Below are 71,164 nucleotides of genomic sequence, written 5' to 3'. Positions count from 1 at the left end.
GGAGTGGATCACTGGACATAGCGGTCAAGAACATCCTGAAATACCTGAAAAGGACTAAGGATATGTTTCTCGTATATGGAGGTGACAAGAGCTCATCGTAAATGGTTACGTTGATGCAAGCTTGACACTGATCCGGACGATTCTAAATCGCAAACCGGATACGTGTTTACATTAAACGGTGGAGCTGTCAGTTGGTGCAGTTCTAAACAAAGCGTTGTGGCGGATCTACATGTGAAGCAGAGTACATAGCTGCTTCGGAAGCAGCAAACGAAGGAGTCTGGATGAAGGAGTTCATATCCGATCTACGGTGTCATACCTAGTGCATCGGGTCCAATGAAAATCTTTTGTGGACAATACTGGTGCAATTGCCTTGGCAAAGGAATCCAGATTTCACAAGAGAACCAAGCACATCAAGAGACGCTTCAATTCCATCCGGGATCTAGTCCAGGTGGGAGACATAGAGATTTGCAAGATACATATGGATCTGAATGTAGCAGACTCGTTGACTAAGCCTCTTCCACGAGTAAAACATGCTCAGCACCAAAGCTCCATGGGTGTTAGAATCATTACTGTGTAAATGTAGATTATTGACTCTAGTGCAAGTGGGAGACTGAAGGAAATATGCCCTAGAGGCAATAATAATGTTATTATTTTATTTCCTTATATCATGATAAATGTTTATTATTCATGCTAGAATTGTATTATCCGGAAACATAATACTTGTGTGAATACATAGACAAACTAAACGTCACTAGTATGCCTCTACTTGACTAGCTCGTTAATCAAAGATGGTTATGTTTCCTAACCATAGACATGTGTTGTCATTTGATTAACGGGATCACATTATTAGGAGAATGATGTGATTGACATGACCCATTCCATTAGCTTAGCACCCGATCGTTTAGTATGTTGCTATTGCTTTCTTCATGACTTATACATGTTCCTATGACTATGAGATTATGCAACTCCCGTTTGCCGGAGGAACACTTTGTGTGCTACCAAACGTCACAACGTAACTGGGTGATTATAAAGGAGCTCTACAGGTGTCTCCAAAGGTAAATGTTGGGTTGGCGTATTTCGAGATTAGGATTTGTCACTCCGATTGTCGGAGAGGTATCTCTGGGCCCTCTCGGTAATGCACATCACATAAGCCTTGCAAGCATTGTTATGCGGTCTGACCGATAAAGATCTTTGTAGAATATGTGGGAGACAATATGAGCATCCAGGTTTAGCTATTGGTTATTGACCGGAGACATGTCCCGGTCATGTCTACATTGTTCTCGAACCCGTAGGGTCCGCACGCTTAAGGTTTCGATGATAGTTATATTATGAGTTTATGAGTTTTGATGTACCGAAGTTAGTTCGGAGTCCTGGATGTGATCACGGACATGACGAGGAGTCTCGAAATGGTCGAGAAATAAAGATTGATATATTGGACGGCTATATTCGGACACCGGAAGAGTTCCGGGTGATTTCGGAGAAAACCGGAGTGTCGGAGGGTTACCGGAACCCCCCCCCCCCGGGAGAAGTAATGGGCCGTATGGGCCTTAGTGGAGAGAGAGAGGAGCAGCCAGGGTGGGTCGCGCGCCTCCTCCCCCCTGGTCCGAATTGGACTAGGAGAAGGGGGGCGGCGCCCCCCTTTCCTTCTCCCTCCCCCTTCCTTTCCCCCTCTTAGTAGGAGTAGGAAAGAGGGGAGTCCTACTCCTACTAGGAGGAGGACTCCTCCTCCTTGGCGCGCCATAGGGCCGGCCGGCCTCCTCCCCTTGCTCCTTTATATACGGGGGCAGGGGGCACCCCTAAATACACAAGTTGATCCACGTGATCATTTTCTTAGCCGTGTGCGGTGCCCCCTTCCACCATAATCCTCGATAATATTGTAGCGGTGCTTAGGCAAAGCCCTGCGACGGTAGAACATCAAGATCGTCACCACGCCGTCATGCTGACGGAACTCTTCCCCGACACTTTGCTGGATCAGAGTCCGGGGATCGTCATCGAGCTGAATGTGTGCTAAAACTCGAAGGTGTCGTAGTTTCGGTGCTTGATCAGTCGGGCCGTGAAGACGTACGACTACATCAACCGCGTTGTCATAACGCTTCCGCTGTCGGTCTACAAGGGTACGTAGATCACACTCTCCCCTCTCGTTGCTATGCATCACCATTATCTTGCGTGTGCGTAGGAAATTTTTTAAAATTAGTACGTTCCCCAACACTGGCTATGCTCCATCTTCACCACACAAAATATTTAAATCATGCACAACCCCGATGACAAGCCAAGCAATTGTTTCATATTTTTGATGTTCTCAAACTTTTTCAATCTTCACGCAATACATGAGCGTGAGCCATGGACATAGCACTATAGGTGGAATAGAATGGTGGTTGTGGAGAAGACAAAAAGGGAGAAGATAGTCTCACATCAACTAGGCGTATCAACGGGTTATGGAGATGCCCATCAATAGATATCAATGTGAGTGAGTAGGTGAGGGAGTCCTAGATTAGGGGGTGTCCGTGTAGCCGGACTATACCTTCAGCCGGACTCCAGGACTATGAAGATACAAGATTGAAGACTTCCTCCCGTGTACGGATGGGACTTTCCTTGGCGTGGAAGGCAAGCTCGGCGATGCGGATATTTAGATCTCCTACCGTTGTAACCGACTTTGTGTAACCCTAACCCTCTCCGGTGTCTATATAAACCGGAGGGTTTTAGTCCGTAGGACAACTTCATCATACAACAATCATACCATAGGCTAGCTTTTAGGGTTTAGCCTCCTTGATCTCATGGTAGATCTACTCTTGTACTATCCATATCATCAATATTAATCAAGCAGGACGTAGGGTTTTACCTCCATCAAGAGGGCCTGAACCTGGGTAAAACATCGTGTTCCTTGCCTCCTGTTACCATCCGGCCTAGACGCACAGTTCGGGACCCCCTACCCGAGATCCGCCGGTTTTGACACCGACATTGGTGCTTTCATTGAGAGTTCCTCTATGCCGTCGCAATCAGGAAGGATGCCTCTTCCCGTCTTTAAAGACGGCGTCGTTACTAAGGGAGCCTTGGCTGTCGGCCAAACTCTCCGGCTAGGCGGTTTTCTCATGACCGCATGTTTGGCCGTTGCGCCGACGGTGACCTCTCGGGTCATCAAAAGCAATCTTCACTTCAGCTCGGAACTCGTCGAGCAATTATATCCAATGGAGCTCTCTTTCATAAACGAGCTCTTGGATCGCATCGCCGCCTTGGGGGTCACTACGGATTATGACCAGGTTGGGCTTAAACCCGATCTAAGAGAAATTAATTCTCCCCAAGTCACCCATCACGTTGCCGTGGTAGAGGCACAGTGCGGCGACGCTTCATCTATCTTAAGGACTAGCTACGTCCGGATTCCCGATCCCTCCAAGCCGGATACCCATGGAGGGGAGGATGTAACTCAAGACCTGAACTTAGAATCAGGCAACGGGCTAGATTCACTGGACAACATCCAAGAATCCAAACTTCAGAGTTCGGAAACTCCTTGGCCTCTGAGTCTTAGATTGGGTGAAGTTCCAGATTTAATTCCACCCACCCACCCGAACATAAGCGATCTATCCCAAATCAGGCAAAAGCCCGAAGAAACAATACATCATTACTGGGCAAGGTTCCTCCTGGTTATGAATAGGATAAAGGACTGCCGCGAGGAAGACGCAATCTCAATCTTTTGCAATAATTGCACGGACAAGGGAATCCTCAACGCCACAGGTCGTCGTGATATTACACACTTCTCTGACATGGCGTCCATAGTACAAAAGTACTGTGCGATGGAAAGCGCTCGGAAAACCGAAACTAAATTTTGGGACAATCCAGCCCTGAATAGAAACCTCGTCCGAAATAAAAGGGTGCATCATCATCAGACACCCGGGTTAAAAACCAAAAAACCAAAACCCTCTACAGGGCATGGAACCGTACTGGATGGATGGCTTAATGGACCCTGTAAAATTCATAGTACAGAGGACGCCACACCAACTCATAGCCTTAGAGCATGTTGGATACTATGGCAGGTGGCCAAAAGGGGCGAAGATCTCCTAATTCCGGAGGCCGCAGAAAACCACCTCAGGGACTCCAGTACAGTCTTAACAGTCTTCGAGACTTTCTCATCAAATAATATGCGAAAAAGAACACTCCGCAGCCTCGCCGAAGTCTATCAAGTAGCAACAATAAACCCATGGAGTGACACGGCTATTACTTTTAATGCCAGTGATGAACCTAAAATCCGAACAGCTCGAGCACCAGCCGCATTGGTACTCAGTCCTATAGTGGACGGCTTTCGCCTCACCAAGGTACTCATGGACGGAGGCAGCGGATTGAACCTCATTTATGAGGAAACCCTTCAAAAAATGGAAATAGACTGGAACCGCATTGAGCGAAGCAGCACAACCTTTAGAGGAATAATCCCCAGTCGGGAAGCGCGCTGTGCAGGAAAATTCACACTAGATGTGGTGTTCGGCACGCCGGATAATTATAGGTCCGAAGAGGTCACATTCCAAGTGGCCCCGTTCAGTAGCGGATACCACGCTCTGCTGGGGCGGGAAGCGTTTACAATCTTCCAAGCAATACCCCATTACAGGTACATGAAGCTCAAGATGCCCGGGCCGAACGGAATCATCACTCTCGCTAGTGATCCGGACATAGCACTCCGTGCCGAAAACAAGACAACCGCATTGGCCCTTGAGGCACTGTCCGAAGCCCTAGCGGCTGAGGAACTGACTACGCTGCGCTCCACGATAAACAGGGACGATGTGATACTCGATAAAAGATCCAATTCCACCTCCTTTAAACCAGCGGATGAAATAGTCAAATTCCAGGTCCATCCAACGGACCCCAATAAAACAGCTTCCATCGGGGCACGATTAAACCCCGATGTAGACGCCGCACTGCGAGAATTCCTACGGGAGAACTGGGACATTTTTTCCTGGCACCCTTCAGACATGCCAGGAATCCCACGCAGGCTGGCCGAACACAGCTTAAATATCCTAAAAGGATTCAAACCTGTCAAACAAGCCCTTCGGCGTTTCTCTGAGCCCAAGAGACAGGCAATGGGAGAGGAGCTATCCAAACTATTGGAAGCCGGATTCATCAGAGATATAAAACATCCGGACTGGCTAGCAAACTTGGTGATGGTACCAAAGAAGGACAAATCCTGGCGCCTGTGCGTTGACTTCAAAGACCTTAACAAGGCTTGCCCAAAGGATCCCTTCCCCCTCCCCCGCATCGATCAAATTATCGACGCCACTGCAGGACACGATTCGTTGTGCTTCCTCGACGCATACTCCGGTTACCATCAAATCAAGATGGCCGAGTCAGACCAAGACGCAATGGCATTCATCACCCCATACGGCCCATTCTGCTTCAACACAATGCCTTTCGGGCTCAAAAACGCCGGCGCAACATATCAGCACATGATTCAGACATGTCTGGCAAACCAGATCGACAAAACAGTAGAGGCATACGTGGATGATGTGGTCGTAAAAACAAGAAATGTTGAATCTCTAGTAGACGACTTGAGTCTTACATTTGACAACCTCCGAGCATACGACATCAAGCTAAATCCGGAAAAATGCGTTTTCGGCGTTCCAGCCGGAAAGCTCTTGGGCTTCATTGTATTCGGTAGAGGAATCGAAGCAAATCCAGCCAAGATCCGAGCTTTGTCACAATTGGATATCCCAAAGGACCTCAAAAAAATACAAAAATTAACCGGATGCATGGCGGCTCTAAGCCGCTTTATCTCCCGGTTGGGAGAAAAGCGCTACCCCTCTATCGCCTCCTTCGGCGCACCGAACACTTCGAGTGGATGGATGCCGCCACGGCCAGACTCGAGGAAATAAAAGCCATATTGGCAACAAACCCCATCCTGGCCGCGCCAAACATCGGCGAACCAATGCTATTGTACATTGCAGCAACCCATCAAGTTGTCAGCGCAGTACTCGTCATCGAGCGGGAAACGGACGGACACAAATTCCCCCTTCAAAAGCCGGTTTACTATGTGTCCACTGTCCTCACCCCATGCAAATCATGGTACCCACATTATCAAAAGATTTCATATGCGGTATTCATGGCATCCCGGAAGCTACGACACTACTTTCAAGAGTGTTCAATCACAGTAGCATCGGAAGTACCACTCAACGATATTATAAACAACCGTGACGCAATGGGCCGGATTGCAAAATGGGCCATCGAGCTCCTCCCGTTCGACATAACTTATAGGCCAGGCGAGCTATCAAGTCACAAGTTTTGGCCGACTTCGTCGCAGAATGGACGGAGGTCGAACTCCCTAAAGAGTACGGCACATATTCAAACTGGATCATGCACTTCGACGGTTCCAAAATGTTGGCCGGACTAGGGGCCGGCATCGTTTTGACGTCCCCCACAGGAGACACAGTTCAATATGTACTCCAGATTATGTACACGGACTCCAACAATGCAGCCGAATATGAGGCCCTTTTACATGGTCTCCGGATGGCAGTATCCATGGGCATTCAACGCCTAGAGGTGCGCGGGGATTCGAACCTCGCAATATCCCAAATAAATGGAGACTTCGATGCCAAGGATCCAAAAATGGCAGCTTACCGCAACGCCGTCCTCAAAATGTCAGCTCGGTTTGAGGGGCTCGAATTTCACCATATAGCCCGAGAAAACAATCAGGCGGCAGACGTCCTGGCACGCATCAGCGCAAAACGCGATGCGGTCCCCCCCAACATCTTCCTGGAAAGGCTGTTCAAGCCATCCGTAGTATGGGAAGGGGAAAATGGCAATATTAGCCCGGACCCAACCGCACTGTCCGACGCTGAACAATCTGACATAATTGGAGGCTCTGCCAATGAAATCACAACCTCAACCCACGTACTAATGGCCGTTATCGCCCCGTGGACAGAACCATTCCTAGCCTACCTTACCAAGCAGGAACTCCCAGAGGACCAAAACGAGGCACGCTGTATAGTGCGGCGATCTAAAGCCTATGAAGTCCACGAGGGAGAACTTTATAAGAAAAGCACTACCAGAGTCCTTCAAAGGTGCATCTCCGAAGAGGAAGGGCGGAACCTGCTGGCTGAAATTCATGCCGGACTCGGTGGCCATCACGCCGCAGCTCGGTCCCTTGTAAGCAAGGCTTTCCGTACAGGCTTTTATTGGCCGACGACCCGGGCGGACGCTCAGGACTTGGTCCAAGGATGCGCCGGTTGCCAGCTTTTTGCAAACCAAAGCCATATGCCACCCACCGCCCTCCAAACTATCCCCATCACTTGGCCTTTCGCGGTCTGGGGGCTTGACATGGTGGGACCCCTTAAAGGTGGAACCCACAAGAAAAAATACTTACTGGTCATGGTGGATAAGTTCACCAAATGGATAGAAGCCAAGCCTGTTAAGACGGCCGAATCCGGACCTGTGATAGACTTTATATCCGGGGTCGCACACCGTTATGGCGTCCCCCACAGCATCATCACCAATAACGGCACGAACTTTACAGCCGGTGAGGTAAAAATCTGGTGCAAAAACATGGGCATCAAGCTCGATTATGCTTCCGTCTATCACCCACAAACTAACGGTCAGGTCGAACGTGCAAATGGTCTCATCATGAGCGGCATCAAACCCAGATTAGTGCGGTCCCTCAAGGAATCTAACACGCACTGGGTAGAGGAGCTCGACTCCGTACTCTGGGGGCTGCGGACCACGCCGAATCGCACCACTGGATACACACCATTTTTATGGTGTACGGCGCAGAGGCAGTCTTGCCCTGCGACATAATTCATGACTCGCCTCGAGTGCGCATGTACGAAGAAAGGGAAGCCGAGCTCGATCGGCAGGACGGTTTGGACGCCTTAGAGGAGGAGCGCGATGTGGCAAAAGCCCGTTCCGCATTCTATCAACAGCAGGCTCGAAGATATCAAAGCAGAGAATTGCGGGCCAAAAACTACAACGTTGGCGAATTAGTTCTACGCCTGCCGGACAAGAAAAAGGACAAGCTGAAGCCCAAGTGGGAAGGTCCCTTCATAATCGACCAAGTCCTGACTGGTAGAGCATACCGCCTGCGAGATGCGTCGGATAACCGACTCGAGCCGAACCCATGGAACGCAGCCCGTCTCCGAAGATTCTACGCCTAGCGCCGGACTCTGTGTTTGTCTCCTTCCTCTGTCCATTTTTTACATTTTCTGTCTTACATTTCTCTCCTTCCCCTCTTTTCTTTTATAGCCCCTAAAGGCTCCTCAAGTGATGTGCTACTCGCGCTCATTAAACCTGGGGGCTTCTTTAACAGAAGCTTATTTATACGGGCTTCACGCCCACCACATGTGTCAAACTTCCGCATGTACCTTTTCTTCACCATTATATGCATCGATATGACTTAAGTTTTGGCCAAGCTGGGTTGCCTGGCTCCTGTGCTTACCCCTACGTTCCCGATTGTTCGGCTAGGCAGTAAAGGGAGCACCTCTGCGATTGTTACTGCCGGATCAGCCGGATGTGTACCTCAGATTGGGTGAAGCCAAAAGCTAGCGTTCTTAAGGGAATATTCGGTCGGTGAACTAAAAGATGACCTTTTTTACTTATTTATATATATGCCCCCAGATGATTTTCCTGCGTTTGCAGTCCGTACATGCACTTTCGGGCATGCCTCCCAGAGAAAGGAACCCCTAACGGAACTATTCTCTCTCGAAGATGTTTCTTACTAACCATGTAATATAACATAACTAGTTGGGCACTTGTCTGATAAAGCACTAATGACCCCTACGCCTGGTCTCCATGCATACCCCGGTTCTTACATAACCGGTAGGGTATTCGGACACACTCTGGACCGTCAGGTCCTGAGGTTGAAGCGAAAAGGTCGGCAACGACAAATGATCTACAATCCGGCTAGAAGGTATTACACATGTCAATTAAAAATTACATAGTCACTCTGACTGATTGTATTCCTCTTCAATACCATCTAACAGGCTGTCTAACTTACAGTCCTGCTGGGAATACTTTGCGGCCAATTCTACTTGGTCGTACACTAAGCTTACAGGGATCTCCTTCCCGTCAGGCCCCACAGGTCCGACCTCGGCCATGTGGTTTGGGTCAGACTTCGTGTACCGCGTCTTCACCATGGCCCAGGCCTCCCTAGCGCCTTGTCGGCAGGCCGATATCTTCCACAACCGGAAGCGCCGCCGAGCTCCCTTAAGCTTCTCCGAAAGCTCTCCAAGGCCCTCGGGCATGGAGTGGGAAGGCCATAAGGCTTGGGCAACGCCTCGCATCGCCTGCCGAACTCGCTCGTGCAGTTGCGGGAGCTCGGGAAGAAGGTCACCCGTAGAACCGGGCATCTCCTCTGCAGGACGACCCGTTAGCATACCTACAGACATTACTCTGTTAGTCGACTTCCTCGCCGAACTCTTTTCTTTCAAAGATTCGCTTAAGCACTTACTAAATATGCCGTGTCGAAGCCGCTGATTCTCCTTAGTAGAGTCCGACAGCTGGCCACGAATATCTTTAAGTTCAATGTCCAGCTTGGTGTTGGCATCCTGAAGATCATTCTTCTCCCGCCTCACCCTTGTCAACATACTCTCACCGGCCTTTAGCCGGCGCAAGAGTTGTTGCCTCTCCGGATCTAGTCCGGCTCCATCTACAATATGATTTGTCAGATTTACACCCACGCCGCACTTCGCAAGATACTAATCTTTCGAAGTGTATCTTACCAGAGGGGGTCTCTTTGGGCTCCCCTGCCGCGGCTAGTGCAGCCTCCAGTTGGGCTTTGCACTCTTCCAGCTCCTGGGACAGTACGGTATTCTTCTCTGTAAGAACATGCATAACAAATGATCCTTAAATCAGTTACCTTAACTGTTTCAAGTCTCGGGGGCTACTGGTATATATATATATATATTTACCAAAATTTTCTTACCCGTATGTCTTTTACATATTGCTCCGTGGCTCTGGCTAAACCATTTTAAGCGGCACGGAGATACGCATCTCCCGAATTGAAGGCATCTAATGCCTCTTGGGAGAAACAAGCATCGCGAAGAACTGTCCGGCGACGCCTGTGGTTCATGGCACTCTCCACCTCGGAATTGGTGGCAGACAGCCTGTCCGCATCCTCTGTCGGAGGAGCGTCCGGTGCGCGCCTTGTGCTCGCTTCCACTTCCGGGCCAGGCATTGGAGCCTGGCTGGTGGAGGCGCGATTGGCAACCTCTCCGGATGTAGTCCGGCGAGGTCTCTTCGTCCTGAAGACAGCACGAACGTTAATATGCCCTGAAGGAATAACACCAGGGAAAAAGAGGGTGCGCTATACCTTTGCGCCGGCGTCTCAGTCCGGACTACATTCCTTTTTACCCCACGGGGCCCTGCGGCCCCTCGTTGGCTAGCCGCCGCAGGTTTGGCCTCCCGCCTCGGAAACCTCCCCTGCAAAACACGGTCGTTGTCAGGAAAACTAAAATGCGTGAGAATGGATTCCTTCTCAAGGGGATGAGACTCTGCTCTCTATTACCTGGGAGGCCGGGATTAACCCTGGGTAATCAGCCGTAATGGCCACCAAGGTATTGTCCTTGCTTAGCTGATGAAACACCCCGTCAATCAGCTCCACCGATATGTCTGGATCCTCTTCGGAGTCCGGGTCGAGGGACCGTTCTGGATCCTCGGGCTGTGGGGGACGGCTGTTTATATCCTTTACTTCCTGACGCAGTTCCTGCGTTGAAATCGGAAGACTACATATTTAATCATGGGAATATAAAACGGATGGGCAAGCACAATTGTACACTTACCCAACTCGGAGGGTTGTACATAGAAAATCCGCCCTGCGGGTTGACGCGGAGGAATTCCTCCTCTTCTCCCTTGTACAAAGAGGATAAGATCTTTACTAGAGCGGCAGCTGAGGCTGGCCCCTTACGACCGTAACGGGTGGCGTCATCCTCCCCGTTAAAATCCCACATGGGTTGGCCTCTATATTGAAGCGGCTGCATCCCCCGCATAATGCATGAGGCCATGACTTCAATCATGGTTAGTCCGGAATGAGCCAACAGTCTTATCCGACCCATCAGGTGAAGGACGTCCCTGTTGCCTTCTCTCTGAGAGCTCCGCGGACGCCAGCTTAGGTGTTTCTTTAAGGGAGCACTGTTGAATTCGGGGAGACCGGCCCGGATGGGATCCGGCAGCGGGACATCATCTACATAAAACCATTCCTAAGGCCAGTCCTCGGACGCCTTCTTTGGGGTTCCGGATAGATATCCGGTCCCGGCGATACGCCACACTTCGGCTCCGCCCACTTGATATATAGACCCCTCTTGAGAGCGGGGCACCAGGCAGAATAACCTCTTCCACAGCGCGAAATGAGCCTCAACACCCAAGAATAGCTCGCAAAGGGCGACGAAGCCCGCGATATGCAATATAGAGGCGGGCGTGAGATTGTGCAGCTGGAGGCCGTAGAACTCCAGAAGCCCACGGAGAAATGGATGAATTGGAAATCCAAGTCCTCTTATTAGATAAGGGACGAGACACACCCGCTCTCCTTTGAAGGGATTGGGGGTGCTCTCCGCTTGCTCTCCGCCATTATAGGTGGCGAGTCCGGCTCGGACCGGGACCATATAGGCCTGAGGGAGAAATCCCTTGGCCTGAAGCGACACTAGCTCGCTGTGCGGGATGGAGCACCTCTCCCAGTCTCCAGGTTTAGGACTGGAAGGGCGAGAGGAGGAGCTGCAACGGCTGGCCATGTTGGAATGGACCTTTGCTGGAGGCGCTCTGATGATTACTCGTGGAGAGGAGAAGGTGTGGTTTGGATCTGAATCCCCATCCCATTAAATAGGCGGCTCGTTTATGCGGCTAGGGGTGTGAATGTAAAAACACCCCGACTTTTCGCATTCGTTTAACACGTGGAAGACGGCCATTATTGGGCGTGGAAGCCAAGGTGCGCTACATTACGAAAATCGGACATTATTCAGCAGGTACACGAAATTTGGAGAAGAACCCGCCTTGCAATGCCGAAGACAATCTGTGCGCCGGACTCGTCGTCATTGAAGCCTGGTTCGGGGGCTACTGAGGGAGTCCTGGATTAGGGGGTGTCCGGGTAGCCGGACTATACCTTCAGTCGGACTCCAGGACTATGAAGATACAAGATGGAAGACTTCGTCCCGTGTCCGGATGGGACTTTCCTTGGCGTGGAAGGCAAGCTCGGCGATGCGGATATTTAGATCTCCTACCATTGTAACCGACTTTGTGTAACCCTAACCCTCTCCAGTGTCTATATAAACCGGAGGGTTTTAGTCCGTAGGACAACTTCATCATACAACAATCATACCATAGGCTAGATTTTAGGGTTTAGCCTCCTTGATCTCGTGGTGGATCTACTCTTGTACTATCCATATCATCAATATTAATCAAGCAGGACGTAGGGTTTTACCTCCATCAAGAGGGCCCGAACCTGGGTAAAACATCGTGTTCCTTGCCTCCTGTTACCATCCGGCCTAGATGCACAGTTCGGGACCCCCTACCCGAGATCCGCCGGTTTTGACACCGACAGTAGGGATTGCCATGCAATGGATGCACTAGAGCTATAAGTGTATGAAAGCTCAAAAAGAAACTAAGTGGGTGTGCATCCAACTTGCTTGCTCACGAAGAACTAGGGCATTTTGAGGAAGCCCATCATTGGAATATACAAGCCAAGTTCTATAATGAAAGATTCCCATTAGTATATGAAAGTGACAACATAGGAGACTCTCTATCATGAAGATCATGGTGCTACTTTGAAGCACAAGTATGGTAAAAGGATAGTAGCATTGCCCCTTCTCTCTTTTTCTCTCATTTTTTTAATTTTTTTATTTGGGCCTTCTCTTTTTTTATGGCCTCTTTTCTTTTTTTTGGGCTTCTTTGGCCTCTTTTATTTATTTATTTTCGTCCGGAGTCTCATCCCGACTTGTGGGGGAATCATAGTCTCCATCATCCTTTCCTCACCGGGACAATGCTCTAATAATGATGATCATCAGACTTTTATTTACTTACAACTCAAGAATTACAACTCGATACTTAGAACAAAATATGACTCTATATGAATGCCTCCGGCGGTGTACCGGGATATGCAATGACTCATGAGTGACATGTACGGAAGAATTATGAACGGTGGCTTTGCCACAAATACGATGTCAACTACATGATCATGCATAGCAATATGACAATGATGGAGCGTGTCATAATAAATGGAACGGTGGAAAGTTGCATGTCAATATATCTCGGAATGGCTATGGAAATGCCATAATAGGTAGGTATGGTGGCTGTTTTGAGGAAGGTATATGGTGGGTTTATGATACCGGCGAAAGGTGCGCGGTATTAGAGAGGCTAGCAATGGTGGAAGGGTGAGAGTGCGTATAATCCATGGACTCAACATTAGTCATAAAGAACTCACATACTTATTGCAAAAATCTATAAGTTATCGAAACAAAGTACTACGCGCATGCTCCTAGGGGGATAGATTGGTAGGAAAAGACCATTGCTCGTCCCCGACCGCCACTCATAAGGAAGACAATCAATAAATAAATCATGCTCTGACTTAATCACATAGCGGTTCACCATACATGCATGCTACGGGAATCACAAACTTCAACACAAGTATTTCTCAAATTCACAACTACTCAACTAGCATGACTCTAATATCACCATCTCCACATCTCAAAACAATCATCAAGCATCAAACTTCTCTTAGTATTCAATACTCTATATGAAAGTTTTTACTATTCTTGGATGCCTAGCATATTAGGATTATTTAAGCAAATTACCATGCTATTTAAAATTCTCAAAATGATATAAGTGAAGCATGAGAGTTCATCTATTTATATAATACCACCACCATGCTCTAAAAAGATATAAGTGAAGCACTAGAGCAAACGACAAACTACTCCGAAAGATATAAGTGAAGATCAATGAGTAGTCGAATAATTATGCAACTATGTGAAGACTCTCTAACATTTAAGATTTTTCAGATCTTGGTATTTTATTCAAACAGCAAGCAAAACATAATGAAATAAAATGACGCTCCAAGCAAAACACATATCATGTCGCGAATAAAAATATAGCTCCAAGTAAAGTTACCGATGAATGAAGACGAAAGAGGGGATGCCTTCCGGGGCATCCCCAAGCTTAGGCTTTTGGTTGTCCTTGAATATTACCTTGGGGTGCCTTGGGCATCCCCAAGCTTAGGCTCTTGCCACTCCTTATTTCATAGTCCATCAAATCTTTACCCAAAACTTGAAAACTTCACAACACAAAACTTAACAGAAAACTCGTCAGCTCCATTAGTATAAGAAAGTAAATCACCACTTCAAGGTACTGTAATGAACTCATTATTTATTTATATTGGTGTTAAACCTACTGTATTCCAACTTCTATATGGTTTATAAACTATTTTACTAGCCATAGATTCATCAAAATAAGTAAACAACACATGAAAAACAGAATCTGTCAAAAACAGAACAGTCTGTAGTAATATGAATCAAACGTATACTTCTGGAACTCATAAAATTCTCAAATAAATTTCTGGACCTGAGGAATTTATCTATTAATCATCTGCAAAAATAATTAACTAAATAGCACTCTCCAAATAAAAATGGCAACAATTCTCGTGGGCGCTAAAGTTTCTGTTTTTGACAGCATGACCAACAAGACTTTCCCCAACACTAATTAAAAGCATAAACCACATCTAAACAGAGGCTAGATGAATTATTTGTTACTAAACAGTAACAAAAAGTGAGGAACTAAAATAAAATTGGGTTGCCTCCCAACAAGCGCTATCGTTTAACGCCCCTAGCTAGGCATGATGATTTCAATGATGCTCACATAAAAGATAAGAATTGGAACATAAAGAGAGCATCATGAAGAATATTACTAGCACATTTAAGTCTAACATGCTTCCTATGCATAGGGATTTTGTGAGCAAACAACTTGTGGGGACAATAATCAACTAGCATAGGAAGGTAGAACAAGCATAATTGTAAAACTTTAAGCACATAGAGAGGAGACTTGGTATTATTGCAATTCCTACAAGCATATATTCCTCCCTCATAATAATTTTCAGTATCATCATGAATGAATTCAACAATATAACCAGCACCTAAAGAATTTTTTCATGATCTACAAGCATAGAAAATTTACTACTCTCCACATAAGCAAAATTCTTCTCATTCGGAATAGTGGGAGTATCATAAGAGACTCGAATACTATAAATTATTTCCATATTAAAAGAGTAATGTTAAGAAAATGGGTAACCATAATCATGACAAGTTTTATAAATATAATCACTACTTTTTATAGCATAATTATCATCACAATAATCATCATAGGTAGGAGGCATACTATCATCATTATAAATTTGCATATCAAAACTTGGGAGACTAAAAATATCATCTTCATTAAACGTAGCATCCCCAAGCTTGGGGAAAACATTAATTGCAGCAAATATATTCTCAAAAACATCATCTTCATCAAACGTAGCATCCCCAAGCTTGGGCCTTTTCATATCATAAGCATAATCACTCTCATCATTAATAGTATGGATAGCACCAATAGTATAGCAATTATCATATTCTTCCAAGAAAGTGCCAAAAAGATTTTCAAGATCATAAGAAGTATAATTATCTTCCACAATTATATTTTCATGAGGCACAATAGTAATGGGAGCACCATTATTTGGGAGGGGTACCTTTTTACCTCTCTTCCTTTTTCTTTTCTTCTTCTTCACCACATCATGTGTGGGTTCAATCCTCTTTTTGGAGCTCCTTATTAATGAGATTGGTTGAATAGGAGGCTCCTCCTCGTTACCTGATTCATCATAAGAAATAATAGGAGGATATTGGGAAGTCTCTTCCCTTTCATTAGTACTCTCTTCATCTTCTATTTGTTTTCTTTTCTTTATGTAGTTGGCAATATAAGGATTTTCAATACAATTCACCACACAGTACATATAAATTTCCTCTAGATCAAAATGAAGAACTCTATCAAGGGCAAATTTTGGAATATCCTTAGTTTTACGTTTCATTTCTTCATAACCCAAGAGTAAACTAAGTTCATTATGATGTGCAAGGGAAATCAAGTCATCACAATTTTTGGACAAGATACGATCATGGAACAATTTGCATTGGGTATTGAAATGATCATGCTCACTGCAAAGTTCACAAGTACGGCCAAGAAAATATAAATTTTCAGCACAATCATCTAGCCTTTCTTGCAACCATTTAGTTTCTAAATGCTTATGCCTCTTGCAATATCTATATTCCCTATTTGGTGTGTTCGTACAAACCCAATGTACTCCACAAAAATTGACATGTTTATAGGAGACATCATAACTAGTGCAATCATCATTGGTATCATGGGTATTCAAAGAATTCGTACTAACAACATCGCAATCATGCTCATCATTCAAAGATTTAGTGCCAAACATTTTATAGATTTCTTCTTCTAGCACTTGAGCACAATTTTCCTTGCCATCATACTTACGAAAGATATTAAAAAGGTGAAGCGTATGAGACAAACTCAATTCCATTTTTTATAGTTTTCTTTTATAAACTAAACTAGTGATAAAACAAGAAACTAAAAGACTCGGTTGCAAGATCTAAAGATATACCTTCAAGCGCTAACCTCCCTGGCAACGACGCCAGAAAAGAGCTTGATGTCCACTACACAACATTCCTCTTGTAGACGTTGTTGGGCCTCCAAGTGCAGAGGTTTGTAGGACAGTAGAAAATTTCCCTCAAGTGGATGACCTAAGGTTTATCAATCCGTAGGAGGCGTAGGATGAAGATGGTCTCTCTCAAGCAACCCTGCAACCAAATAACAAAGAGTCTCTTGTGTCCCCAACACACCCAATACAATGGTAAATTGTATAGGTGCACTAGTTCGGCGAAGAGATGATGATACAAGTGGTATATGGATGGTAGATAATAGTTTTTGTAATCTGAAATTATAAAAACAGCAAGGTAACTAATGATAAAAGTGAGCGTAAACGGTATTGCAATGCGTTGAAACAAGGCCTAGGGTTCATACTTTCGCTAGTGCAAGTTCCCTCAACAATAATAGCATAATTGGATCACATAACTATCCCTCAACATGCAACAAAGAGTCACTCCAAAGTCACTAATAGCAGAGAACAAACGAAGAGATTACGGTAGGGTACGAAACCACCTCAAAGTTATTCTTTCCAATCAATCTGTTGGGCTATTCCTATAAGTGTCACAAGCAGCCCTAGAGTACGTACTAGAATAACACCTTAAGACACAAATCAACCAAAACCCTAATGTCACCTAGATACTTGTGACGCCCGGGTAATTAAGCTACAGTGATCCTTTGCTAATCATGCCATGTCACCACTATTACTGTTACTAATCTCATGTTGATCCAAATCCGGTTCAAATTCAAATTCAAATAATAAGTGAAATTCTAAACTTCTCAAACATGAAAACTAAAATGATCATCATGTGGCAAATAATCCCTAACTTATTTTGGGTGTTGGAACCAACCTTTTTCAAAATGTTTAAGTGCCTAAACTAAATAAAAACAGGGGCTAAAACAATTATTAAATACTTTTAAATAATAAACAAATGTAAAACTAATTTATTTAGTGCCAAATTAATTATGGCAGTAGCCTAACTAATAATGCTAATTTAGGGACTGAGTTGATATATTATAAAACTACATATAAAGTAAAACTAAAAGAAACAGAAAATAGATAAACAGAAATAAACAGAAAACAAAAGGAAAAGGAGAAAACCCTCCCCCCCCCCCGCTGGGCCTTTTTGGCCCAGCTGGCCATCCACATGGACCCCGGCCGCCTGAATGGGCCGGCCCACCCCGCCGCCTTAACCCCCCCACTCCCCCAGTCCAACACCACCGACACCCACTCCCCCCCCACAAAAATATCTCCTCTCTCCCCGATTGGATCGAGATCGGGAGAGGAGGTCGCTGCCCTACGCCAGGACGCCGCCGCCGCCCGAATCGACCTTCGACGCCCGGATCGCTCCCCCCGCCGGCCTGCTTCTCCTCTACGTCGTCGTCCCCGCCGCCCTCCTCACGCACCACTGCCCCGTTCCCCACGCACCACGGTGAGGCCCTCAGCCTCCTACTCTCCTCCCCGCCTCGCGCGCACGCGCACACACGCACGCGCATCGCCTCACCGCGCCGACCCGCCTCGCTCGCGTCACCACGCACCGCCGGCCTCGCCCATGTTTCGTTGCTGCTGCTGCCTGTGCCGTGACCTGCGCCGGCCACACCCCCCTGTATCCATGGCACGCCTCGTCGATGCGCGCCTGCGCGCCGGCCATGGCCTTGGTCGCCCGCCGTGGCCAGCTCCTACTGCTACCGCGTGCTGGCCTCGCCCACCCCGGCCCCTCATGCTCCTCGCGCCGCCCCGCCTCCACCGCTTGCAGCCGCTCACGCGCCCACGGTCGTGCTCCCTGCCGGCTCCTACCCGACTGCAGCTCGCCGCTCCCATGCACGCACGCCGGCGCGCGAAACCGCGCCCTACGTCGCCCCCAGGGCCTCCACTGCCGGGGATGCGCCCTACTTCCCCGGCGAGCTGGTCGCCGGCACCCAGCGCCCGTCCCTCCTGCGTCGACCTGGGCGGGTGCCCGGCGCCCGTTCCAGGCGCCCGTTACCCCGCACCCGCGCGCCCGCTCCAGTGGCCTCTGTGCCACTGGGCAAGGGGCCCCACGCCCCCTGAGAACGTTAAAAAAAGGAATTGAAAATAATTAATTATTAATTAATTAATTAATTAATTAAAGAGTTAATTAACTAATTAATTAACTTAATTAATCATGTTCAATTAACCTAATCACTTAATTAAATTAACTAATCATGTTTAATTAACCTAAGTCAATGACAACTGGGACCCACGTGTCAGTTTGACCAAGTCAACTAACTGTTGACTGCTGACATCACCCTGATGTCATGCTGGCATCATAATGGCATTTTCTAATTAAATTAATTCTGATAATTCTAAAAATGATTTAAATCTTCTAAAATTAATATAAAATAAACCGTAACTCGGATGAAAATACTTTGTACATGAAAGTTGCTCAGAACGACGAGACAAACCGATTTCGCAGCCCGTTCGTTCGCCACGCATACTTAGCAGACAGGCACGCAACTTTCCTCCTCCAGTTCATCTGTTCGAAAATGCGACCCCCGGGGATATTTTCCCGGAGGTTTCCCCCCTTCGCCGGTACCACCTCATACCGCGTTAGGGCACCCCTAGCACCGCGTATTGTCATGTTATGCCTTGTGCTTTGATTCACTGTTATTTATTGTGTTCCCCCTCCGTTACTTCTCTCGGTAGACCCTGAGCCGCGCCGCGCCCCAGTTCGACTACGGTGTTGACGACCCCTCTCTCTTGCCAGAGCAACCAGGCAAGCCCCCCTTTGATCACCAGATATCGCATACTCTTCTCTATACTGCTTGCATTAGAGTAGTGTAGCATGTTACTGCTTTCCGTTATTCCTATGTGATGCATAGCCTGTCCTTGCTACTACTGTTGTTACCATTACCTGCTATCCTACTGCTTAGTATAGGATGCTAGTGTTCCATCAGTGGCCCTACACTCTTGTCCGTCTGCCATGCTATACTACTGGGCCGTGATCACTTCGGGAGGTGATCACGGGCAATACTATATACTTTACACAGTTACATTACCTGTGGTACTGGTCGGTGTTGGGGCTGAAGGGGCAGGTGGCTCCATCCCGGTAGAGGTGGGCCTGGGTTCCCGACGGCCCCCGACTGTTACTTTGTGGCGGAGCGACAGGGCAGGTTGAGACCACCTAGGAGAGAGGTGGGCCTGGCCCTGGTCGGTGTTCGCGGATACTTAACACGTTTAACGAGATCTTGGTATTTGATCTGAGTCTGGCTACTGGCCTATACTCACTAACCATCTACGGGGACAGTTATGGGCACTCGACGTCGTGGTATCAGCCGAAGCCTTCGTGACGTCAGCGACTGAGTGGCGCGCGCCGGATTGGACCGTAAGCTGCTCTTGTATTAAGGGGGCTAGTTCTGCTTCCGACGCGTACGCAACGTGCAGGTGTGCAATGGGCGATGGGCCCAGACCCCTGCGCCATAGGATTTAGACCGGCGTGCTGACCTCTCTGTTGTGCCTAGGTAGGGTTGCGACGTGTTGATCTTCCGAGGCCGGGCATGACCCAGGAAAGTGTGTCCGGCCAAATGGGATCGAGCGTGTTGGGTTATGTGGTGCACCCCTGCAGGGAAGTTAATCTATTCGAATAGCCGTGATCTTCGGTAACAGGACGACTTGGAGTTGTACCTTGACCTTATGACAACTAGAACCGGATACTTAATAAAACACACCCTTCCAAGTGCCAGATACAACCGATGATCGCTCTCTCACAGGGCGACAAGGGGAGGATCATCGGTTAGGATTATGCTACACGATGCTACTTGGAGGACTTCAGTCTACTCTCTTCTACATGTTGCAAGATGGAGGCTGCCAGAAGCGTAGTCTTCGACAGGATTAGTTATCCCCCTCTTATTCTGGCATTCTGCAGTTCAGTCCACATATGATACCCTTACTCCATTTGATACCCATGCATATGTAGTGTAGCTCCTTGCTTGCGAGTACTTTGGATGAGTACTCACGGTTGCTTTCTCCCCCTTTTCCCCTTTTCCTTTCTTTCTGGTTGTCGCAACCAGATGCTGGAGTCCAGGAGCCAGACGCCACCGTCGATGACGACTCCTACTACACCGGAGGTGCCTACTACTACGTGCCAGGCCGCTGACGACGACCACGAGTAGTTTAGGAGGATCCCAGGCAGGAGGCCTGCGCCTCTTTCGATCTGTATCCCAGTTTGTGTTAGCCTTCTTAAGGCAAACTTGTTTAACTTATGTCTGTACTCAGATATTGTTGCTTCCGCTGACTCGTCTATGATCGAGCTCTTGTATTCGAGCCTTCGAGGCCCCTGGCTGGCTTGTAATATGATGCTTGTATGACTTATTTTATTTGTAGAGTTGTGTTGTGATATCTTCCCGTGAGTCCCTGATCTTGATCGTACACGTTTGCGTGTATGATTAGTGTGCGGTCAAATCGGGGGCGTCACAATACTCCAATGTCACCTCAAGTTTCCGTGGGTATGATTATACGATATGCATCACACAATCTCAGATTCATCTATTCAACCAACACATAGAACCTCAAAGAGTATTATATCCAAAGCCTATGCATAGGTTCATGGGCGGAACCTGCAAGTTGATCACCAAAACATACATCAAGTGAATCACGTGATATCCCATTGTCACCACAGATATGCACGGCAAGACATACGTCAAGTGTTCTCAAATCTTTAAAGACTCGATCCGATAAGATAACTTCAAAGGGGAAACTCAATCCATTACAAGAGAGTAGAGGGGGAGGAGAAACATAAGATCCAACTATAATAGCAAAGCTCGCGATACATCAAGATCGTGCCAAATCAAGAACACGAGAGAGAGAGAGATCAAACACATAGCTACTGGTACATACCCTCAGCCCCGAGGGAGAACTACTCCCTCCTTGTCATGGAGAGCACCGGGATGGTGAAGATGGCCACCGAAGAGGGATTCCCCCCTCTGGCAGGGTGCCAGAACGGGTCTAGATTGATTTTCGGTGGCTATAGAGGCTTCTGGCGGCGGAACTCCGGATCTATTGTGCTCCCAGGTGTTTTTAGGGTATATGGAGATATATGGGCAGAAGAAGTACGTCAAGGGAGCCACGAGGGGCCCACGAGGGAGGAGGGCGCGCCCGGGGGGTGTCCCCTACCTCGTGGCCTCCTCGAAGCTTCCCTTACGTGCACTTCAAGTCTTCTGGGCTTCTTTCCTTCCAAAAATGGGTTCCGTGACGTTTCAGGTCAATTGGACTCCGTTTGATTTTCCTTTTCTTCGAAACCCTAAAACAAGGTAAAAACAGAAACTGGCACTGGGCTCTGGGTTAATAGGTTAGTCCCAAAAATGATATAAAAGTGTATAATGAAGCCCATAAACATCCAAAACAGTAGATAATATAGCATGGAGCAATCAAAAATTATAGATACGTTGGAGATGTATCAGCTTCCATGCAAAGATGTCCCGGTTCTCACGGATGAACTCGATGAGCGCGCTTTCCTATTTGGGATCCAAGTTAGCACTGATAATGAATTGTTTGGATGAGTCGCCAGACACAAAATCAATCATCTTGGTATCGTCGGCTGACTTGAACTTCAGCGCCGGCTCATGCTCCCTGGTCGGCTTTTTCAAAGACGTCATGTCTGCCGGGTCAACATTATCCTTGTAAAACTTCAACTCCTTTGTCGCACAAACAGATTCGGCGTAATAAGCATCACCTTCTTCACATTCCAAAGCTATCTTCCGACTTCCATGCACTGTGATCGTGCCCTTATAACCCGACATCTTGAGTTGCAGATAAACATAACACGGTCGTGCCATGAATTTTGCATAAGCCGGCCGTCCAAACAGGGTGTGATATGGGCTTTTGATATTGACCACTTCAAAGGTTAACTTCTCCGCCCTAGAATCATGCTCATCTCCAAAGGCTACTTCCAGCTCAATCTTACCAACTGGATATGCCGACTTGCCACGCACTACTCCATGGAAAACGGTGTTAGATGTCTTAAGACTTTTGTTGGTCAACCCCATGCGACGGAACGTCTCATAATAGAGGATGTTGATGCTACTGCCTCCGTCCATGAGTACTTTAGTGAATTTATACCCACCAACCTGAGGGGCCACCACCAAGGCCAGGTGACCCGGATTATCAACCCGGGGAGGGTGATCTTCCCTACTCCACAAAATAGGCTGCTCAGACCACCTCAAGTAATGTGGAACCACCGGCTCAACAGCGTTCACAGCTCTCTTATGAAGTTTCTGGTCCCTTTTGCATAAACTGGTGGTGAATACATGATACTACACACTGCTCAACTGCTTTGGGTTACTCTGATACCCGGATTGCTGCTGTTGCTGACTACCTTGGCCAGATTGCTGATTATAGCCGCCTTGATTGCCTTGAGGGCCCTGGCCATGAAAACGCCACCGCCTGAGCCGCCGCTCGGGCCCTGAAAACCGCCACCGCCTGAACCGTTGCCAGGTCCATGATTACCATCGAGCATGTTAGAATTCTTGAACGCCTTCATGATCGTACAATCTTTCCATAGATGGGTGGCCGGCTTCTCCCAGGTGTCGTGTCTTGGACATCGTTCATTTAGCAACTGCTCAAGGGTGGGACCTGACCCGCCTGACCGAGGAGGCGGCCTCCCCTTACGTCGTTGATTGTTGCCTTGTGCGTTGGTGTTAGCCACAAACTCCAGACTACCGTCAGCCTTACATTTATTATTACCTCCTTGATTTGCCAGGTTATGCTGATGACCTTTGCCGTTGCCGCTCTTCTTTTCCTTCCCTGTCTTCTCTTCGTCAGACGCGGGATCCTTGGTACTGTCAGAATCGGCGTCTTTGACCAGAGCCGCCATCAGCTGGCTGATACGTCTCCAACGTATCTATATTTTTTTATTGTTCCATGCTATATTATATCCTGTTTTGAACATTATTGGGCTTTATTATACACTTTTATATTATTTTTGGGACTAACCTATTAACCGGAGGCCCAGCCCAGAATTGGTGCTTTTGCCTATTTCAGAGTTTCGCAGAAAAAGAATATCAAACGGAGTCCAAACGGAATGAAACCTTCGGGAACGTGATTTTCAGAACAAACATGATCCAGAGGACTTGGACCCTACGTCAAGAAAGCAACAAGGAGGGCACGAGGTAAGGGGGGGGGCCCCCCCCCCCCCCCCCCCCCCCAGACGCGCCCTCCACCCTCATGGGGCCTACGTTGCTCCACCGACGTACTTCTTCCTCCTATATATACCTACGTACCCCCAAACTATCAGATACGGAGCCAAAACCCTAATTCCACCGCTGTAACTTTTTGTACCCGTGAGATCCCATCTTGGGCCTTTTCCGGAGCTCCGCTGGAGGGGGTATCGATCACGGAGGGCTTCTATATCAACACCATAGCCTCTCCGATGAAGTGTGAGTAGTTTACTTCAGACCTTCGGGTCCATAGTTATTAGCTAGATGGCTTCTTCTCTCTTTTTGGATCTCAATACAAAGTCCCCCCTCTCTTGTGGAGATCTATTCGATGTAATATTCTTTTGCAGTGTGTTTGTTGAGACCGATGAATTGTGGGTTTATGATCAAGTTTATTGAATCTTCTCTGAATTCTTTTATGTATGATTGGTTGTCTTTGCAAGTCTCTTCGAATTATCAATTTGGTTTGGCCTACTAGATTGATCTTTCTTGCAATGGGAGAAGTGCTTAGTTTTGGGTTCAATCTTGCGGTGTCCTTTCCCAGTGACAGTAGGGGCAGCAAGGCACGTATTGTATTGTTGCCATCGAGGATAACAAGATGGGGTTTATTTCATATTGCATGAGTTTATCCCTCTACATCATGTCATCTTGCTTAAAGCGTTACTCTGTTTATTTGAACTTAATACTCTAGATGCATGCTGGATAGCGGTCGATGTGTGGAGTAATAGTAGCAGATGCGGGCAGGAGTCGGTCTACTTGTCTCGGACGTGATGCCTATATACATGATCATACCTAGATATTCTCATAACTATGCTCAATTCTGTCAATTGCTCAACAGTAATTTGTTTACCCACCGTAATACTTATGCTCTCGAGAGAAGCCACTAGTGAAACCTATGACCCCCGGGTCTATTTTCCATCATATTAATCTTCCGTCAACAAGCTATTTCCTTTTCCGTTTATTTTGCTTTCTTTACTTTGCATCTTTATCATAAAAATACCAAAAATATTATCTTATCATATCTATCAGATCTCACTTTCGTAAGTGATCGTGAAGGGATTGACAACCCCTTTATTGCGTTGGTTGCGATGATTTTATTTGTTTGTGTAGGTGTGAGGGACTCGTGCGTGGCCTCCTACTGGATTGATACATTGGTTCTCAAAAACTGAGGGAAATACTTACGCTACTTTGCTGCATCACCCTTTCCTCTTCAAGGGAAAACCAACGCAGTGCTCAAGAGGTAGCACTGGCCCATGTCATTGCAATCACGCTTGAGCCACCCCAGCTTCTGTTTGAGGTTCAAAATGGCAATTTTTCTTCAACATTAAGACCGCGGAGCCGGCATCCATCTTATCAGATGAATGTATTATCTCCTTTACCTAGTGCACCCAATGGGTTGTGGATTCACCTTCCTCTTGCTTGCAATTAGTCAAGTCCACAATCGACATGGGTTGCTTGCATGTATCTTTGAAGTTCTTAATAAACCGGGCCTTTAACTCTGCCCATGAGCCGATAGAGTTGGGTGGCAACCCCTTCAACCAAGTGCGAGCTGTCTCATCCAACATCATGGTAAAGTACTTGGCCATCTCTGCATCACTGACCTCCAACAATTCCATGGCCATCTCATAACTTTCGATCCATGCCTCGGGTTGTAAGTCAGTCGTATAATTAGGCACCTTCCGAGGCCCCTTGAAATCCTTTGGTAAACGCTCATTACGTAGAGCCGGCACCAAGCAAGGGACACCTCCTGTCCTTGTGGCCACACCTGCTTCAACAGAGGTCGTCGGATAAACCGGAAAAGCTTGGTGAGCCGCCTGCTCAGCTGCCTATTGAACCGCTCGCTCAGCCTATTGGCGAATCCTCTCCTGGTCAGCCAAGTTAAGAGCTCCATCACGCGCTGGGTCATGCTTGCGCGGCTGGTTATAGCGCTGGGCGTTGCTTGACACGGCCGCTGAATTCATATGCCTGCTATAGCTTGGGCTCCGGCTTGAGCAAGGGGTTGAATAAATTCTGTCTCGACTATAAGAGTATGATTCCTGCTATGCCAGAGCCGTCTGAAGAAGTTGTCTAACCCTTCGCGTTTCGATCACCGTCGAGAGTCGCCTTCCATGGGGAGAGCCGCCAAACGCGCCGATGCAGCGATCAGATTATCCAGAGGTCTAGGGAAGTGACCCGGTGGTATCGGTGTATAACGAGGCAGAGCAGTATTCACACCAGGGGGTTCCATAGCCCGCGGCTGACCCGGCGCCCCAGCCCCGGGTGTTGCAATCCGATTTGCCTCCGGCGGGTTACTAGGACCGGCTTCGGGTGGGTGGAAGAGGTTCCTAGGATCGTAAGTCAGGGGCAGATGTGATTGAGTCTTCTGGTGCCTCCTCCTCATGACCTCGTTTGATTCATTCAGATTCATCGAGAGCTGAAAAGCCTCTGATTGAAGCTGCTGAGCCCGAGCGTCCAAAGCCGCCCGCTCTGCAGCCATCCTGACGTCCTCCGCTGCCAAGTTTTTCTTGGCTTGAGCTACCTCCCCACATAACCGTGCCACCTCCGCATCATGCTGAGCCTTATCCGCCGGTTCAACCACGGCAGTTAACAGGGCCGTCATTCTATCCATGAGATCCATCAACACCTGAGCCGGTGGGCGCGCGGGGTCTCCTGACCCGGCCTCTGCCGTCCCGGTGGTTATTGTTGTCGTAGCTGTAGAGTTTTGACCGGTCTGCGTACCAGTCATGAAGATCTCCGCTTTGTTCGGCGGCTCAAAGGGGTCCGGAATACTGCTGCCATCGGAACAGCCCCCAAGCCCGCCATCTTGTAGTTGATACAATTAATCCGTCTCATCTGTGGACGACTCACCGTCAGAATAGATGGCCGTCTCACCGCCATCCACAGATCCTTCAGAGAACTCCCCTCCATGGATGCAACCCACAAGGCATGCTTCACGGCAGGTCTCGCACACTGAGTCGTCTCGATGAGGTCGGTGCAGATGTCCGGCTCAGGGCCCGGCTCGCCGGTCCGGCCGATGAAGACGTGGATTCCGTCGAAGGGGACCCGGTATCCGTACTCAATTGAGCCGACGTCGGGGCCCCAGCCTGCGTCGTCGATGTAGAGTTTGCCGCGACGACTCTTGGTCATCCAGCCCACAGCGTATCCCTTGAGCCCTTCGAAGCTACCCTTCAAGAACTCAAATCCACCATGCGCTGGCCCCACGATGGACGCCAACTGTCGTGGAATTGTCACGGCAGATGTCCTGGTGAAAGGACTTAGTCGTGGAGCCATCGCAACTAGGAAATTTAAAGGGGTTAATTGGGACAAAGGACACGAGAGGTTTTTATACTGGTTTGGCCCCTTGCGGTGAAGGTAAAGCCTAGTCCAGTTGATGTGGTATTGCTAGGTTTCGATGACCAAGGAGTGAAATACGCTAGCTTGGCTCTTGATCTGTTGTTTCTTGCCCTAAACCGCCGCCGGGTCGTCCTCTTATATACACGGGTTAACGTCCTGCGGCCTACAGAGTCCCGGCCGGCTCATACAACGTGTCCGGCTCGGTGACAACTTTTACATGCCTTATCTTACAAGTCTTATTCATACATGGCGGTTTACACTTACGGGCCTTAAGTCGCCTCTGGGCTTTGAGCCTACTACAAGCTTTATCATAAACCGTCACCTTGTATACTCTTCAGCCTTTCTTTGAAGTAACCCGCCATTGAGATTGACCCGACCCCTCCTGGGCGGGTCACATCTAGTAGTCATATCCCAACCGAATGGGAGGCCGTCGTCGACATTTTGGCACACAATGCATTCAGTCTCGACGTTTGGTCTTTGTCGGCTGAAGCCACGATGACAATTTTTTCCGTGAAAAGAAAAGAAAAGATTGTCAATAAACGTCAAAACCGATTTAGGTAGCCCATACATACTTTTAGGCCCAGCCTGCGAAGCCTGTAAGCTCACTCGGCCCATTAATGTGGGCCACCAACTTATTGGTCCAGAAATAACTTGTTTGCCCCGGTCGTCTTCTCCCTCGGCGGTGCCACCAAACCGGGCGAGCGAGCGAGCGGAGGAGGGGGGTTCAGATCAGCTCATCGCTCCCTCCCTTTCTTCCCCCGATCCAGCTGCTCCCGATCGAGATCTGCCCGGTGGGCGATGAGAGCATGACCCCCGCGCAGGACCCCTTCTACATCGTCAAGGACGAGATCCAGGATTCCGTGAGTGACCTCCCTCCCCATTTCCCCGCTCCTACACCCACCTGATTTCATATTTAATTTGTTTCTAGTTTCTACATTTCGCTATTCACGAATCTGAGATGTTACGCTCTAGCCATGATCTGCGATTCTTCTGGCTCCTACGAGGTCCGGTAATGTGGGCTACCTGTATTGGGGCTTTGTGTGTTCGGATCCCAGGTGCATGCGTTTATAGCTTGGATCCATTGCAGGACTTAATGAATAATATTGACGGTGTAAATCTGAGATGGGAAACCAAACATTTTGGGTGTGTGCTACCTGCTGCTTAGTTTACGTGCATCTTGTGCATGTTTGGTGTCCTGCAGAGAAGCTTGCCTATGATGTCTGATTGCTGCATATATGCATACATCCAGAGTTGTTTGTCCATTGGGTTTTGAATTTTTGTTGACAATAATGTTTCCGTTCCCTTCATGTAAAATGATTCTCAAGAATTCCTAGAACCAGTCCCTTTCTTTTATTCGATGATGTCTATAACAACTTGTTTCCTTGCCCCATTGTCGTACAGATTGACAAAGTACAAGATACTTTTAATCAATGGAAGCAAGCACCTGAAAATACAGGAGAGTATGTTCATCTTACCAGAGAACTGCTAACCACCTGTGAGAGCGTCCAATGGCAGGTACACTAGCTTACAACCATATCTATGGCAAGATTCTAATCCTCTGTCCGGGATGCACTGAATCCCATGTTAGGAATATTCTTATTGTATTTGTCGTATTTTGGGCAATGATATCGTATCGATAAGGTTAAGAGTTGGTCGTTATACAAATCATGTGCTCTTCCTTTTGTCGTATTTACCGTGTTCCATTTCTGAGCTGTTTTCTGCTTTTAATGTTGCAATTAAGGTGGATGAGTTAGAGAAGGCAATTTCTGTCGCTGAGAGAGATCCAGCTTACTATGGACTTAACGAGGTTGAAATTGGGAAACGGAGGAACTGGACTAGCACCGCCCGCAACCAGGTATGTTATTACATAATATTTGCTAATGTTACTGCTAACATGAATGATTAAGCTACAACCCGAAGTTCAGTAGCAAATTTAGTATGATATAGTATGTAACAAACTTGAAATTGTTCTAGGTGGTAGCCATACGGAGGAATGTTGAAGCTGGAAAGCACAAGACTGCCTTTGGACGTTCAGTCAATCCTTCCGAACTAGGCAGATCCAAGCAGCACATTGCTCAGGATAACGATGACTTCATTGCTTCAGAATCTGATCAACAGATGCTCCTGATGAAGTAACTTCTATACAAACTTAGCTTGTCTCGTAAGATTTATGTTTGCCCGTATATCTATTGAGAACGAAGAAATTAAGATTTAAAGATAAGAACCTAAGACTTAAAGATGAATTGAATTTCTTCCTCACAGAATCATGATGTTGTAAGTAGAAGCTCTGCATTTTATGTAATGCTACCTTCCAGAGGATAATTCTAGTTTTTTTGTACTTATATGAGCTGCTCTTAAACTACCATTGATAAATGGTTGTACTTCTGCAATAGGCGTCAGGATGATGAGTTGGATGCGCTTAGTGCTAGTGTCCAGCGAATTGGAGGTGTAGGTCTCACAATACACGAAGAGCTTGTTGGACAGGTATTCACTAACATTAAGAAATATGGGATGATTTAGATTTCCTTTGTTGGTTGCTTTCTTTTCCTATATTCATGAAGAGCCCGGTTAACTATATTGTGCCATAAGATGTCATGTCTTTCTCGCTTCGGTACTTATCTCCTTTTTCTACATTCATCAGGAAAAACTTCTAGGTGAACTAAGCCTCGACATGGAAACTACCTCCAACCGGCTCGATTTTGTGCAGGTATGCCTTATATCTTTTAGTGTAGCCCAGGACACGTTGTTTGGAACTCCGTGCATGTTTTTGCAACATATTACTGCAGCAAGCACAAATAATATATATCACCTAGTTTCTTTCTTCTGGATTCCAACGGACTGAAACTTCTCCACCGTTTTTGATTCGCAGAAAAGAGTGGCTATGGTTCTGAAGAAGGCCAGCTTGAAAGGGCAGATCATGATGATAGCTTTCTTGGTGGTTCTTTTCATCATCCTTTTCGTTTTGGTATTCTTGACTTGAGAGATGGAGTTTAAGTTGCATGAGTGTTTGCCATCAGGTGTAGAGTGCATAGCACAGAAGTATAATTGATTCATGTAATTGTGTCTGGCCGTTATAGTTTTGTTCTTTGGGGATCTGCCTCTGCCAAGTAATATCAAAGTCATTTTTCGTGTAATATGGCGAATTTCAGTTGCATCTATAACAATCTCTACTCCTAATGGAGCAGTTGGTAGCCTCGTACGGTTTATTTTCGTCCCACCTTCCATGGTTTTTTTGTACCTCCTCTCACCTTCGCTGGTTTTTTTTGTCCCCTCTCTCCACCTCATTGGTTTATTTTCGCGTCACTCTCTAACACAACGAAAAAATCTGAGCAGATCAGAACTTTCCATACTGGCGCAAGTTATTTAGTAATATAGAATCAATCATGAACAATCTTTAAAAATAAAATCTAAATTAATTAACCTTACCTTAAATCACTCAATCACATTAATTAGAAAGCAAATATTTGATTTTCAGAAAAATCGTTCAATCACATTAACCTTATCTTAACTCACAGATGATGATCAATCTCCAAACAAAGGAAACAATACATAGAGGGAGCAGTAAATAAACTTCCTTTTTTATGACATGTATATGATCTTTTTTTTCCTTTTCGTTGTCGAGTGTTCTTGATTCTTGAGACCGATACTTGGGCTGCGTCACTGGGTCGCGACGGTGCCGGAGGACGAGGACGGCGAGGCCAGGTGCCGCGGTACCACGTTGGTCTGGCCGGTGAAGGGGGCGAAGAAGGGCGGCTTCCCACCTTTCATGGTTTTTTTGGTACCTTCTCCCACCTTCGTTGATTTTTTTCGTAGATTTTTTTTTGTCCCCTTCCTCCATCTCATTGGTTTATTTTCGCGTCACCCTCTCACACAACAAAAGAAATCTGAACAGATTAGAACTTTCCATACTGGCGCAAGTTATTTAGTAATGTAGAATCAATCACGAACAATCTCTAAAAATAAAATCTAAATTAATTAACCTTACCTTAAATCACTCAATCACGTTAATTAGAAAGCAAATATTTGATTTTTAGAAAAATCGCTCAATCACATTAACCTTAACTCACGGATGGTAATCAATCTCCAAACAAAGGAAACAATACATAGAGGGGGCAGTAAATAAACTCTCTTTCTTATGACATGTATATGATCTTCCTTCCCTCTCCATTGTCGAGCGTTCTTGATTCTCGAGACCGATGCTTGGGCTGCGTGACTGGGTCGCGACAGTGCCGGAGGACGAGGACGGCGAGGCCGGGTGCCGCGGCACCGCGTTGGCCGCGGCCGGTGAAGGGGCGAAGAAGGGCGACTTTCCTGGCCGTGGCCCTCGGAGTTGGTGCGGTGGAAGCGGCACTTGAAGGACCCGGCGTGAGTGGCCGGCGTGCAGACGCACTTGGAAGCAGGCCCGTGGCCCGCGCTGGACGGCGCCGATGCCGACCCGGTCCACCTCCTTCGCGTATTCTTGGAGCTGTGGCTAGCCGATTTACATGGAATTAATTCCCTCAGTTGTGGTGGCAAATATATTACATATAATCCATATTGTTATGCACTAGTGTGTGTGTGAAATAGATGGATTATGGTCCCATATCCAATAAGCTGGATATGTGTGTGTGTTAGAGAAAGAGAGAGGGAGAGGGGGAGAGAGTGAGGAAGAGTGTGTGTGTGAGGATTTGATGGTAAAAAAGGTCTCCAATGTAACTTGATATGTATGAGAATATTAATATTGAACTCTTTAAGTTAATTGGCCCGTTGCAATGCACGGATGTTTTATGTGTTGTTTTCTATTATATTCAATATAGAAACTCGCCGAAACAGAACAGATAGATAAAGGAATGGAAGTACCGCCCATCCGACACTTCATGTTCGATCCTGATACAATTGAAAATCCGACGGATGTGCTGCACTATATGCTATGCATGGATGGCTGGACGTATAGCGTCATACGAAAATCACACACATACAAAGGCTTTTTCGTGTTGGGTTTGTGCTAATCTTTCCCACATCTGTTAATTCCTTCCTCTTCCTCCCCTTGCCGTGTCATCATATTTGGCATATCTTCTCTCGTGGACCTCGTTAACCCCTCATCCATCGTTATTGATTGTGCCATCCCCACCTTTGTCGTCGTCAACTTCACCTCCTTGATATTCACCTCTCCTTTATCATCCTCCTTCACGCCTTCTCCTTCCCTGGTTGACCTACTTTCGTCCCATCTGCTATCCGTAGCAATTGGGGAGCATGTTCTAATGCCCTCGAACATGATTTTTTGAAGAGAAAAATGAAATCACCACGGATGCCCATAGGAGACACACAGTTTAAGAGTAGCTGTAGAGCCGTAACCAAGAATGAAAACTCTCATTTGAGAATAGAATACATTGCTTTTTCATCTTGTGTTAGTACTGCATATAACTTACAGACGTGAAGAAGTTCTCAACATAAAGGAAGGGAAGATGATTTTGGAAGCTATTACTCTGTTAGTGCTTTACAACTGCAAAATATTGAAAGGTACAATGAAGATGTTCGGTGACTAAAGCAGCCAAATGTGATGCTTAACCATAACATGGGATTCTATGTTGCACTTCATTTTTTTTAAGGTAGACTCATGCTTGATCTCCCATAAGAACCGTGTTATACCCATATCGAATGCCCTCTAAATGTATTTGACTCTGGCTAACAGGTTGACATGGTAACCAACTTGCGACCATTGATCTCCTATGCTAGGGATAAAGGTTACGAGATCAATCATACTACTGGTGACGGTCATCGAAGCATCATTGTGATACGCCTCACATGTTTGACAAACCCTTCAAAAATTCCTCGGTAGCCTTCTTAACACTTCATCTACATGGAACTTCAAGAAGGACACTCATGGAGCGCTCTAGTGTGGGGTGGGGTGGGGGGATTGAGAATTTAAAACTATAAGGTGTACTGACGTAGTCTTCTTCTTGCACACCTCTTGCAACTTACGCGGATAAAGAAGAACAAAACAACAAAATGTCGATGAACTTTGGAATATACATTCATAGACCCCCTCCCTTCTTTTCACCAAGAAGGCATTTTATGGGAAGTGACTCTTCAAAGCCCCCATATTCAGAGGTTTTTTCATAATAAAAGAAAAACTTCAATGATATATCTGATATTTTTAAAGGCAAATTCAGACCATCTGACGCGGCTTGGGTCGACATACGCCATCCACCCTCCCAGCTTGAGCCAGGCCTTAAAAAAATTTTTGGGAGAGAAAGCAGAGTAACCTTTTTTTTTCTAGGGAACGCACATTGGGCCGGAACCCACACGTAGAGCAGAGAAACGGGCCAGGCCTCATTAGCCCTAGCAAGATCCGCAAGGGGCATTTCCGTCCGACCGAACAAAACCCTCACCCCGGGGTCCCTCTTTATATAAGCTCTCCTAGGGTTTACGTGCCCTCCTCCTCCACACACACCACCCTCCCCCATCCGCCGCCGCCTCCACCTCTACAGGTAAACTGCGCCGCCTCCTCCCTTTCCCTCGTCTCTGCTCCCTTCTCACCGTCGACGGCGGCGGGCATTTCGTTGCCGCCAGGCTCTGCCGCCGCCGTTTCCAAGTCGTGAACTCGTGGTCGTTTCGTTGCGCTCTTGCGCTGCCTGGATCTGATGGGTTCCTGATTTGTTATCCACAGGGGAAGGAAGGGAAGATGTCGCACCGTAAGTTCGAGCACCCGAGGCACGGATCCCTCGGTTTCCTCCCCAGGAAGCGGTGCTCGCGCCACCGCGGAAAGGGTATGCCTGCTTGCTCTAGTTACTCTCCACCTGCAGATGATAGCCGTGATATGCTCTGTTTGTATGTTTAGTCGATCAAGTGAGGCGAGCCGGCTTGTGAGTATATACTGTTTGGGTGCGTCGCTTTTTATTGAAACCTGCTTGGGTTAGTGACCTTTTCGTGTGCAGTAGTAGACTCGTAACTAGGAATCCACGCCATAATTTGGCTTCCTTAGATTGCCTCCTGACCTAGTCCTCAGTTGGAGTTTTCAATTAGTTCCTGTGCAACCTGTAATCCTTGATTTGCACGTCTCAATGGTTGTTTTGTTGTTACTGTGATGCTGTTTTTCATGTCTATGTAAGGAACACAGCCAGTAAACTATTGTTGATAACATTTATAATAGATTACACTTGCATGTGTGCACCAGTTTTCAGTCAATTTTTGCTAGTCTTGAAAGATGCCAAACACTTGATGCACTTTCAGCAAATGTATACTTTAGTAAATTGCTTACTTTCAAATTCGTAGTGTTTTTAGCTTTTCCTGTGATTACATCAGTGGCATGTGGAACACTGCCTGTTTGATATTTCAATGCTGCTTCCAGTCATTGCGAAAATTTGACATTCCATTGATCTTGGTATGTCAATCTAATATTTGCCTGTCTTAATTGCAGTGAAGGCCTTCCCCAGAGATGACCAATCCAAGAAATGCCACCTCACTGCCTTCCTTGGCTACAAGGCTGGGATGACTCACATTGTGCGTGAGGTCGAGAAGCCTGGTTCCAGTATGTTTACTAACTCTCTGTCTATGTTCATATTCTTGTTTTACTCAATTGATTCCTTCCCACCATTATTGCTGTTGCAATGCCCTCTATCGTTACAGAAGTTGAATCATGAATCTGTTGACTCTATTTGAATTTGTAAATGGCTGTTGCATATGTGTGATAACACTCCATTTGATATTCCACAGAGCTGCACAAGAAGGAGACATGTGAGGCTGTCACCATTGTTGAGACACCCCCGATTGTTATTGTTGGACTTGTTGCCTATGTGAAGACTCCTCGTGGCCTTCGTACTCTCAACTCAGTCTGGGCACAGCATCTCAGCGAAGATGTCAGGAGGAGGTTCTACAAGAACTGGTGCAAGAGCAAGAAGAAGGCCTTCACCAAGTATGCTCTGAAGTATGACAGTGATGCTGGCAAAAAAGAAATCCATATGCAGCTTGAGAAGATGAAGAAGTATGCTACTGTTGTCCGTGTTATCGCCCATACCCAGGTCAGAAATTGTCTTGGTACTTCCTATCTTTTGCCCTTGTTGTTCACAGTAATGTTACTCATGTTGCTTTTCATGTGATTCAGATCAGGAAGATGAAGGGATTGAAGCAGAAGAAGGCTCACCTCATGGAGATCCAGATCAATGGTGGCACCATCGCCGATAAGGTTGACTATGGTTACAGCTTCTTTGAGAAGGAAGTCCCTATTGATGCTGTGTTTCAAAAGGATGAGATGATTGACATCATCGGAGTTACCAAGGGTAAGGGTTACGAAGGTGTTGTGACACGTTGGGGTGTCACCCGTCTTCCCCGCAAGACCCACAGAGGTCTTCGCAAGGTTGCCTGTATTGGTGCCTGGCATCCTGCTAGGGTGTCCTACACTGTTGCTCGTGCTGGTCAGAATGGTTACCACCACCGAACTGAGATGAACAAGAAGGTATACAAAATTGGCAAGGTTGGACAGGAAACTCATGATGCCTCTACCGAGTTCGACAGGTGTGTTTTTGTTTTGTTAGTGTTAGTTTGTCATCTATGTACTTTCTGGTCTGAATTGTATCTGGTGATGATCCATTTGCACTGGTTTGATCTTACAGGACTGAGAAGGACATCACTCCCATGGGTGGCTTCCCTCACTATGGTGTGGTGAAGGCTGACTACCTGATGATCAAGGGATGCTGTGTCGGCCCCAAGAAGCGGGTGGTGACCCTCCGCCAGTCCCTGCTGAAGCAGACCTCTCGTCTGGCCCTGGAGGAGATCAAGCTCAAGTTCGTCGACACCTCTTCCAAGTTTGGGCACGGTCGCTTCCAGACCACGGACGAGAAGCAGAGGTTCTACGGCAAGCTCAAGGCTTGAGCTGCTGCCCCGCATCATCAGTTATATCATTTTGTCAAAACGAACATGTGATACTTGGTTACTTCCCCTGCCTAAGTTTTGTACTAGCTGATGTTTTCAGAATCTGGCTCATCTATGAATTCTTCGTGTCATGTGCTACTGTTATTGTGATTTAGCTGTTGAAACCTATTTAGAGTCGTACCTGGTTGCAAATTTTCTGAAATGAGTCTGCTTGCCTAGAAGGTTGTTATCTTGTTTTCTGCGAGCTTTGAAGGAATGTGTACAAGCCATTTTCATTGTTACCGTACCGACTGTTAAAATTAGGTCAGCTTGTTCGAGTGACCACATAAAGGAAAACGATTCACATCGGTCGATTGTAGGGCCGGTCGCTTGCTCGTCCTCATCTCTTGGTCGCACGCTCGTCGCCATCCTCACTCAGCTCCTCTGCTTGGATGCTTGTTTCTTGGCGAGCTCCCTACTGGCCACCTCCAACCCATCCTCTCTTGGCTTGTCTCGTTTCTTGGCGAGCTCCTCCCCTGTCCCCCTTTGCTAACTCACGCTTGCTTCGCCATCCTCTCTGGCTCGTCTCGTTTCTTGGCGAGCCCTGCCCCTATTTTTGAACTCACGCCCTGCCCCTATTTTTGAACTCACGTTTGTCACCATTCTCTCTCGGCTCCTCACCGTTGATCTCTGCCACGAGCGCCTCCATGCCTGCTGAAGTGTGCATACTCACCGTTGATCTCCGCCATGAGTGCCTCCATGCCGGCCGGGGGTGTGCACTTGCACCATGCTAAGCTACGGTCCACCATTGCTAGAACCAGCAAGTGGCGGAGCTTGTCACCAAGAGATGGGCAGGCCAAAGAGAAGATAGCAGCCTACAGACTAGCCAGTGGAACCAGCGATGGCGAAAGTTGCAACCGGCGCCTGCATAAGCTATGGTAGTGCCTGGTGAGGAGGAAGGGAAAACTGCAATCAACTCTCGTGGTAGCTACAATGTGCATCCTCACTGCTGATCTCCGCCACGAGTGCCTCCATGCCCGCCGGGGTGTGCAGCTGCACCATCCTAAGCTACTGTCCACCACTGCTGAAACCAGCGATGAAGAAAGCTGCAACCGGCGCCTGCATAAGCTACGATAGTGCCCAGTGAGGAGGAAGGGAAAGCTGCAATTAACTCCCGTGGAAGCTACAATGGGCATCTCACCGTTGATCTCCGCCGCGAGTGCCTCCATGCCCGCCGGGGTGTGCAGCCGCACCATGCTAAGCTACTGTCCACCACCGTTGAAAACAACGATGGCGAAAGCTGCAAGCGGCGCTTGCATAAGCTACGTCAGTGCCCAGTGAGGAGGAAGGGAAAGTTGCAATCGGCTCCCATGGAAGCTACAATCATTTTGCTTCAAATTTTTTGCTAGGACCGATGAGATGGCAGGCTGCGATGAGGGAGTCGAAGTTACGACTAGCGTCCGTGGATGCCACGATGTTGATGTCGAGATGCTGCAATGGGCCACCGCGATGCTACGATGGGAATCACTAGGAGCTGCAACTAGACGGTGACACCCGAATGTTGAACTAGAGAGCATCGATGTTGTAACCAGCGATGGTGAACATGGGTGTTGCGATAGGGGGATGGGGGGCGAGCTAGAACCACAAACAACCAGAGATGCGTTGGTGCTCCGACGACAACTATGGCCGAGCAACATCAATACCACCCGCAGGAAAGGGGCAACAAAGTTGCAATCGAGCTGCGGCCAGGCACGTCGTGGTGCTACCGACCAACGCGCAACCGTCCATCCTCCAACTCGCACAAGGGTAGAGGGTTGACCACACGCGTCTCTCGTTTTGCAAGAGGGCCGCGACTAAGAGGAACACATCAAGCGGTTTGGATGTGGCTGGTCCGGAGCTCGCGTGAGTTGACCAGCGCGGAGCATCGCCCTATGAAGTACTTCATCCATTTTCATAATGTAGTGCGTACAGATTTTTTGCAAAGTCAAATATTGCAAACTTTGATCAAGTTGTAAAGAGAACTATTTTTCCTATAATATCAAATATATATAGAATACGAAGCTACAACTCATTATGAATCTAAAGGTATATATTTGGCATTCTAGATGTAAATATTATTTTCCAGAAACAAACTTGATCAATTTGTGAAGTTTGACTTAAAAAAAATCTAGTGCACCGCTTGAGGGAGTATCGTTATCACAGGTGACGCACGTGTCAGCAGGCAGGCCCTGTAGTGACGCGGAGCCCCTCCCGCAGTCCCACTTGTCGGCTGGCCTCAACTGACAGTGGCACGCAGTCCCTCCTTATCCTCGAACCGGTCCATCGAGGCCACACGCCCACGCAATCGCCCGAACGAACGTCTGGAGCGCCTCCACGTCACCCGTAGGGACGACCGTAATGCGTCCATGAACCCCAACACGCCACGGTAGGTTCCCCCTCCACCCCCGTCGACCTCGAGGACCCCTCCTCACTCTCTCCGCAGGCAGAGCGGAGCAGCGAGCCCGAAGGTGCGATCGATTCCTTCCCCCTCTCCTCGTCCCCCGTCGATTCTTCATTCGATTCGTGCGGCGGCGGCGGCGGCGGCGGCCAGGAGCCGATTCGACCCCTCGCCTCCGCCGGGGAGCGCGCGTAGGCGGCAGAGGCGACGTTGCCGGCGGGCCCCCTGTTCGCGCCATTCCGCGACGCGGAGCGGAATCGGTGTCACCGCCGTCACTCCGGCAGCTTCCTGGGGTCTGCGCCGCGGGCTGCTTTCCTGGATCAGGAATTCAGGGTATCGCGGGGCCATCTGCTCCTTCGTGTTCCCTTCTCTTCCTTTCGAAGAAACTCGCACCCTGCCGTCATGGCGTGTCTTCCTAGGCTTCTCATTCCGTTTCGCGTGGGTTTAGCTTCTCATCTCGTGCACCGTTTGCTGCAACCGACTGCTGGGGTTAGGGTTCTTGGGGGGTGTATGAGTCGCGGCCGGCGGTTATCCGATTTATCATGTCGCCTCTTACGTTTTTATCCTTGCGTCTCATCTCCTTTCATGTCTACTACCTTATTTCCGTGCACTTTATTCATGCTGCTGCTCTTGCCATGCTAAAACCTATCTTATTCATAGCCATGGATAGATACCAAAGGGTGGAGAAGCCTCGGAATGAGACACCGATTCGCGAGAATGAGATCAGAATCACTGCGCTCGGGAGGATGAGGAACTATATCGGCTATGGGATGTCGTTGCTTGAGGTGACCCCCCTTGCTATGCTTTGTCATTTCGTTTTGTCCTTATCTGGTGTTCAATAAGCAACAATTTCTTTATATGCTATTTTTAACAATCTGGTAAATGCCTCAATAGTGGAGATATGTTCAGGAATACTGCTCAACATCCTATGCCTGCGCTCACATGTATTTAATTTATCATTAAGTGTTTCTATTTGCCACCGAGTATGATGTTAGATTTTTTATTTATAATTCTACTAGGTATGTGTCTCTGGTGCCACGGGGGAACACAGTAAGAGAATCATATGGGACAAATCTTGATGCAAAGCAAATAGACAAAATAACATTACATTTTGGTTACAAAGTATAGATTTCCAGCTATTTCTTAAACTGATAAAATAGATATGTGCCCATGATTAATCTGCTTTATTGGGTTACCAAATACTATATGAGTTCGATTGATATTTATTTACCTCTGGGCCGTGAATTTTATTGTTATTTATTGGATTACCAAAGATGACTGATCAGTACCAGGTTTTACCAGAAAAAACAATTTATTTATGGACCGTGGATTTATTGCTAATTTCATATACATAGATTGATCTGGTTTATTGGGTTACCAAAGATTGGTTTGATGAAACCAGAAGAGGTGAAAAACCAAAAAAATCGGTGGAGGGTGGGAGGTTGGACGAAGGATGGACAAAACTGAGTGAGAGATGGAACATTAGGTTCTTTTTAAGTAAAAAATAAATAAAGTAGAGACACCTGCCCGACTTTGGGTTTTCTTGGTTAATATTTTGTAGTGCTTCTTTGTCCACTACTTCTTGTTCGACCCTGACAACGGAACTTTGTGAAGCCTTTCAATTTGTCTTTGTTTCACTTACTTACCATTCGATCTTGATGCCTGAAGTATCTGCAGGTTATCAGCTTATAATAAAATGATATGAACTCGTGTGCAGTTCACATGAATGTCGAAAAGCTACCTTCATATTTGCATATACCGCTTCAGTCATTATTTTATGAAAACCTGTTGGTGGTCAGTGGTCAACAGAATTTTTCAGAATCCCTAAATGATGTTAATCTTGACTTCATTTTGGTTGAATTCATAACTGAACCACTTTTTTTTTCTTCCTCCTACTGTATATTTATTTGTATGCATTTTTTCAGGAAAATGGGCATGATGAGATCACTATCAAAGCCATGGGACGAGCCATAAATAAGACGGTCATGGTTGCTGAATTGATCAAGGTTAATAGTAACTTCTTCTGCCTTAAAATATCTGTTATTAATGTGGTTATTTGTTATTTGTTTTGCTAATTTGACACATAATGTTCCTCAGAGAAGGGTTGCTGGTCTCCATCAGAATACGTCTATTGAATCTGTTGGCATCACCGACACATGGGAGCCTCTGGAAGAAGGCCTTGTCCCGTATGGATGTACATATATTCTTTTCTTCAGAAAAAGAAGAAAGATTTATTGCCACACTAATGCACTTTTACCACAGGCTAGAGACAACTCGTCAGGTATCAATGATTACCCTAACATTGTCCAAGGAACCATTGGATACGTCATCTCCAGGGTAAGGCAAACCCTGTCCTTTCACTCATTTTTGTACAACCAGATATTGAATCAGTTCAGATTCAGCCGCTTTGAGTTCCCTTAGCTGTCTATTGTTGTTCAATATTGGAAACTGGCCGTAATTTGTCTGCGTATTGTGGGTATATACCCTTAGGTACCAGCCACCCATACCAGCTGAAGAGGTGAAACCTGCTTTTGATTATGAACATGAAGGTGTTGCTCTGAGTTGATCCGCTCCACCGATTTTTATTTTTCACATGTATCACCATTTGATCACAACGTCCTTCATGGTAATTTAGGATCCTTTCCCTCTGCTCGTGGGAGAGGTCGTGGTGGACCTGGTGGCGGCCGAAGGGGCAGGGGCAGAGGTATCTTCTTTTCTCATGTCTTTCTGAGCACACAACTTTCAGACAGTAACTCATATGGCCCTCAGATACGACCGTATCTTTATAACATTAACATTCCATGTTGCCAAGTTACAGTATCTTATTACGTACTCCCTCCGTCCGGAAAAGCTTGTCCCTCAAATGGATGTATCTAGCACAAAATTTGGTGCTAGATACATCCATTCGAAGGACAAGCTTGGGACAAGCTTTTACGGACGGAGGGAGTAATACATAATACAGTTTACTCCTTTACACATGCATAGTGGATTTTAAATGTCACCACATCTAATTTATGACACGCTCAACCTTTCATACTATTTCTTGCCTTTTTGTTTCTACATTGAATAGTTTAAATCTTGAGGGTGAATTCATTGGGCACCATCTAGTTTTCTTGCATTCTAAGTTCGCAGTGCTTCAATCGGCTCCATTTTCTGGACTTGTTTTTCAGTCTACATTTATAAGTTTGTCCAGAGTACATGCGTTAGTTTCTTGCAACAAATCATATGGACAAGAAACTATGTTAATTCTGTGATGATAAACAAGTACAGCTATTAGCAATGGACCCCCTCCTTATGACTGGGGTGAAGAATGGGAGGAGGATGGAGACTATTACTACAATGGTAGAGGCAGAGGGAGAGGCCGGCTAAGAGGAAGGGGAAGAGCCCGTGGCTACCACGGAGGTGGTCGACGTGGTGGCTATGGCTATGATTACGGTTATGGTGGCAGGGGTGGCTACTATGAAGAGCGGGGTGGATACTTTGATGGCGAAGCAGATGAGTATCAACCCCCTCCAGGCCGTGGTAAGCTCAGTCTGATGTATCATTGTTTCTGTTTTTCATTTTTTGCATGCCCCTATCTCACATGGCTTATGTTCCTCATGGTTTCTCAGGGCGTGGCAGGGGAAGAAGAATGGAGCAGAGTGAGTACTACAATGGCGAACCAGATGAGTATCGCCCTCCTCCAGGCCGTGGTAAGCTCGGTCTCACATACCATCTTCCTGTGGCTTTTGCATGCCCTTTCCTCTCATGGCTCCTATTCTCCATGGCTTCGCAGGGCGTGGCAGGGGAAGATGGATGGAGCAGAATGAATACTTCGACGAACCTTATGAATACCCTCCTCCAGGCCGTGGTAAGCTCGGTGTGACCTATAATGTCGCCGTGCTTCTTGCAAGCCCCTACCTCTCATCACTAACATTCGTCGCTTTGCAGGTCGTGGCATGGGAAGAAGGGGAGGGCCATGGCGCGCCCGAGGCCGCGGGCGTGGCCCGATGCTAGATTGAACTGGGACATGCCAAGTGCAGCAAACCATGAAGCTAGCACTGCTGTGCTTAATTACCCGATGGTTTTTGCTTACCCTGTTGCTCCATGTGGGGCTCTCTGACGTGAATCTTTATGCGGTCTGATGCTGTACGACTTGCCGCCGGGCAAATTTTGTGTGGCTTACCTGTGGTTTGTTTAGCTAGGCCAGCCAGCAAAGTACCTCAACACCTAGTAGAACGTGTGAAATATGTTTCGGCCTCCCGTTTAGTTATCTCGGGTTTTACCTCTCTGTGGATGTGAATGCCAAGCAGGCTTGTTTGCTTCGAAGTCTGCCGTATCTCTTTCGCTTGTTGGAGCTAGACAGAGAGATTAGAGAAGGGAGATTAAGGTGAGAGTTTGGTAATGCGGGGGATCACACAATAATCTCATCTCGTGAACCTGTTTTACTGTTTGGTTAGCCGCTCTCCGTGTGAAATATGTCCTGATCTCTTACAAAGTTTAGGATCAAGAAGCAGTAAGTTCAACAGATTGCAGCCGTCGCAAACTAAGCACAAAATAGACGCATGTTCGCCTTGAATCTGAGGCGGAAGCCCGTCGAACACAAAGTATAATGTGACATCATATCAGGTTCTCCTTCAGTACTGAGTGTATTTTTTACTATCAAGTGCATCAAATGTACTCCAGAATATACCTGTGCGGACGCTCAAAAAAAAAGAATATACCTGTGCGTAATTATACACGGCCTGCAGAAGAGAGCGAGGAGACTGGCTAGTCAGCAGTCAAAGTCTTCCTCGCAGGAGAAATAGTCAACCGCAATCCGCCGAACGTTCTTGACCCCACGGGCGACTCTTCCTCTTCCTCCCACTCTCACGAATCAATAGGCCACATCTTCCTCCCCACTTCCGTGGTTACCCGGCCCTGCAGCCATGGACGGCGTGTACCAAGCGCTGGTCGTGACCGTGGCTGCCTCCGTAGGCATCTCCTTCCCCTGCCTCCTCGTCGCCTTCCTCTGCCGCCACCGCAAGAACCGCCTCCTCGAGCCGGACCACCGCTGCCCGTCGTCGTCGTCCCTCCCAGTCTCCGCCCCGGTCGGGATATCGTCGGAGCTCTCCTCGTCGTGGTCTCTGTACGGATCGGCCGTCGACTCCTCGCTCAAGAAGCTCTCGCTGGACGACCTCGCCAGGGCCACCGGCGAATTCTCCCCGGACAACATCATCGGCGACGGCAGCTTCGGGTTCGTGTACCGCGCCGTGCTCCCGGACGGCGGGCCCGCGGTGGCCGTGAAGCGCCTCTCCGCGGACCACGCCGCCGGCGCCGGCAACCGCGAGTTCCGCGCCGAGCTGGAGGTGCTCGGCAGCCTCAGCCACCGCAACCTCGCGCGCCTGCTCGGCTACTGCGCCGCCGGGCGCGACCGCCTCCTCGTCTACGAGCTCCTCGAGCGAGGCAGCCTCGACGCCTGGCTGCACGGCGACGCCGCCTCGGCCGGTGGCCTGCTCCCGTGGCCCGCGCGCCTCCGCGTCACCCGCGGCGCAGCGGCCGCGCTCGCCTTCCTGCACCACGACCGCCACCCGCCCGTGCTCCACCGCGACGTCAAGTCCAGCAACGTGCTACTCGACGAGGGGTTCGAGGCCAAGCTCGCCGATTTCGGCCATGCGAGGGTCGTCACCGGCGGCCCTGCCGCGTCGCAGCTCAGCACGCAGGCCGCCGGCACAGCGGGGTAATGCACTGGCCTTCTTGCAAATCACTTCACTTCAGAGTTCACATTTTGCGCATGTTTTCAGTGTTGAAAGTAAATACCAAATCAAGTTTCAAACAGACCCGTAAACCTTTTAGAGCACGAATGCATCAGACGACATGAAATTCGACTGAATATAGTGAAAAGTTGGATGAGGCATAGTTTAAACTGACTTTTCAGTAGACCCACCTCGTCCTGCCGTCCTTTTATATGGAAAACAAATATAAAAATACGAGACTATCTAGGACTAGCCCTTGTAGGTATATTTCTATTGAAGAAACTCTAAGCACAACAAGTCGCCCCGTGACTCCGTGAAGCGTATACGGTGACTGTTGCTGCGCACCGATGTGATCTCAGTATCATATGATAAATCGGTATTCTTGATTATGACCAACAAGTGAATTTTTAGAACAAGTTCAATGACCACTAATGAGTTTTACTCAGATTTAAGTAGCCCAACATCGTTTCTATGGAGGCAGGAGTGGTACCACCTGCCAAGCTATGTTTTTCTAGGACGACCAAAATTATTATCTAACTACTTTGTGGTTGCATGTTTTGCATTTTTGTTTACATATGAATACAAGGAGTGGTTTAAAGTTATGCATAGAAGACAAGCTCAGTGCAGCGAAGTTGAGTATGTTGTAGTTACGGTAGTACGGTTTACGATTTTTAGGCAACAAAATACTAGTTAGATTAAAACATAAATGGACACATAGTTCGGTATTACAATGCCTTTCTTTGCAATAGCAAACACCACATTTCTCATATTTTAGACCATCGATAGGATTACTGTGCTTCGAAAAGGATATATGTGATCTTATGTTTATGCAACTGTCACAAAGGTACATGGCACCAGAGATACGTGAAGGCGTGGGAGCAAGCGTGAAAGCAGATGTGTACAGTTTTGGCATGCTAATGATGGAGACAGTGACCGGTCGACGACCAAGCTGGCCAATGAAGAACATTAGAGGTAAGGAAGTAGAACTATTGAAATGGGCAAGGGAAAAGGTTGAGGCCGGCATATCCTCGGAGATTGCGGATCATCGAATGGGTTTAGAAGGGGAAAAGGAAACAAAGGAGGTGAAAGCTTTCTTGGACATCGCACAAAGTTGCACAGAGGAGTCTCCTAAGTATCGACCGACAATGAAAGAGGTGGTAGAGAGGCTCAATAGGCTGTGAAAGTTTCAAATCAAATGTTCTCTCTAATTAAGATTGAATGACAACAAGAAAAGCTCAGTGGATTGACTATGCCATGATCAATTTGAGTTCCCCTACTGTAACATATAGGTCTTATGCTAGTACTTAGTTTGTTTTACAAATTGTGCGTATTTTGTGTATGAGGAGCTGATGACATGTGTGAAAAACACATATGTATTTCGAGTTGTACAAGGAAAATGGGCGACCAATATGTCTTACACCCTTCTAGGCACCCCCCTCACCCCCGCTGTATACACACCACTACTCGATTCTAGCACCTCCAATAGGCATCTTTCTTCATTACCAACCAATTCAAGTAGTCAATAATGATAACTTTAAGGTCTAGAGCATCATCCAGATTCCCATATCCATGCTCTAGCTATCAAGCAATAGAGGCGGAACAAGTCACAAGCTAGGTAAAACTGTTGAAACTATGTCGCTCATACACATAATATGAAAGATTTAGCAAGGTGGGAATGTTTTTCGAGCTATCTATTATGCTTGTTTGATTAAAGACGAAACCCATGTATGAAACTATTTACAAAGACTCTCAAACTGAACTATCTCTGTGCAATTCTAGTGTTGAGAGGGCATTTTCTTCAAACACTTGCGCATACAGTACAGAATGCATTCTCAGAAGATGAGGGAGAGCATTACTTGAACGATTACCTAGTTACTCTTCCTATAAGAGCGTTCTTTATAAAGTATTGCATAATTCCATCCAATGGCGACATCAGGCCCTAGGTAGCCTGGGCTGCCACCTTGGGCATGGCCGAGAAATCCTTCATGGACTGTAGCTACAAGGCCGGTTTGGGCTGATCTTGACTCTGCCATTGTTTCCACCCTTTTCCTTCTAAGCATGAAAAATAGAGTTACGGTGTAATTTTATCTTTTGTTATGTATTTTATGCTATTGGTTTGGAAAGCCGTGCAAAATTGCCCCCTCTATCATTAAGAACCCGGATACAATTGTAAGGTTGGTTTCAAAGATGCAACACAACAGGAGTCATGTGGATGCCAAATTATTGCTAGAAAACAACTGAACAACTTCAAGTGAAAATTATAAAACATGAGAGTTATTCCAAACCATATATGAATTAATTTTCAAGTAAAATTATATGCTCAAAATTACAAGTGGATTATGTTGCTCACGCAACAATTTCCCCCGTTGAATGATTTTCTCCATTCTCTTTTGTTAGACTCTTTCCCTCTGTTATGGAATAGATTTCTCCAAATTATTTTTTGGTAGCAGTGTGCTATGAGGTTTTGCTTGATTCTAAGAGGGGAAAAAAATCTACGATAGTAAAATACCCAAGGGGATCCCCTCTTTCCATTGGGACATCTTCTCCACCAGGACATTATCTGGCAGTTAACGAAGGAGGTGAAACCCTAGGCGCAAAGTCCAAGTTTCCGAATAGCTTAGGCCTAACCTCATACTGGGTTAGCATATGACTCGAACTCACTTGTGGCTTTGTCCTCGCCTTGGGCAAAAAGGTAATACGAAGTTGCTACCACATGGACTATTGAGTTTATATGTTGGTGTGTACTCACTTTTATAAGTTAGCGAAGCTTATCACAACCATACTCACACACATGGGCCATCATGAGAAATGGCCAGGATGTCACTATGGGCAAAAATAATGATATTTAGAATGCCAATAGCATCTATATAGCCATTGATAGATTAGAAAAAGCAGAAAATAGATCCTAAAAACAATATAGAAATCCATAATAAATCTAGACATTTTAGATAAATCACAACTAGTATAGCAAAAACCATAATTTTAACAGAAATAAATACAAATATGTGAATAATACTAGGAAAACATCAAATTTTATTAGTAGGGCAAGTAAGTTTCCAATTCATGTGCATGGGATTATGAAGACATGCGGCACACTAGTCAAACAAAGAACAAAGCAACACAACTCATCTCATCTCAAATAATGGTTTGAACATCATCTCTAGTCCTACTTACCAATTGACCTTTTCCTTTCCCTTTTCATGTAAAAACTGCTAACTTTATTTTATTTTACCATAGAACAATTTTCCATGGTCTTTGCATCAAAATATGAGACATGCAAAGATCATAGGATTGGAGATGAACCCATCATTTCATAGATGAGAACAATATGAAATAGACAATCTCATTGACACATATACAAACATACCTGGAGACATGGATGAATATAGAAACACAAGGGAAATCATGGCATGTCCCATCCATGGAAAAGAAGGTCAAAAGATATAGGAAATGACCTAGGGGTGTAGGAGGACATCTATCAACGCGTAGGCATGTGTTTCTTTTCATACCGGGAATCATTCAACCACAAATGACTAAATTTAAGATCCACCTTAAAATTGGTTTTAGGCTCGCTCCGATTCCCTCCATGATGTGATACACATAGGCTAGTTTACATGATTTTGATTCTTGTTTGAACTTGCAACAAAAAAGATCTCTAGGTGGACATGGTGCTCCCGATCTCTCTGCCTCTTTGGATAGAAGCACCACACAAATTACCTCTGCTTGCTGAATACATGACCGTGCATTACACACATTGTTCCATCTTTTCCCTTGTGCGTCGTATGGTGTCGCGTGACAATATTCTCACGAATAACTTTACAACTATCCACTTTTGTTTCTCTTTCACGACCCCCATTTCATGACAACATAACCAGACTTAGAAATTTAGTCGGTTCTCACCTCCTCAGATGCTTCGGTTCGAATAGCTGTAAGAAGATAGTGTGCATGTATTACAAAGATAAACCCATGGTGAAAAAATGCATAAGTTAGATTTTTGAGGAGCACAAGGGATCCCCTCGATGGAGAGATCATCTCCATCGGTACCCTGTGTCACACCCTGAAAATTGCATGAATTAACTAAAGCAGACACCGACCATTAATCGAGCCATCATTTTTAAAATGATATTGCCTTGACTGATTTCAAGTGTTTATCTTCATTTTTTATTGGATGTTTCAAAGTTTATCTTAGTTGTTTTATTTGGTGTTTCCATAGGATTATATTTCATAGAAAATCCTATAACTATCCTCTTCCAATCATATGGCCTAAACTATTCCCACTGATCATGGCATGTGGTTAAACCCCCATTTTTTGGCCAAAAAGCAATTAAGCCCATCTTCTTTTCCAACACTCCAAAGTAGAGCTTCGAACTATCTATATTTTTTCCCATAACATAAATTTATTAAATTCATTTATGAGGTCTATTATATATAAGATTACCATTCCCTTCAAAAAATATTAGTTCCAAAGATATTAAGTATTTTTTGGATTCTTTTGAAAGGCCAGAAATGGCACCCCCAAATTTTTGTGGAGATACTTGTTTGATCTTTCTGGTCAACATATGTGAGTCTCACCACATGGTCGTGTGTACTCCCTGCGTCCACGAATAAGTGTCTATCTACCTTTTGTCCTAGGTCAAAGTTTTATAATTTTGACCAACTTCATACAAAAGAGCAGTGATATATATGACATCAAGTTGATATATTATGAAAGTAAATTTCAAAATGGATCTAGTGATACTAATTTAGTGCCATAAATGCTACCACTTTTTCCGATAAAGTTGGTCAAAATTTTAAAACTTTGACTTAAGACAAAAGTTGGAAGTACACTAATTGGCGGACAGAGGGAGTATCATGTTGCCCAAACATCAATCAAACGTTCTTGTGGTCAAACCTAGGGTTTGATGTTTTGCTCATTCCTCTTGTTGGTAAAATCCCTAGAAAATTACTAGAGACTCTCCTCATTACCCATGGCACGATGATGTTTAACTAATGATGGGTGAATACTAGTTCCATGCTCGTTTGTGGTTAATTTTCTATGAAAATTGAGAAAAGTACATGAATGTATGAGAAGATCAATAAACTACCCTGGAGAAGATCTTGCTAATTGTACGACAATATGAAATTCACCCTAGAAAATATATTATATCCGAAGACCTTCCTAGGCGATTCTTGGAGATAAGCTATTTTTCTTGCTCATGGGTTCTTCCCCTTTACCTCCTATTCAGATGATACCACATAAATGATCCAACTCTTTCGCATTGCTTCATCTTTTTCTGTATGCTAGCTCCTAAGTTTGGATATTCCGCACTGAAAAGAAAACATGATATGAGAAGCCATATCGACGCTCGAGGTGTGACGCCCCCGATTCAATCGTACACTAATCATACACGCAAACGTGTACGATCAAGATCAGGGACTCACGGGAAGATATCACAACACAACTCTACCAATAAAATAAGTCATACAAGCATCATATTACAAGTCAGGGGCCTCGAAGGCTCGAATACAAGAGCTCGATCATAGACGAGTCAGCGGAAGCAACAATATCTGAGTACAGACATAAGTTAAACAAGTTTGCCTTAAGAAGGCTAGCAAAAACTGGGATACAGATCGAAAGAGGCGCAGGCCTCCTGCCTGGGATCCTCCTAAACTACTCCTGGTCGTCGTCAGCGGGCTGCACGTAGTAGTAGGCACCTCCCGAGTAGTAGTAGTCATCGTCGACGGTGGCGTATGGCTCCTGGGCTCCAACGTCTGGTCGCAGCAATCGAGTATAGAAAGGGGGAAAAGAGGGAGCAAAGAAACCGTGAGTACTCATCCAAAGTACTCGCAAGCAAGGAGCTACACTACATATGTATGCATTGGTATCAAATGGATTAATGGTATCATATGTGGACTGAACCGCAGAATGCCGGAATAAGAGGGGGATAGCTAGTCCTTTCGAAGACTACGCTTCTGGTAACCTCCATCTTGCAGCAGGAGAAGAGAGTAGATGGTAAGTTCACCAAGTAGCATCGCATAGCATAATCCTAACCGATGATCCTCCCTTCGTCGCCCTGTGAGAGAGCGATCACCGGTTGTATCTGGCACTTGGAAGGGTATGTTTTATTAAGTATCCGGTTCTAGTTGTCATAAGGTCAAGGCACAACTCCAAGTCGTCCTGTTACCGAAGATCACGGCTATTCGAATAGATTAACTTCCCTGCAGGGGTGCACCACATAACCCAACACGCTCGATCCCATTTGGCCGGACACACTTTCCTGGGTCATGCCCGGCCTCGAAAGATCAACACGTCGCAGCCCTACCTAGGCACAGCAGAGAGGTCTACACACCGGTCTAAATCCTATGGCGCAGGGGTCTGGGCCCATCGCCCATTGCACACCTGCACGTTGCGAGGGTGGCCGGAAGCAGACCTAGCCTAGCAGGCGTTCCAGTCCAATCCGGCGCGCGCTGCTTAGTCGCTGACGTCACGAAGGCTTCGGCTGATACCACGACGTCGAGTGCCCATAACTGTCCCCGCGTAGATGGTTAGTGAGTATAGGCCAGTGGCCAGACTCAGATCAAATACCAAGATCTCGTTAAACGTGTTATCTTGAAATAACCGCGAACGCCGACCAGGGCCAGGCCCACCTCTCTCCCAGGTGGTCTCAACCTACCCTGTCGCTCCGCCACAAAGATCCACTCAGAGGGCCGTCGGGACAAACGTCCTTTCGGACCCAATCCGTGAATCACTCGCGGGTACTCCTACGAGCCGACCCGTCTTTAGTCACCACAAGTATCATATATTATGTATATAAGTATATACCCATGACCACCTCCCGAGTGATTACGGACCGATAGTATAGCATGGCAGAACGACAAGAATGTAAGGCCACTGATGGCAAACTAGCATCCTATACTAAGCATTAGGATTGCAGGTAAGGTATCAACAGTTGTAGCAACAATGACATGCTATGCATCAGAATAGGATTAACGGGAAGCAGTAACATGCTACACTACTCTAATGCAAGCAGTATAGAGAAGAGTAGGCAATATCTGGTGATCAAGGGGGGGGGCTTGCCTGGTTGCTCTGGCAAGAGAGAGGCGTCGTCAACACCGTAGTCGTACTGGGTAGCAGCGGCGTCGGTCTCGGTGTCTAACGAGAGAAGAGGGGGAAGAAACAGTAAATATAATGCAAACAAAAGCATGACGATGCATAACATGACAAAGCGTGATGCTAGGTGTGCCCTAACGCGGTACAAGGTGGTACCAGTGAAGGGGGAAAACATCCGGGAAAGTATTCCCGGTGTTTCGCGTTTTCGGACAGATTAACCGGAGGGGGAAAGTTGCGTGTTTGCTATGCTAGGGATGCGTGGCAGACGAACGGGCTACATATTCGGGTTCGTCTCCTCGTTCTGAGCAACTTTCATGTTGAAAATAATTTAATCCGAGTTACGGATTAAAAGGTATGAATTTCTAAAGTTTTTATTAATTTCTAGAATTTAATTAATTATTTAATTTAATTCGAAATTGGGTTTATGGCATCAGCATGATGTCATGCTAACGTCAGCAGTCAACATGAGTTGACTGGGTCAAACTGACGCGTGGGTCCAGTGGGACCCACCTGTCATACACTGTTAGGTTAATTAGGGTTTAGTTAATTGATTAGGTTAATCTAATCAGGATTAATTAGTTTAATTAATTCTTTAATCAATTAATTAAGATTAATTAATATTAATTAATTAATTTTATTTATTATTATTTTTAATCCTTTTTTTAAACCATTCTAGGGGATGGACCCCACTAGTCAGTGGCACGAAGGCCTTAGCGGGGCGGGCACACGGGTTACAGGCACGGGCGCCCGATGGGGCGAGCCCCGGCGACGGGCGCCAGCCGCCCGACAGGGGAGGCAACCGGGGCAGTGGCGAGGCGCCGCAGCCGCCGGCGAGTGGAGGCGGGCAGCAACAGCCACCGACGAGTGGAGGTGGGCAGCAGTGGCAGCTAGCAGCAGGTTGCGGGCGCGCGCGGCGCACGGGCGCAAGCAGCAGCAACAAGGAGCGGGCCGCGGCAGCGCAGCATCAGGCACACGGGGATGCAGGGGCGCGCGGGGAGCGGACGAGGGGCGCAGTGAGCAGCTAGGTTGTGACGCCCCGAGACCGATGCTCGAGAAGACTTCCATATATTCCGGGTTTCGCCGTGTGTTTCATTTGTGCCTGCCCTTTTATTTTTGCATTGCATCATGTCATCATGCCATCATCTCATAAATTTTTTGCAACTCAACTAAATAAATGGCATGGATCTTTGATCCATTTAAACCGAGGGAAGTCACATGGTGATTCTCTTTACAACCTATCCTCTCGATATTTAGAGAGCTATAGTAAATATTCTAATTTTTTGGATTTACCGCAAACACGCTTGCAAAATATCCCAACGCCTTTGTTATCTTAAGTCTCGGACTCCAACCTTGTCATATATTCGTTCATCTTATTCCGGTGCTCCACCAAAAATCCGAACATTTTTGGACCTTCCTTACCCTCACTTCCTATTCAAACCATTTGATTTTAAATCAAATGAGTTTGAATTTAAAACTTTCAAAAATGCCCACTCCATTTTTCTTGGAACATGCGCATTTTTACGAGTCCGTGAAAATTATCCCCATGCCCAGATTCCATCCCTAACTTTTCTTTCTTTTCTTTCTCTTTTTCTGTTTTGTTTTTAAATGGAAAAAGATAATTTAAAGAAAGGAGAGAGAGGAGAGAGCCCAACAGGCCGGCCTCTAGGGCCCATCCCTAGGCCCAGCCGCGCCCCTGCCTATCCCCGCGGCCCATCTGCACCGGCCTTTAGGCCCAGCCTTTTCCCACCTAACCCTAAGCCTAGCCGACACCTCTTCTCTACCCTAGCCTCGCTCGACCCCCCTCTCCCTCGTTTCCCTGCGCGCGCCGCCACCACGTAACACACCAGGAGGATCCCCGAGCCCGATTCCCCAGCTCCTCATGCCCGAGGGCCTCGCGTGGGAGTTCGACCCTGAGCGCCAGAGATGCTCTTCCTCCCGCTGACTTCCTCCCAGCGCCACCCCTGTCCCGCACTATACCTCCTCCCTCTTCTCCATGTCCGCTGCGCCGCCCTGGGTCTCCTTCGGCGTCGGCCTCCTGCGTCGCCGGTCTGCCTCCCCATCCTTGCCGGAGCAAGCTCGTCGTCCGCCACCTCGCGCCCAAGGACGCACCATCCTCGACCTCCTCCTAGCGTCCGCCGACCACCTCTGCTCCATTCCCTCCACTGCACAGTGACCAGCCCTGCCTCCTTGTCGAGATGCCGGAGCGGTAGTCGCCCGAGCTCTCCCTCGAGCGTGCCTCGCTCCATCGATTCTTCTGCCTGAGCCCCTTTGCTTGCGGTCACGGGATCGTCAAGATGCAGGTCAACCCCGTCCAGATCCTGCTGGCCTCCGCTGCCCTTGCCCGTTCCCGGCCGATTCTGACCCCGATGGCCCATCCCCGTCGGAGTTGACCTCCACCACAGGCCATCCGCCAAGCCGCAGAAGCAGTGCCGCTGCTACCTTGCTTCTGCATCGTCCACCAAGACCCGAGGCCTTTTTGTGTTGTTCTGGATCTCGCCAAGGCCTTCTTGTTTTTGGATTTTGGCAAGCAGCATGAGGACCGAGGACTCGGAGCAACCGGTCCTTCATGTTTCTCGGAGACCACGCGGATTCGCCAAGTACCACGACATTCGGAGCCCCTTGGAAACGTCAAGTTCGACTACTGTAGCGCCGAAGACCCTGGATGCACCAAGTTCCTCTTCGGACATGTACAACTACCATCCCGTGCAGGACACCAAGTACCACGACGACCATCGACATGTACCCCCTACACCGCACCGAAACGCCGAGTTCCTCGCCGTGACCCCGAACGTCTACAGAAACTTGTGCATCGATAAACATGTACCCCTACCGTCGCCGAGATCGCGAGAACCTCTACCGTCGATCCTAGAGCGTGCGAGAACGACTACTTCCACTACCGCCGTCGCGAGAACATCTACTTCCTCTACTTTGCACCGAACGAGAACTGTCCCGCTTGCACGCTTCGAAGGTATAACCTCGAGACGACGTCCGTGAACGAATGCTTGCGATGTTTGAGATGCTCGTGTTTGCACCATGTCCAAATTGTCACTCGTTTCCTTGTCGTCGACTCATGGGACACCCGATATCCGGGAGTGCCCCACCATCTTTTGCACGCATCCGCACACTTCTCCTTTGCATCGGTATCTCAATTGAGTTACCGAAACCAGAACGTTGCCGTGGCACCCTTTTCGTTATCGTTGCCGTGGCACCCCTTTTCTTTCCACCACGGTTACAAATGCTTCATAATGCTGTTGTCAAACTTTTAATAAAAATTGCATAAACTTGTTCATGTCATCCGCATCATGATAACAACAATTAAAATGTTTAAAATTGTTGTTGCTTTAAACTGCTAAATGCATATGGGGATTTACCGGATTTGTTGTTGGTTATATCCGGCCTCATTTAAACTTGTCTAGATAGGTAGTTTTTGATATGTTTCACCTCTTGCCATGCTAATAACATTTAATATTGTTGAGTACATAAACGAGATTGAACTAAATAAGTCATGTGGTGTTTCGTCAATATGCAACGGAGTTGCATATTGAGCTCCACTTAATTTGTAGGATTGTTTTTGCACTTTGCCATGCCATGCTTCATTAAACCGGACATGCATCATTCTTGATTGTGCATCATGCCAAGTCTATGTGATGGTTGTTTACTATGTTGTTTGCTTCTTTCCGGTGTTGCTTCTTCGAGTTGCTCACTCTTTTGCTTGATAGTTGCTCGCTCTTTTGCTATGCCTATGCTACGATACCTACCACTTGCTTATCATGCCTCCCATATTGCCATGTCAAGCCTCTAACCCACCTTGTCCTAGCAAACCGTTGTTTGGCTATGTTACCGCTTTGCTCGGCCCCTCTTATAGCGTTGTTAGTTGCAGGTGAAGATGAAGTTTGTTCCATGTTGGAACATGGATTATTGTTGGGATATCACAATATCTTTTAATTAATTAATGCATCTATATACTTGGTAAAGGGTGGAAGGCTCGACCTTATGCCTGGTGTTTTGTTCCACTCTTGCCGCCCTAGTTTCCGTCATGTCGGTGTTATGTTCCCGGATTTTGCGTTCCTTACACGGTTGGGTTATAATGGGAACCCCTTGACAGTTCGATTTGAATAAAACTCCTCCAGCAAGGCCCAACCTTGGTTTTACCATTTGCCTCACCACCACCTACATTTCCCTTGGGAGTCGCGCTCCCGAGGGTCATCTTATTTTAATCCCCCCGGGCCAGTGCTCCTCTGAGTGTTGGTCCGAACCGAGTAGACTGCGGGGCCACCTCGGGGCAACTTGAGGGTTGGTTTTACTCGTAGGATGTCTCATCTGTGTGCCCTGAGAACGAGATATGTGCAGCTCCTATCGGGATTTGTCGGCACATTCAGGCGGCTTTACTGGACTGGTTTTACCATTGTCGAGGATGTCTTGTAACCGGTATGCTGAGTGTGATCGGATTGTCTCGGGAGAAGGAATATCCTTCGTTGACCGTGAGAGCTTGTGATGGGCTAAGTTGGGACACCCCTGCAGGGATTGAACTTTCGAAAGCCGTGCCCGCGGTTATGGGTGGATGGGAATTTGTTAATGTCCGGTTGTAGAAAACCTGAAGTTTATCTTAACTAAAATGCACCAACCGCGTGTGTAACCGTGATGGTCTCTTCTCGACGGAGTCCGGGAGGTGAACACGGTGTTGGAGTTATGCTTGACGTAGGTTGTTCTAGGATCACTTCTTGATCATAGTTTCTCGACCGTGCTTTTGCCTTCTCTTCTCGCTCTCTTTTGCGTATGTTAGCCTCCATACATGCTAGTGCTTGCTGCAGCTCCACCTCATAACCTTTTACTTACCTATAAGCTTAAATAGTCTTGATCGCGAGGGTGTGAGATTGCCGAGTCCCCGTGACTCACAGATACTTCCAAAACCAGTTTGCAGGTACCGATGAAATCGTGCAGGTGACGCAACCGAGCTCAAGGAGGAGGTAGTTGAAGACCTTATTCGTTTTGATGTTTCGCTTCCTTTTGATCAGTAGTGGAGCCCAGTTGGGACGATCCGGGATCTATGTAGCTTTTGGGGTAGTCTTCTTTTATTTTGGTTCCGTAGTCGGACCTTAATTGTATCTATATGATGTAATGCTTTATTCATGTATTGTGTGAAGTGGCGATTGTAAGCCATCTATGTATCTCTTTCCCTTATGTACTACATGGGTTGTGTGAAGATTACCTCACTTGCGACATTGCTTTCAATGCGGTTATGCCTCTAAGTGATGCTTCGACACTGTAACGCCCCCGATTCAATCGTACACTAATCATACATGCAAACGTGTACGATCAAGATTAGGGACTCACGGGAAGATATCACAACACAACCCTACAAATAAAATAAGTCATACAAGCATCATATTACAAGCCAGGGGCCTTGTAGGATCGAAAGTATGTCTAGAGGGGGGTGATTAGACTACTTGACCAAATAAAAACTTAACCTTTTCCCAATTTTAGTTCTTGGCAGATTTTAGCTATTGTAGGACAAGTCAAGCAATCATCACACAATTCAAGCAAGCATGCAAAGAGTATATTGGCAGCGGAAAGTAAAGCATGCAACTTGCAAGAATGTAAAGGGAAGGGTTTGGAGAATTCAAACGCAATTGGAGACACGGATGTTTTTCCCGTGGTTCGGATAGGTGGTGCTATCCTACATCCACGTTGATGGAGACTTCAACCCACGAAGGGTAACGGTTGCGCGAGTCCACGGAGGGCTCCACCCATGAAGGGTAATGATTGCGCGAGTCCACGGAGGGCTCCACCCACGAAGGGTCCACGAAGAAGCAACCACCCACGAAGGGTCCACGAAGAAGCAACTATAACGCCCTCGATGCGGCTATAGCTCCCACGTGTCGAGGCACGACTTAGAGACATAACCGCATTGAAAGCAATGTCGCAAGTCAGGCAATCATTACAACTTCCCATGTAATACATAATAAAAGGGGGAGATAACATAGTTGGCTTACACTCGCCACGTCACATCAGAGTACATAAATAACATCCATCAAACAATCACTCATGGCCCGACTACGGCGCCAAAATGGAAAAGAACCCAACATGCGACAAGGCCCTGAATCAAACCCCAACTAGGCACCACTACTGATCATCAGGAAAGGAAACATAATAACGCTGAGAGTCCTCGTCGAACTCCCACTTGAGCTCGTACTCGTCACCTGGAGCGGAATCACCTGGACCTGCATCTGGAATTATAGTATCTGTGAGCCACAGGGACTCAGCAATCTCGCACCCTCGCGATCAAGACTATTTAAGCTTATAGGAATGGATAAGGCAGATATATGTGGAGCTGCAGCAAGCGACTAGCATATGTGGTGGCTAACTTATTCGCAAAGGAGAGCGGGAAGAGAAGGCGAAGCACGAGCGAGAAGCTAAAGGAACATCCTGCGCAAGCATAACTCCAACACCGTGTCCGCTTCCCGGACTCCGCCGAGAAGAGGCCATCACGGCAACACACTCAGTTGATTCATTTTAATTAATTAAGGTTTAAGTTATCTACAACCGGACATTAACAAATTCCCATCTGCCCGTAACCGCGGGCACGGCTTTCGAAAGTTCAATCCCTGCAGGGGAGTCCCAACTTAGCCCATGACAAGCTCTCACGGTCAACGAAGGAATAGACCTCCCAAGACGTTCCGATCAGACTCGGTATCTCGGTAACTCAAGACACTTCGACAGGTTAAAACAAGACCAGCAACACCGCCCGAATGTGCCGACAAATCCCGATAGGAGCTGCACATATCTCTTTCTCAGGGCACACTCAGATTGTCTTAGGTACGGGTAGGCCAGCCCAGAGTTGCCCCTGGTGGCCACCGGTAGCTGACAGGTGGACCAACACTCAGAGGAGCACTGGCCCGGGGGTTAAAATAAGATGACCCTTGAGTCTGCAGAACCCAAGGGAAAGAAAAGGGTAGGTGGCAAATGATAAAACCAAGGTTGGGCATTGCTGGAAAAGCTTTAATCAAGGCGAAATATCAAAGGGTTCCCATTATAACCCAACCGCGTAAGGAACGCAAAAACCGGGAACATAACACCGATATGACGGAAACTAGGGCGGCAAGAGTGGAACAAAACACTAGGCGAGAGGCCGAGCCTTCCACCCTTTACCAAGTCTATAGATGCATTAAGATAACATAGCAATATAATGATATCCCAACAAGTAAATAAAAGATGTTCCAACAAAGAACGGCCTCCAATCTTCACCTGCAACTAGCAACGCTATAAGAGGGGCTGAGCAAAGCGGTAACATAGCCAATCAACGGTTTGCTAGGACATGGTGGGTTAGAGGTTTGACATGGCAATTAGGAGGCTGACAAGCAAAAGGTAGGCATCGTAGCATTGGCATAGCAAGAGCGAGCAAACTAGCATAGCAAAGATAGTAGTGATTTCGAGGGTATGATCATCTTGCCTGCACAGTTGTCAGAGTTGACTGAATCCTCACAAGCAAACTCAACGGGCTCCTCGGTAGCGAACTCGTCTCCCGGCTCTACCCAACAAGACAAACAAGCAACAAGGATACAATCAACCACGTGCAAGACCAAGCAATATGATGAAATGATGATATGCTATGCGGGATGCGATGCGGGATGCAAAATGCAAGATATGACAGGAAATGCATGAACCTGGCCTCAACTTGGAATTCCAAGGGTGCCACTGGATAGAGGGGATGAAATCTCTTGAAAACGATATAAAGATTATTGGAATCGGAGTTACGGTTTGAAAATGGCAAGCGTTTTAAGATATGACACCGGTCTGCGATTTACAGCAAGTAGGCATCTAAATGCAACGAAATGAACATGCTACAGTCACCAAACATGACAACAAAATACATGGCAGGGATGCACACAAGATGCTTAACAAAAGACTAGCACTGAGCCACGGCCAATTCATCCATTATGAGGTTCAAACAAGCATGGCAAAAACGCAAATGCAAAACAGATTCCAGACTTAGTGAAATTAACACTAGTCTGAAATTTCAGATCACGATGCTCTCTTCGGAGCAGCAAAACAACATGATACATGACCTGAACATGACAAGTAAGAACATGGCATGGAGCTACTCAACAAGCTTAACAAAAGTCCCAAAGTGACCTGGGGCCAAAAGGGATCACAAAATATATTAACGGGCACACGAACATAGCATAAAACACAATCAGTTTTCAGACTTAGTGAAAACTGAGACATGCTGAAATATAACTCACGAAGGCATGTAAACGAGCTCGATGCACTCACCATGGTGCAAGTCACAGCAAGGCAAGCATTCATCCATTAAGAAGGCACAAAACACAAGCTAGACATGGCAAGAACAATGGCATAGCATGCACGGATCAACTACAACAACGCCGGCAAAATCGCAAACGAGTTGACGATCTGCCCAGATTCACCATGAAGAAAAAGTAGAGCTCGATTGAGTTAACCTAGAGCACTCCACATATGTAAACAAAGACATGGATGGATAGATCATAACATAAATATCAAAACTCCCTTACTGATCATCCTTAAAAGAGGCACGGATCACTAGGAAACAAGCTGGACATATGGCATCATGAACTAAAATATCCCAGACTTAGTGAAAATCACTAAGTCCCTGAAATTAGCAATCTCAGGTGCCTCTCTTCGCAAGCTTGCACAAGACAACAAACACATCCTAAAAATGCATGGGTGGCACCTCTGGAAAGAAGACAAAATTCTTAACAATTCATCCCAAAGGGGCACAGGCATATCATGCACGGATTAAACATGGCAAAAATGACAAAAGTGCATGATGAACTAACGGATCTGCAATTTAACTCACGAAGCCTCCTTCTAACAGCATTTTGGGCAACAAGATGACCTCAAATGCAAATGACGCAATGGAATGAAATGATGTACATGTCGAGGCGAAGACTTTGATATATCATACGCCCAAAACGGAGCTACGGTTGCAAAGTTACGGGACCTCGAACAGAGAAACTTGGATCAAAATTTTCAGGACTTAGAAAAAATATCGGGGGTTAGGGTTTACTGTTCACGCGACCAGATCTGGATCGGGCGAGGCTCTCAGAGCCCGAGGATCGCCGGGGCCTCGCCGGCGTTGAGGCCCGTGGTGGCCGGCGGTGAGGGAGGAGGCGGTGGCCGGCGACGTGAGGAGGAGGCGGTGGCCGTGGGCGACGGCGCCCGGGCGGCGGACGGCGGCGGGACAAGGCGCGGCGGCGAATCGGGCCGCGGGGGCCCCGCACGGGCCTCGCGGGCGGCGGCGAACTGGGGACCGGGCGGCGGCCACTAGGAGGCCGACACGTGGCGGCGGACGGGGAGGCCGGACATGTCCGTCGGCGGCGGTTGTGTCCGGCGGCGGCGGGAGGAGTTGGATCTCTTTTTTTTCGAAGGAGGACGGGGAGGAATCTGAGATCCGAATGGGGGGTGTTTAAATAGGCATAAGTGGAGCTAGGAGAGTCCAAATGAGGTGCGGTTTTCGCCCACGCGATCGTGATCGAACGCTCTAGGACATGGAGCAGAGTTTGGTGGGTTTTGGGACAAATTTGGAGGGTGTTGGGCTGCAACACACACGAGGCCTTTTCGGTCCCTCGGTTAACCGTTGGAGTATCAAACGAAGTCCAAATGACCCGAAACTTGACAGGCGGTCTACCGGTAGTAAACCAAGGCCGCATGGCAAGTCTCGGTCCAATCCGGAAATGTTTAATCCCCACACACGAAAGAAAGCTAGAAATGACCACCGGAGGACAACGAAGCGCCGGAATGCAAAACGGACAACGGGGAAAATGCTCGAACGCATGAGATGAACATGTATGCAAATGCAATGCACGAGATGACATGATATGAGATGCATGAAAACGAAAACAACACACGGAGACAAAGACCCGAACCCGAGAAACAAATATAACTTAACGCCGGAAACGGCAAGAGTTGGATACAAATAGGGAAAGTTATATCCGGGGTGTTACAGCAACCTTGTCTATCCCACCATGGCCATCGCCCACGAAGGACTTGCCTCGCTAGCGGTAGATCTTCACGAAGTAGGCGATCTCCTTGCCCTTACAAACTCCTTGGTTCAACTCCACAATCTTGTCGGAGGCTCCCAAGTGACACCTAGCCAATCTAGGAGACACCACTCTCCAAGAAGTAACAAATGGTGTGTTGATGATGAACTCCTTGCTCTTGTGCTTCAAATGATAGTCTCCCCAACACTCAACTCTCTCTCATAGGATTTGGATTTTGTGGAAAGAAGATTTGAGTGGAAAGCAACTTGGGGAAGGCTAGAGATCAAGATTCATATGGTAGGAATGGAATATCTTGGTCTCAACACATGAGTAGGTGGTTCTCTCTCAGAACATATGAGTTGGAATTGTGTATGTGTTCTGATGGCTCTCTCCACGAATGAAGAGGAGGTGGAGGGGTATATATAGCCTCCACACAAAATCCAACCGTTACACACAGTTTTCCAATCTCGGTGGGACCGAATCAACAAACTCGGTCGGACCGAAAAGGTAAACCTAGTGACCGTTAGAGATTTTCGGTGGGACTGACATGCAACTCGGTAGGACCGATATGGTTAGGATTTGGGCATAACGTAATCTCGGTGAGACCGATTACACAAATTCGGTGAAACCGAGTTTGGTAATAAGCTAACCAGAGAGTTGGTCAGGTAAACTCGGTGGGACCGATTTGCTCTTTCGGTGAGACCGAAAAGTTACAAAAAGGAAAGAGAGAGTTTACACTGCAATCTCGGTGGGACCGATTCGCTCTTTCGGTGAGACCGAAAAGTTACGAAAGGGAAACAGAGAGTTTGCAATCCCATTTCGGTGAGACCGAGATCCCTATCGGTAGAACCGAATTGCTAGGGTTTGGCAGTGGCTTATGACAAGTGAAACTCGGTGGCGCCGGATAGAAAGAATCGGTAGGACCGAGTTTGGCTTAGGGTTGAGGTCATATGTGGATATGGGAAAGTAGTTGAGGGTTTTGGAGCATATCACTAAGCACATGAAGCAAGAGGCTCATTAAGCAACACCTCATCCCTTCTTGATAGTATTGGCTTTTCCTAAAGACTCAATGTGATCTTGGATCACTAAAATATAAAATGAAGAGTCTTGAGCTTTTGAGTTTGAGCCAATCCTTTGTCCTTAGCATTTTGAGGCTTCCACTTTCACATCCATGCCATGCCAATCATTGAGCTTTCCTGAAATAGTCATCTTGGAATAGCATTAGCTCAATGAGCTATATGTTGTTATGAATTACCAAAACCACCTAGGGATAGTTGCACTTTCAGGCTTCGAAGGCTCAAATACAAGAGCTCGATCATAGACGAGTCAGCGGAAGCAACAATATATGAGTACAGACATAAGTTAAACAAGTTTGCCTTAAGAAGGCTAGCACAAACTGGGATACAGATCGAAAGAGACGCAGGCCTCCTGCCTGGGATCCTCCTAAACTACTCTTGGTCGTCGTCAATGGCCTGCACGTAGTAGTAGGCACCTCCAGTGTAGTAGGAGTCGTCGTCGACGATGGTGTATGCCTCCTGGACTCTATCTTCTGGTCGCAACAATCGGGTATAGAAAGGGGGAAAAAGGGGGAGCCAAGAAACCGTAAGTACTCATCCAAAGTACTCGCAAGCAAGGAGCTACACTACATATGTATGCATTGGTATCAAATGAAAAAGGGTAGCATATGTGGACAGAACTGCAGAATGCCGGAATAAGAGGGGGATAGCTAGTCCTATCGAAGTCTACGCTTCTGGCCACCTCCATCTTGCAGCATGTAGAAGAGAGTAGATGGTAAGTTCACCAAGTAGCATCGCATAGCATAATCCTACCCGGCGATCCTCTCCTCGTCACCCTGTTAGAGAGCGACCACCGGGTTGTATCTGGCACTTGGAAGGGTGTGTTTTATTAAGTAGCCGGTTCTAGTTGTCATAAGATCAAGGTACAACTCAAAGTCATCCTGTTACCGAAGATCACATCTATTCGAATAGATTAACTTCCCTGCAGGGGTGCACCACATTTCCCAACACGCTCGATCCCTTTTGTCCGGACACACTTTCCTGGGTCATGCCCGGCCTCGGAAGATCAACACGTCGTAGCCCTACCTAGGCACAACAGAGAGGTCAGCACGCCGGTCTAAATCCTATGACGCAGGGGTCTGGGCCCATCGCCCATTGCACACCTGCATGTTGCGAACGCGGCCGGCGAGCAGACCTAGCCTCCCTTATACAAGAGCAGGCGTTCCAGTCCAACCCGGCGCGCGCCGCTCAGTCGCTGACGTCAAGAAGGCTTTGGCTGATACCATAACGTCGAGTGCCCATAACTGTTCTCGCATAGTTGGTTAGTGCGTATAGGCCAGTAGCCAGACTCAGATCAAATACCAAAATCTCGTTAAGCGTGTTATTTTGAAATAACCACGGACGCCGACCAGGGCCAAGCCCACCTCTCTCCTAGGTGGTCTCAACCTACCCTGTCGCTCCTCCACAAAGATCCACTCAAAGGGCCATCGGGACAAACGTCCTTTCGGACCCAATCCGTGAATCACTCGCGGGTACTCCTACGAGCCGACCCGTCTTTAGTCACCACAAGTATTATATAATATGCATATAAGTATATACCCGTGATCATCTCCCGCATGATCATGGCCCGATAGTATAGCATGGCAGACGGACAAGAATGTAGGGCCACTGATGATAAACTAGCATCCTATACTAAATGAGGGAGTCCTGAATTAGGGGGTCTCCGGACAGCCGGACTATCTCCATTGGCCGGACTGTTAGACTATGAAGATACAAGATTGAAGACTTCGTCTCGTGTCCGGATGAGACTCTACTTGGCGTGGAAGGCAAGCTAGGCAATACGGATATAGATATCTCCTCCTTTGTAACCGACCTTGTAGGGATAGGTAATATCGGCAAAGTGGGAAAACATCCGGGAAAGTATCACCGGTGTTTCGCATTTCCGGACAGATGAACCGAAGGAGGAAAGTTGTGTGCTCGCTATGCTAAAAATGTGTGGCGGACGAACGGGCTACGTATCCGGATTCGTCTCGTCGTTCTGAACAACTTTCATGTACAAAATATTTTCATTCGAGTTACGAATTATTTTATATGATTTTCAAAGTTTAAAGGAGTTTTCTAGATTTACCATAATTCGAAAATAATAGCAAAAATGCTAAGTGTACTGAGAGAAGTGTACTCAGCAGTGCAACAGAGAGGCTGACTCATGGGGTCCAAGGGATGAGTCATCTAGTACAGTCAACGGTTGAGCAGTCAATGTTGACTAGTCAACATGGTCAAAGGGGTCCACATGTCGTTGTCACATGTGTCAATAAACCATCTAACTAATTTAATGGAGGGGTCCCACCTGCCATAGACTACAAGCTAAACTAACACTAAGTACCCTTAACTATCTTTTAATTAGGCCTTACTTAATTAGGCCGCATGTACAGAAAGCCAACCAGCCTCACACACGACCGTGCACATAGCATTGACTAGCCACGCCCATGGCTCGGGGGTGCACATGTGCAACCGGAGATGTGCGTGGGCTGGGCGTCTACGACGCGAGCAGCAGCAGTGAGCATCCTTGACAAGCAGCAGGGCCACAATGCACGGGCGGTTGCGGGCGCGCGCGGCCAGGCGAAGGCGGACGCGGCCGCGGGTGGGGCAACCGCAAAGGCGGACGCCGGCGGCAGCGACGCAACAAGATGCAGCGGCAGCAAGCAAGGCAAGCGGGGACAGGGGCAGCCGTGGCAAGAGTAGCAGAAGCAGGCAAGCAATAGCATTAACAGCAGGAGGTAAGCAGCAGCAGCCAAGCAAGCAGCGCCGTACAGGAAGCAGCAGCGCAGCAGCGGTAGTAGCAGGGGAGCGGCGGCGCGGGGCACGAGCCGCGGCAAGCACGGGACGGCCATGGGGCAGCAGCGGCGCATAGAGGTAGTTGGGGCGCGGCCAGGGACGCCTAGCGAGCGAGGCAGGGCATGGCCCGAGGCTAGGTGGGGCGCGGTCAGGGGCACGACGGGCGGAGCTCCGGCCACGGCGGTGGAACGACGGCCTACGGCGACGAATCGAGGGGCAATTAGGGGGAACGGGGAGAGGAGTTCACCACGGTTTCGGGGACGAGCTCGAGGAGGCCGGGGGTGCAGTGAAGATGACGAACCCGTCGATGGCGTCGCGGTGGCCGGAGGTAGAGGACGAGGTGGTCGATGGTGACGTTGCGGCGGCTCCTCAGCCTTGACCCAGGGACGATGACGATGAAGAGGACCACGCCGGAGCTGCTGGACACATTGGCGGGGCGCGGGGACGGCGGTGGCCGCGGGACCGAGCGGTGCATGGCAACGCCGGCGGCGGGCGGAATACAGAGCGAGAGAACGAGCGAGGGAGAGGGAGTGAGTGGGCACTAGGGTTCGCTAGGGGGTCAACGAGGCTCTTATCCCCTCGGGGCACCAGTGGATGGCCGACGCGTGGAGGATCCGCGCGTGGACGATGTGCGTGCGGCCACACATCTCTCTGTGAGCAGTAGGAAGAAGAGGGAAGGTGGGATGGGCTGTGCCTGGTCAATTTGCTAGATGGGCCATGTGCCCAGTAGATTAGGTCTTTGTTTTTCTCTTTCTTTCCTTTTTCTTTTTTTCTTTTTTCTTTTTTTCTTTTTTTTCTACTGTTTTGTATTTAGTTTGGGTACTAAATGATTTTAGTTAACATTGAAGCTCCTCACATAATTGCCTACTGATATTTTGGATGTTGTCCAAAAAGTTCGGGTTATTTGGAAATGTTTGAATATAAGTTCATATTTTAATGGGCATAATAGGTGATGCTTGACCACTTTAGTTATTTCTAGAGAAAATTTAGAAATACATTTAATGTTGGTTCCTACATGTTAATTACCTAGTGAATATTTGCAACCCAACGAACATTTTTATTTGACAGTTTGAAGAAATAAGAATTTGACTTGTTATTTGAAATTTGAATTGAAACGTTTTTGAACCATCTCAAGATCGACAACAGTAATCGTGATGACGTGGCATCGTTAGCATGGTATTACTGTAGCATAACTATCTGGGCGTTACAGACACGTGGGAGATATAGCCACATCGAGGGCGTTACAAGTTGGTAATCAGAGCCTTCCCCGACTTTAGGAGCCCCCTGCTTGATCGAATCGTTGGCGTTGTTGAGTCTAGAAAAATGTTTTGAGTCTTATAGGATTATATATATCGGAGAGTAGGATTCTTTTTACTCCTCAGTCCCTTCGTCGCTCTGGTGAGGCATCCTGGCGTAGAGTTTTGACTCTTCTCTCCTCAAATTTTACTAATTTTTTTAGGATCACGCGGGTATCTTGGAATCATTCCGATGGTTTTGTGACGAGAACATTGTTCTTGGTGCCTCCTGACATTTAGGGGTTGTGGCAGTGTCCCGGGGAGTTGAGCTCCGAGGTGTTGTCGTCACAATTTTATCGTTGCAGTTCTGGAATACCTGAGTTTCGCCGACATCGAAAATCTTTTTATGCAGTTGTTGGTGAGATAACCTCGACGCCACCCAGTACTGGGGCGGGAGTTTGAGAGTATTGCCATAACTCGTATAACGGATGCTTTTCGAAGGTTGAGGTAAACGATTTCCGAAGGTTTCTTTGTTATGTGTTGAAGGATGGATACAGGTGGATGTAGGATTTGCTAGTTTTGGGTGAGATATTATGCTTCCCCTGTATCCCCAACACCTGATTGCATAACCGGAAAGTTTCGGAAGTTTATAAGTGGGAATTCAAGTAGCTCTTAGGAAATCTTTCCGACAGATGTATGACATGAAATTGGGGTTCGACGTCTAGTGGTCCGCCTATCCACGGTTGGTTTTACAGTGGTCTCGTTGTGTCTTAAAAAGTCCTTGGCTATGCTGACTCGGGGACGCTTCGTATGTCATGTGCACTGCCTTGTACATGATGGTGCTGTACGATCGAGCCCGTGTAGGCCCCACCACAAAAACTTTGGACTAAATCTCTATCATATGTTTGTTCTGGCTTATTCTACAAGCCAATCCTTGTTTTGTTTTGAGTTGTGGTATTCGAGTTGCTTCGAAGTCAAATGTTGATTCCATACCTTTATTTTTAAGTGGTGTTCTCATACTCCTATGTGAATACCAATCCTTCATGATAATCGAGATTGTCATGTCAATCCTTTTCAACCGGCGTGTCTCTCTTCAAGTGGATCCGTTCATTTTCAACATTTGCAAGATCAACTCAAGTCTTCCCAGCGTTGTTTGTTTCATCAGTCCCAAGTTGCCTTTGTTTTCCCCACCCTCCCAACCCTTTTTCCTTCAAGGATTCAGATTTCTTATTCAACTATCATGTTATTGATGCGAAGCCTCTCCATTCTTTTCCGTTAATATTCTTATCCGGTGATTATCAGGAAGATAGTAGTGGAGTTTCAAGTTCATCATTATTCGTTCTCTTTCTTCTCTGGTGGATTCAAGTCAAGCCTTGTCGATCATATCTTTTCCTCGTTCCAAATGTTTTCTCTTGCCGTTGCACCTCTTTATTATTTACTTCTCACTATTCATTTGTCCCGGAGTGTTGAAGATATCTCAGAAGATTCAAGTTTCCATTCTCAATTCGTCCAAGCTTATGCGAGGATGTTACCTCATTCAAAGCCATTTAATTCAATCGGTGCAATCTCTCTTTTCAAGTAATCATTTCAACGGTGTATCTTTTGAGTGGGCCCTAACCCACATGTCTTTTCCAGGATCTTACCTGACTCTTCTTATTTTCCCGGAGTTATTCTCAATTCTTTTTCGAAGTTTGACATAAGAATGAATTATCATCAGTCAAATGCCTTTCTCCAAGATCTTTCAAATTCTTTTCATCGTTGGCTCAACCTTTCCATTCTTCATTCCGGAGTGCCTCAACAATTCATGGTGGTGTTTCTCATCGTCTTTTTCAACATTTGAAGACCGAAGAAGATTTTTCCTCTAAATCTTGCCCCTTTCTCTTCAAGATTCATGGTTCTAGCTTATTGCCATTCACTCATCATTGTATTCGATTGTGACAATTCTTTTCACCCATCCGGAGCAATTCAGGAGTCTTTTCAGTTTGATCATCCGGAGCCCATCATCTCAGATTTATTCATTCCAGCTTTCAGCTCTCGTTCTCCAAATCTTACCGGTGCATCGATCAAATATCCTCTAATCAGTTCTTGATCTCTTCGTTTCGCTTGTATCTAAAAAATTCTCTCAAGTATCTTCATTCATTTTCAAATTCTTCCCGGTGAATTGTGCTTTTGCTGCTTTTCTTGTTCAATTCTTATGGTGGTCGTTCAAGAATTCTCTTTCGTTGCTATTCTATTTATTTATTCGTTGTTTCAATCCTACCGGTGGTTCATTGAAGACCTTCTAAAGTTTGCGCTATATCTATCTTAATCCTTTTTACTAGAATAAGTAGTATGCCAAATCCGTTGCTTGTCATCAATTTAATTGGTGAAGGATAAGCATAATATAATTCTTATTCTTGTTTCATCGAGTAAATTCAATTCTTTATTCCGGAGGCTCATCAAATTCTTGGTTTCACTTGATTCATCTTTCCTTTTCCCGGAATTCCAAGCTCTCTCAATTTTTTTCTCGTCACGAAGATTCATCTAAATCATTGCAAGTCTTCACCTTGTGTTTTCAACTTCTCTTTCATTTCGATTGATCATTTCTTTTATTACCGGAGTTCTCATGAAGTTTCTACATGATGGTTCATCAAGGATTCAATTCCTTCTCGAAGTGTTCATCAACATTTCCTTTCAGAGGAGCTCAAGCATTTTTCATCTTGCAATCCGGAGTGCAATTCTTTCTTCTGTATCATTGGAGGTGGTATTACGTCATTCTTGATAACTTGAGTTCATGCTTCATGATTCACATGTTGTAAGAATGAGGTATTTTAAATCCATCAACCTCTTCGTTGGAGTTATCTTGTGACATGTTACACCTAAAGCCTTCCCTAAGGGTTGTTGCTATTTATGGTGCTCGTAAATGACCCAAGTTCTTCATTTATCCTCCCAGTGAGATAAGTTTTCTCGTCTCCTTGTTGATATCAATCCAATCTATTGGTTCCGTTAGTGGCGGAATTTCACCTCATAGTTTTGAGATGTTTTCCATAAGCCCACTACAAACTTATTCATTTCGTTGTTGGTTTCCAACAACTCCATTTTAACCTTCTTGGAAGGGTGCTTTCCAAACTCATTTAGGGTAGAAGTTTTCATTTTCTTCTCCATTTTGTTATTCCAATGGTTTATCTTCTATTCTTCCTTCCGGAGGCTTTGTGATGTTGTTCTATTCAACTCATCATCTTGTTTTTGTCAAGATCATGTTCTTTCCTTTTCTTTATCCATTCAACTGGAGTGTCGTGCCCTCTTTTCAAGTTCTTCCATCTTATCAAGTTTTACCTCCATTCTCAACCGGAGTGCTGTCTGAAATCGTTCTTACCCCTTGTACCATTTTTTTCAATAGTTCCGGAGGCAGTGTGTTGTTGATCTCTTCATGTATCCTCTCATCTTGTCAAGTTCTTGTTCAATTCCTTCCATTTTCAGTCGCAGTGCTGCCCAAATTGTATCAATTTTATTCCTTCTTCATCTCATTTTTACCGGAGTGCTTGCATGTGCTTCTCGTCCATTGCAACCCTTTTCTTATGTCTTTCAACGTACAAGGTTCTAGTAATGTTCCTTGTTCCTCTTTCCTAACGGAGTGTTTTCAACTTCACTCATCTCCGTTGTATTCTTTTCTCGAAATGGTTTAACCTTTCAAGGTTCTTTGGTTTCACTCGTTTGTCAAAGAAGCAACTTAGTTTAACCTCTTCTCTTTCTCTTCCATTTTCCCTCCAGTGCCATCCTAGATCTCGGGACGAGATCCTCTCGTAGTGGTGGAGTGTTGTGACGCCCCGAGACCGATGCTCGAGAAGACTTCCATATGTTCCGGGTTTCGCCGTGTGTTTCATTTGTGCCTGCCCTTTTATTTTTGCATTGCATCATGTCATCATCTCATAAATCTTTTGCAACTCAACTAAATAAATGGCATGGATCTTTGATCCATTTAAACCGAGGGAATTCACATGGTGATTCTCTTTACAACATATCCTCTCGATATTTAGGGAGCTATAGTAAATATTCCAATTTTTTGGATTTACCGCAAACACACTTGCAAAATATCCCAATGCCTTTGTTATCTTAAGTCTTGGACTCCAACCTTATCATATATTCGTTCATCTTATTCCGGTGCTCCACCAAAATTCCGAACATTTTTGGACCTTCCTAACCCTCACTTCCTATTCAAACCATTTTATTTTAAATCAAACGAGTTTGAATTTAAAACTTTCAAAAATGCCCACTCCATTTTTTTGGAACATGCGCATTTTTGTGAGTCCGTGAAAATTATCCCCATGCCCAGATTCCATCCCTAACTTCTCTTTCTTTTCTTTCTCTTTTTCTGTTTTGTTTTTAAATGGAAAAAGAGAATTTAAAGAAAGGAAAGAGAGGAGAGAGCCCAGCAGGCCGGCCTCTAGGGCCCATCCCTAGGCCCAGCCGCGCCCCTGCCTATCCCCACGACCCATCTGCACCGGCCTTTAGGCCTAGCCTTTTCCCACCTAACCCTAAGCCCAGCCGGCACCTCTTCTCTACCCTAGCCTCGCTCGACCCCCCTCTCCCTCGTTTCCCTGCGCGCGCCGCCACCACGTAACACACCAGGAGGATCCCCGCGCCCGATTCCCCAGCTCCTCGTGCCCGAGGGCCTCGCGTGGGAGTTCGACCCTGAGCGCCGGAGATGCTCTTCCTCCCGCTGACTTCCTCCCAGCGCCACCCCTGTCCCGCACTATACCTCCTCCCTCTTCTCCACGTCCGCTGCGCCGCCCTGGGTCTCCTTCGGCGTCGGCCTCCTGCGTCGCCGGTCTGCCTCCCCATCCTTGCCGGAGCAAGCTCGCCGTCCGCCACCTCGCGCCC

The 71,164-nt window shown here is 46.9% G+C and overlaps 4 protein-coding genes across 6 annotated transcripts; all 4 read left to right on the top strand.

Annotated features, from left to right (window-relative positions):
* Positions 1–27,754: 27,754 nt before the first annotated feature.
* Positions 27,755–30,324, top strand: LOC125552018 (syntaxin-61-like). The gene is made up of 7 exons (XM_048715464.1): positions 27,755–27,989; positions 28,531–28,644; positions 28,871–28,984; positions 29,104–29,261; positions 29,523–29,613; positions 29,771–29,836; positions 29,999–30,324. Exons 1-7 carry the CDS (start codon positions 27,936–27,938, stop codon positions 30,107–30,109), a joined length of 708 nt encoding a protein of 235 aa, XP_048571421.1. The 5' UTR covers positions 27,755–27,935; the 3' UTR covers positions 30,110–30,324.
* Positions 30,325–33,494: 3,170 nt separating this feature from the next.
* LOC125552017 (60S ribosomal protein L3-like) lies at positions 33,495–36,147 on the top strand. The gene is made up of 6 exons (XM_048715463.1): positions 33,495–33,599; positions 33,779–33,878; positions 34,529–34,639; positions 34,825–35,129; positions 35,213–35,622; positions 35,721–36,147. Exons 2-6 carry the CDS (start codon positions 33,794–33,796, stop codon positions 35,977–35,979), a joined length of 1,170 nt encoding a protein of 389 aa, XP_048571420.1. The 5' UTR covers positions 33,495–33,599; positions 33,779–33,793; the 3' UTR covers positions 35,980–36,147.
* Positions 36,148–38,317: 2,170 nt separating this feature from the next.
* LOC125552016 (protein FAM98B-like) lies at positions 38,318–42,647 on the top strand. 3 transcript variants are annotated; one of them, XM_048715460.1, is made up of 11 exons: positions 38,318–38,465; positions 39,056–39,180; positions 40,321–40,401; positions 40,493–40,581; positions 40,658–40,732; positions 40,886–40,944; positions 41,031–41,099; positions 41,666–41,917; positions 42,007–42,087; positions 42,171–42,245; positions 42,326–42,647. In XM_048715460.1, exons 2-11 carry the CDS (start codon positions 39,058–39,060, stop codon positions 42,394–42,396), a joined length of 975 nt encoding a protein of 324 aa, XP_048571417.1. In that variant the 5' UTR covers positions 38,318–38,465; positions 39,056–39,057; the 3' UTR covers positions 42,397–42,647. The 3 variants fall into 3 exon arrangements, with proteins under 3 accessions (XP_048571417.1, XP_048571419.1, XP_048571418.1); XM_048715462.1 differs by lacking the exon at positions 42,007–42,087; XM_048715461.1 differs by lacking the exon at positions 42,171–42,245.
* A 542-nt stretch (positions 42,648–43,189) lies between these two features.
* Positions 43,190–45,526, top strand: LOC125552014 (leucine-rich repeat receptor protein kinase MSL1-like). Its single transcript, XM_048715459.1, has 2 exons — positions 43,190–44,093; positions 44,954–45,526. Exons 1-2 carry the CDS (start codon positions 43,303–43,305, stop codon positions 45,288–45,290), a joined length of 1,128 nt encoding a protein of 375 aa, XP_048571416.1. The 5' UTR covers positions 43,190–43,302; the 3' UTR covers positions 45,291–45,526.
* The last annotated feature ends 25,638 nt before the right edge of the window (positions 45,527–71,164 follow it).

This window comes from Triticum urartu, chromosome 4 (assembly GCF_003073215.2).
Source record: "Triticum urartu cultivar G1812 chromosome 4, Tu2.1, whole genome shotgun sequence".
Classification (NCBI taxonomy): Eukaryota; Viridiplantae; Streptophyta; class Magnoliopsida; order Poales; family Poaceae; genus Triticum; species Triticum urartu.
This window is presented reverse-complemented; position numbering and strand designations above follow the sequence as displayed.

Excerpts from the sequence above, each read along its gene's own strand:
- LOC125552016 (XM_048715460.1), top strand. The coding sequence starts at position 39,058 with ATGGATAGATACCAAAGGGTGGAGAAGCCTCGGAATGAGACACCGATT. Across the intron at positions 40,733-40,885 it reads TTGGATACGTCATCTCCAGG|GTACCAGCCACCCATACCAG; the intron begins GTAAGGCAAACC and ends ATATACCCTTAG. Across the intron at positions 40,945-41,030 it reads TTTTGATTATGAACATGAAG|GATCCTTTCCCTCTGCTCGT; the intron begins GTGTTGCTCTGA and ends ATGGTAATTTAG.
- LOC125552018 (XM_048715464.1), top strand. The coding sequence starts at position 27,936 with ATGACCCCCGCGCAGGACCCCTTCTACATCGTCAAGGACGAGATCCAG. Across the intron at positions 29,614-29,770 it reads ACGAAGAGCTTGTTGGACAG|GAAAAACTTCTAGGTGAACT; the intron begins GTATTCACTAAC and ends TACATTCATCAG. Across the intron at positions 29,837-29,998 it reads ACCGGCTCGATTTTGTGCAG|AAAAGAGTGGCTATGGTTCT; the intron begins GTATGCCTTATA and ends TTTGATTCGCAG.
- LOC125552014 (XM_048715459.1), top strand. The coding sequence starts at position 43,303 with ATGGACGGCGTGTACCAAGCGCTGGTCGTGACCGTGGCTGCCTCCGTA. Across the intron at positions 44,094-44,953 it reads CAGGCCGCCGGCACAGCGGG|GTACATGGCACCAGAGATAC; the intron begins GTAATGCACTGG and ends ACTGTCACAAAG.
- LOC125552017 (XM_048715463.1), top strand. The coding sequence starts at position 33,794 with ATGTCGCACCGTAAGTTCGAGCACCCGAGGCACGGATCCCTCGGTTTC. Across the intron at positions 33,879-34,528 it reads CTCGCGCCACCGCGGAAAGG|TGAAGGCCTTCCCCAGAGAT; the intron begins GTATGCCTGCTT and ends TCTTAATTGCAG. Across the intron at positions 35,623-35,720 it reads GCCTCTACCGAGTTCGACAG|GACTGAGAAGGACATCACTC; the intron begins GTGTGTTTTTGT and ends TTGATCTTACAG.